At 35.6% G+C, this 72,089-nt stretch overlaps 1 protein-coding gene across 1 annotated transcript; it reads right to left on the bottom strand.

Annotated features, from left to right (window-relative positions):
- Window positions 1–35,051: 35,051 nt before the first annotated feature.
- On the bottom strand, window positions 35,052–46,603 carry LOC145086366 (indigoidine synthase A family protein). Its single transcript, XM_079024115.1, has 13 exons — window positions 46,336–46,603; window positions 46,029–46,155; window positions 45,482–45,592; window positions 45,294–45,376; window positions 44,989–45,048; window positions 38,705–38,765; window positions 38,398–38,504; window positions 38,241–38,318; window positions 36,781–36,826; window positions 36,558–36,678; window positions 35,982–36,067; window positions 35,554–35,646; window positions 35,052–35,329 (listed from the first exon to the last, which is right to left on the bottom strand). The coding sequence occupies exons 1-13, from the start codon at window positions 46,411–46,413 to the stop codon at window positions 35,301–35,303; spliced, it is 1,080 nt and encodes a 359-aa protein (XP_078880241.1). The 5' UTR covers window positions 46,414–46,603; the 3' UTR covers window positions 35,052–35,300.
- Window positions 46,604–72,089: the final 25,486 nt, after the last annotated feature.

Below are 72,089 nucleotides of genomic sequence, written 5' to 3'. Positions count from 1 at the left end.
ATTGAAGATTTGGAGACATTATCTCTACGGAACCAAGTGTACGATCTTCATTGACCATAAGAGCCTGCAACACATCTTCAATCAAAAGGACTTAAACATGAGACAACGGCGATGGTTAGAGCTACTCAGTGACTATGAGTGTGAGATTCGCTATCATCCCGACAAGGCCAATGTGGTAGCAGATGCCCTTAGTCGAAAGGAAAGTTCGAGCCATAAAGTAAGGACACTGACGATGACTATCAATTCCCATTTATCCATGCAAATCCGAGACACTCAGTTAGAAGCCCTCAAACCAGAGAATGTGTAAAATGAAGCCTTGAGGGGAATGGATAAGAAACTTGAGATCAGAGGTGACGGAGTCTACTGTTTCATGGACCGAATTTGGACTCCAAAGTTCGGAGGATTCAGAGAGGTTGTCATAGAGGAAGCACACAAGACCAGATACTCTGTTCACCCGGGTTCGGATAAGATGTACCTGGATCTCAAGAGACAATATTGGTGGTCAAACATGAAAGCCAAGATCGCTACTTTTGTGGGCAAGTGCTTGACTTGCGCCAAGGTAAAAGTTGAATACTAGAAACCCTTGGGTCTGCTTCAGCAGCCCGAAATACCCGAGTGGAAATGGGAGATAATTACCATGGATTTCATCACCAAGTTACCCAAATCTCCGAGTGGGTACGATACCATTTGGGTAATTGTCGATCGTTTGACAAAATCTGCTCATTTCATCCCGATTAAAGAATCGTTCAAAATGGAAAGACTTACGCAAATCTACATCCAAGAAGTAGTCCGACTGCACGGTGTACCTGCGTCCATTATCTCTGATCAAGATAGCAGGTTTACCTCCAGATTTTGGCAATCTCTTCAGAAGGCTCTCGGAACTAATCTAGACATGAGCACGACTTATCATCCTCAGACCGACGGACAGAGTGACAAAACTATCCAAACCTTGGAAGACATGCTTAGAGCATGCGTCATTGATTTCGGAAAGTCATGGGACACACATCTACCTTTGATAGAATTCTCGTATAACAAAAGTTACCACACCAGTATCAAGGCCGCTCCGTTCGAGGCCCTCTACGGTCGCAAGTGTAGATCCCCTTTGTGCTGGGCCGAGGTAGGAGACACGCAGCTAGCCAAGAGTCGATTCCCCGACAATGCTCTCACTGGTCCTGAAATCATTCGTGAAACCACCGAAAAGATCATCCAAATCTGGGAACGACTGAAAGCTTCACGAGATCGACAGAAAAGTTACGCCGATGTACGACGGAAACCTCTGGAGTTCCAGGTTGGAGACTGTGTCCTGTTGAAGGTCTCGCCCTGGAAAGGCATGGTACGCTTTGGAAAGCGTGGGAAACTTAACCCAAGGTACATTGGACCTTTCGAAATCCTTTCCAGGATCGGTCCTGTAGCCTATAAACTCCAATTACCCCAAGAGCTTAGTAACATCCACCCCGTCTTTCACGTATCGAACCTTAAAAAGTCTTTATCCGATGAAACCCTCGTGATCCCTCTGGATGAGATCGAGATCAATGAAAACTTGAACTTCGTGGAGGAACCTATCGAAATCATGGATCGAGAAATCAAACGTAAGAAGCAAAGCCGCATCCCGATAGTGAAGGTTCGCTGGAATGCCAAGCGGGGACCGGAATTCACTTGGGAGCGCGAAGACTCGATGAAACAGAAGTATCCGCATCTATTTACAGATCCATGATTTGTATCTTAATCTTGAATTTCGGGACGAAATTCCCACTAACGGGGGGATAATGTGACAACCTGAAGTTCATTTCGTTATTGTAACCCGTTCCGTTAATAAATTCGTCGTTTTCAAGTTGTTTCCGTTTCGTTATAAAATTAAGTCATTCAATTTGGGTCGTTTATTATGACTTAATGGGTGTCCAAACACATTAGAAACTCATGATAACACCCCAATTTAATAATTGGAAAATTTTTAGTTTCAACCATATCGGGTTACGGCAACTTAATCGGGTGCGACCAAAAGTCTCGTCTAACGTCAATATCAGGTAGAATTCCACCGGGCCATAAACTCAACCCCTATATAAGGGATTGAGTGACATCATTTTGAAGCTTTTTCTCTCTCTAAAATCACTTTCTCTCACTACTCTCTCTCTAGAACTCGAAATTGATCCAAAAACCCCATTCCAAACCTCAATTTGGTAAGCACTCCATCCTAACTTGTTGTTTAACTTGATTGGCATGCAAATTCATGTTTGAAACTCTCAAAACACCCATAAACATGTGTTTACAGTTTGGGGACCCTCCCAAACCCGTGAACACCCCTAAAGAGGGTTTTGAAGCCCCAAAACCCCTCCAAACCTCTTCTAGTGCTTAGATATGGCTTAGAGCTTGCATACATGAACTTAGGACCCCAAAATCGTACCATTTGAGTATTGGAAATGAGTTTACGGCCCAAGAACATGCTTGGACCGTAAACCCACATTCATGGACCATAAACTCCTTTTAAAGTGTTAAATTGCCCTTAAACACTTCCAAAAGCCTCCATGAACTTCCATGAGTGCATAGAACCTTATAATCCTTCAAGAAATGGACCAAAACATACACAAATGGGACAAACTTTATTTTATGGCCCAAGAACATTCTTGGACCATAAACACACCTCCTTAGACCATAAACTCCTCCAATGGGTGTTAAAGTGCCTTTAATACCTTGTATGGCTTGGAATTGGACCTAGAACTTTGTCTGTGTAACCTTCAACCACTAAAACCCATGAATCATGGACAAACATGAGTTTACGGTTGTAAACTCATGTGTTTAAGGTAGTAAAACCCATGAATCACTTCCTAATCCATGGAATCAACCCTAGAACCTTCCTATGTGCATTGTAATTTACCTAGGACCACCAAAACACCTAAAGACATGGAACATAAGAGTTTATGGCCGTAAAATCATAGTTTACTTCCGTAAACTCCTCAAATGGTCCTTAGGATGTTCAAATCTCATTCAAATGCATTGAAACCAAGCCTAGCATCACCCCTCATGAGTTATAAGGCTATTTAGCAACCAAGAACACCCCCACCATGAGTTTACGGCCGTAAAATCATGGGGAGTGGGTCATTGGACCGTAAACTCATGGGGAGTGGGTCATTTGGACCGTAAACTCCTAAAGCAGTTTACTCTTGAAGAGTAAACCCCATATCCAAGTCATACTCGTCCATAGATGCTACCCGGGTCACTCCAAACACTTGAATTGAAGTGTTTTCGTGTCTAGAAGTGTTTACTCTTATCTAATTAGTGGTTTGAAGTCTAATTAGATACATTTGTGAATCATTCCATATTACATAGGAACCTCGCGCGTTATCAAGCCCCGAACTGACACTTAACATCCTAGACGACACGTTCCTCGACTGGTGAGGTCATACCCCTACCCTTTTTCAGTGTTTTTCAATGTTTTCAGGGGGAGAATACAAGCAAAAGTATAAGAATATCTTGTACTTAAACTATTTATTACATTTAAAAATGTTTGATATTCACATGCTTTTAACATTGGAAAAACAGTATTAACCAAATGTTAAACCTGTACAGTCAGTTTTCAAACTATTTGTGAAACTCTTTATAAACTGTTATGTTTTATATTTCACAAATGAATAGTTCCATATCATTATTGTTAAAAGCATCATATTGGTACGTTTGATTTGTCCTCGGTAACACTCCATAGAGATACGCGAGTGGAGGATTCACTGTTTGTAACAGATTTTCTATATTATTACTAGTAAATTTGTTATTCCTATAAATTGGAGACACGTCCTTGGAAACACTCCACGGAGATACGCGAGTGGAGGACCACCCCCGTAACCAGAATCTCTTAGATAGGGAGCGTAACTTGAGTGTATAGATCTATACGGGGCTGACTACCCCACACCTGGCTGCTAGCTACAGCCGAACCGAAAGGTTTAAGGGTGACGAAAGTCATAAAGTGATGTGGACTACTTATTGCCATATCTAGTCTATCGTATGGTTATGGAACTCGCAATTTGGATAACAGAGATTTACTTGTTAGTAATAATGGGTTAGTAGCTAGTTTACTTTATACTTATTAGTTTTATATACATATTAAAACTAATACACTTCACAAGGATAACCAGGTTTTCAGATTACATCTTTTACATTACATTTCAATTCGGTAACCAACTTTTAGGAAAATATGGGATTTTCCTGGGATAACAGTTGTTCATAGCCAGATTTGTGTAACAAAACAGATAACCAGACTTTACATATAACAAAATATGGGATTTTCTTGGATTCGTAACTTTTTCAGAAACCGAAAGGAAACTTGTTCATTTTTCAGAAAACAAAACCGCTTATGAACTCACCAGCTTTATACTGATTTTCAAACTGCTTGTATTCTCAGGTCCGCATTAGACAGGTACCCAGCGATCCTTTTGGCGAAAACGGAGTTCATAGAAGACACGTCTTTACTTTTGAACATATATACATATGTATAACACTTGTAACTTTTTACTTTCAAACAAATGTAAATTCTAATATGTAATGTAATGTTTGTTTACTTCGCTTACTATGTACATTGGTTGTGATACTTAACATGAAGTCACCTCCGCCCCGGAACGTTTCCGCCCTAGGTTTCGAGGTGTGACACAAGTACACTTGGAATAAACTCTAAGAGAATAAGAACACTTGGATTTTCGGCCAGCCCTCTTTGATTCACTCTAGTGGCTGAAAATGGTGAATAATAGCTTCTTTATATAGTATGTTACAACTAGGGTTACACCATGTAAACCCTAATTGTCATGACCTTTCATTTCCATGACCCATGGGTTATGTAACCCCCATGGAGCATCCATGGAGCATCTTATGGGTTTAACCTAACTTGATAATCCATGGAGCCTTGGCCCACTATATAAGTTATGGATGATTGATACAATCAACCCATATATTTAATTAGTCTTCTTTTGATCACATAATTAATTCCAAATTAATTATTGATCAATACTAACTAAATATTATTATTCTTATTATTAATGTATTAGAACTTATAATATATTAATAAACCATAAGTGTCTTATTTCTCTCATTTAGTCTATCCAAGTGCATGATGCCATACAACCCAATGGACCATGCCAGATCGGGTCAAGTACATACCAAATATAGTTATGGACTTAGACACTATATCAGCAATCGTATCCCTTTCAAGGTCTCTCGGAACTAAGAAGATGATGGAGTGCCATTTTATTTTTTTTGAAAGAGCCAAAGCTCAGTAAACTGATGGAGTGCCATTTTAGATAAGTGATCATATAATCCTCTGTTCTAGATATCAGCTGGAAAAACACATGGAACAATGTCTTTCTATTGTCTAGCAGTTGTTTCCCGATTTCTGATTTGTTTGACATAGAACTTAATTGAACACATCAATCTAGTTCTTACCGGGCCCGGTACATGGGTCAAAACAAAATCATCGAGGGGCCCAGATATCGCTACTAATCCAAGAAGGAACAGATATACTTCGACTCATATGTTGGCTCTACTACTTGTTGAATTACACACAAAGGTACGTTTTATAACATCGAGTTACCAATGCGTTTTCGTACAATCAATGCATAACCAAAACATAAGTAACAAATCATATGTCTAGGTTTGAAGACTTATATCATATTACTGTCTCACGATCACTCGAGATAAATTCCATGAAGTGATACCAGTGAGCGTGGGTTGAATCCAATACTTAGAACTTATGAGCACTCATGAGTGTTGTAGCCCCTTTGTCCAACATCTTGGACCTCTACAAACCAACCCATGACAGTCTTGATTCATATATACTTCCAACATATGATTGAATGTGGAGAATTTGAATAATATGATATATACCATAACATAATTATTCTGGAAGTCAAAACATGCAAAAAGAAATACTAATAATTGTGTAACACCGTAAATTTCAAAAAAAAATTCGCATTTTATCAAAACATAATTCATTTATTACTCATAAAAATATCATTGTTTAAAACTCAGTTCATAGCATATAACAATCCCAAGATCTCATAGCATAAAAATCCTGTGTGTGTACTAATCAAGCCGGCGCCTTCCCGCGATCCTCACTAGTACCTGAAACACATGACACATAACATTGTAAGCACGAAGCTTAGTGAGTTCCCCAAAATACCATATATAACACATATTAGCCACTCGAGGCTATAACTCTGTGGGTCCGTGCACCCAAACTCTGTGAACCCTCAGGTTTTATCTCTGTGAACCTTCCGGTTCTAACTCTGTAACATGCACAACATAAATCACATAGAATAACGTAGTGCAACACATCACACATATATATAGCATACAACACTGAATCACATAACTCTGATTACCTACTCAAGGTAAAGTATAGCGAGAAGACTCACCTCAGACTCTCGTAAATCCCTGACTCGGTAGAAGTATTGTCTAGCCTCCGCCTATTCACACAAAGTAAATATCCTCATAAATATAACACTTGAGGCTAGACTCGACCCTATACTGTCACCCTCAGAAGGGTAAAAGACTATTTTACCCCCCTCTTGACTCAAGGACTCTATTGTTGACCAAACCCTAAAAGTCGACAAAAGTCAACGGTCAAACTTTGACTCAACTTGCCGAGTGCACTCCGGTGACTCGGCGAGTAAACACATGACTCCTAACTCTTTGTCCCGCTTGGCACGTCGAGTCCCTCCCTAAAATCGACGAGTCACATAAGGGTCGAATGAATACCTCAAAATGAAGTCTCTGAACCCTAGAATCACTGGTTTAGCACCCTCTTCAGCCTCCTCTTGCCTTGGTCCTCTTCTATTTGCAAAAACACTAATAAATGATCAAGGAATGGCTCCTTTCCTCTCACAATCGCTCTAGCTCACTTAGGGTTTCTCTCTGGGGTCTAGTAGCCGCAAATGACGGCCATAAGGCCCCTTAAATAGGCCCCAAACCCGAGGAATTAGGGTTTCATTAAACAGCATGGACTCGCCGAGTCCTCGGGGCGACTTGCCGAGTCCAGCCATCCACCCGGATAATGATTCGCGTCTCTACTCGGCGAGTCTACGCACCAACTCGCCGAGTTCTTCCACAAAACTTGAAATACAAAGAATAAACATAATACCTAAAATTCCGGATGTTACAATTCTCCCCCACTTGAATCAGACTTCGCCCTCGAAGTCTCATCCCTGAAATAGCTTCGGATGCTGCTCACGCATCTCCCGCTCTGGCTCCCAAGTCAACTCGGATCCTCTCCGATGTTGCCACTGAACCTGCACCAGAGGCACCTCCTTGTTCCTCAGAACCTTGATCTTCCGATCCACAATCGCAATTGGTCTCTCAGTGTAGTTCAGGCTCGCATCCACCTGAATATCCTCTAACGGCACTACCGCCGACTCGTCGGCTATACACTTCCTCAACTGAGACACATGGAAGGTATTATGAATCCGCTCCAATTCCGCAGGTAGCTCCAAGCAATACGCTACCCTGCCCACCCCCGCGATCACTCTGAACGGACCAATATACCGGGGCCCTAGCTTGCCCCTCTTCCTGAATCGAATCACTCCTTTCCAAGGAGATACCTTCAGGAGAACATAATCACCAACCTGGAACTCAAGCTCGGATCGTCACCTATCCACATAACTCTTCTGGCGACTCTGAGCGGTCAATAATCTCTGCCTGACTCGTTGTATCTGCTCTGTCGTCTGAAGCACAATCTCCGTGCTACCCATCACTCGTTGCCCTACCTCTCCCCAACAAATGGGAGTCCAACACCTCCTCCCAACTCAACACCGCCTCTATCTTGGCTGGATCGACCAAAATCCCCTTTTGGTTAACGAGGTGACCAAGGAATTGCACCTCTCGCAACCAAAAATCGCACTTGGAGAATTTGGCATAAAGCCTCTCCAATCTCAGCACACTGAGGATTTCTCGCAAATGCTCCTCATGCTGCTCCCTGGATCTCGAATATACCAAGATGTCGTCAATGAACACAATCATTGATCGATCCAGCATCGGTCTGCATACCTTGTTCATGAGATCCATGAACGCTGCAGGCGCATTGGTGAGCCCGAATGGCATCACCACGAACTCGTAATGCCCATAACGAGTCCTGAACGCGGTCTTCTGGATATCCTCCTCGCGCACCCTCATCTGATGATATCCAGATCTCAGATCAATCTTGGAAAACCAAGATGCTCCCTGCAGCTGATCGAACAAATCATCGATCCTCGGCAAAGGATAACGGTTCTTGACCGTTAACTTGTTGAGCTCTCGATAATCTATGCACATTCGGTGCAAACCATCCTTTTTCTTCACAAAAAGGATCGGTGCTCCCCACGACGAGCTGCTCGGCCGAATAAACCCCTTCCCCAGCAGCTCCTGAAGCTGCAAGGATAACTCTTGCATCTCTGGAGGTGCAAGGCGATAGGACGCCTTGGCAGTAGGTGCTGCCCCCGTAATCAAATCAATGCGGAACTCAACCTGCCTCTCGGGAGGCACACCCGGTAACTCCTCGGGAAAAACATCCGGGAATTCCCGCACTATCGGAACCTCCTCAACCATACTCGGTCTCTCTGCACCAACTCTCGTATCCATCACATACGCTATAAAACCACTACAGCCCTGCTGTAGACTCTGTCTCGCTCTAGCAGCCGAACAAAACGATGAATCGGGACGGGTACCCTCGCCGTACACCGTAAGAACTCCCCCACTTGGGTCTCGTATAGTCACCAACTGCCGCTCACAATCGATAACGGCTCCAAATCTGCTCAACCAATCCATGCCTACGATGACATAGACGTCCCCCATCGCAATCGGGACCAAATCAATAGGAATCTCTACACCGAAGATCTCGAGTACACATCCTCGAATCACCTCCGTGGCATACACTGCTCTCTCGTCGGCGATGGAGACTCTCAGAGGTCGAATCAACGCCTCTCGACTAGTACTGATGTGCTGACTAAAAGCCAACGATACAAAAGATCGACTCGCACCTGAGTCAATTAACACCAAAGCAGGCACATAACTCACAAGAAAAGTACCTACGCATATCATAATATAAGCACAAAATCTCAAACATTAAAATAAATACATGAAAGAATACATACCAGCCACGACATCGGGTGTTGCGCGGACCTCTTCCGCAGTCAACTGGAAGGCTCTCCCCCGAGCCTTCAGCGTCTCAGTCTTCACCGGCCGACTATCAGAAGCTCTAATAGCAGCAGGGGCATACCCCTGAGAAGCTCCCTGTGCTGACCCTCACAGCAGCGGACACTCGGCCTTCCGGTGTCCGATCTGGTTGTAGTGGAAACACACTGCAAACCCCTTGGGGCAGTCCTTGGCCATATGCCCCTCCTTGCCACACTTGTAGCAAGATCCAGCTCTACAAACTCCATCATGACCCTTGCCACACTTTCCACAAGTGCGGCCCTTCTGGCTTCCTGCTCTGGGATCAGCGGGCTTCGCCCGCTTGGCTGCCGGTTGGGACTGTGCCGGTCACCGATCCCTCCCCTGAGACTCCGCCTCCTCCCTAGCCCGAGTCTCTAGCACGATCTCCCTCTGCCGGGAATTTGCCTGAAGCTCGGCAAATGTCCGGTACGAGGAGTTTTCCATGAACTCCCGAATATCTCTCCTCAAAATACTCAAATAACGGCTCATACGTGCCTGCTCAGAAGACACGTGCTCAGGGCAGAACATCGCCCTCTCATGAAACATCCTGGTAATAACCGTAACAGACTCCGTACCCTGCTTGAGGGTCAAAAACTCTTGTGCCAACCGATCCCGTTCCACCGGGGGAACGTACTCATCACGAAACATGGCGGTGAACCTCTCCCAGGTCACCGCAGCAAGCTCTGCTGGAGAATAGTGTGTTGTCGTGGACTTCCACCAGTCCTTCGCCCCCAGGCGAAGCTGGTTCAGCGCAAACCGAACCCTCAAGTGCTCCGGGCACGAGCATGTATAGAAACACCCCTCAATGTCAGATACCCATCTCATCGCTGCAATCGGATCCTGCGTCCCATCAAACTCTGGTGGCTTCGTGTTGCTGAACTCCCTGAACAACAACGAGTCACCCCCTTGCGGCCTAGCGGCAGCGAAGGCTGCGGTGGCCACTGCAACAGTAGCCTCAGAAAGAGCGGCATAATGCTCGTCAAAATTCTCAATCAGCGTGGTCTTGATAGACCCGAATATCTCTGGTATCTCTGCCCTGATGGCCGCAGCCACCTCCTCATGGATGATCCGGCAGATCTCCTCATCACTAGTCTCGCTGCTCTCTGGCGCATGACGTGTCCTCACCATGATCTACCTCTGAAATACAACATACGATATATTAGAAACTCGCTCGAGCATACTCGCACTCGATAACTCATCCCTCCTTGATCCATGGCATCCCGAAGATTCTTACTTGAACTGTACACCGTCCCGGTGTTTTCAGTAGTATGGGCCCAATACTACCATCCACACCGCATCAGTATACACCCCAAGTCCTCCTCCTAGGATCCCAAGTCCCAAGTACTCTATTATGCACAATCCAATCTCTAACAGATCTCTAAGAAGCTCCTCACTGCTACCTACTCACTCTCAAGCATCTCATAGCAGTTCACCTCCCTCTAGGCTAAGGCATCGCAAATCAGACCACTCTAGTCCTAATAGGAATACCTAGCTCACTCTAGCATGAGAATACATCATATCAATCTCATAAACATATAACATAAGGGTATTTTGGGAAATCACCGTTCGGGCGCTGACTGATCGTACACACGACTCTGCTCTGCGTTATCCAAAAAAATCTTTTACTCTTTTTAGAAAACTTGGTTCTCTTTTGAAAAATTTTCTCAAATCCTCAGTTCGAGTTCAAATACGCCCGAAGGTGTACTCGAATCCCTCAAACCAAGGCTCTGATACCAACTTGTAACACCGTAAATTTCAAAACAATTTTTCGCATTTTATAAAAACATAATTCATTTATTACTCATAAAAATATCATTTTTTAAAACTCAGTTCATAGCATATAACAATCCCAAGATCTCATAGCATAAAAATCTCGTGTGTGTACTGATCAAGTCGGCGCCTTCCCGCGATCCTCACTAGTACCTGAAACACATGACACATAACACTGTAAGCACGAAGCTTAGTGAGTTCCCCAAAATACCATATATAACACATATTAGCCACTCGAGGCTATAACTCTGTGGGTCCGTGCACCCAAACTCTGTGAACCCTCAGGTTCTATCTCTGTGAACCTTCCGGTTCTAACTCTATAACATGCACAGCATAAATCACATAGAATAACGCAGTGCAAAACATCACACATATATATAGCATACAACACTGTATCACATAACTCTGATTACCTACTCAAGGTAAAGTATAGTGAGAAGACTCACCTCAGACTCTCGTAAATCCCTGACTCGGTAGAAGTATTGCCTAGCCTCCGCCTATTCACACAAAGTAAATATCCTCATAAATATAACACTCGAGGCTAGACTTGACCCTCTATTGTCACCCTCAGAAGGGTAAAAGACTATTTTACCCCCCCCCCCTCTTGACTCAAGGACTCCATTGTTGACCAAACCCTAAAAGTCAACAAAAGTCAACGGTCAAACTTTGACTCAACTTGCCAAGTGCACTCCGGTGACTCGGCGAGTACACACATGACTCCTAACTCTTTGTCACGCTTGGCACGTCGAGTCCCTCCCTAAACTCGACAAGTCACATAAGGCATGAATCGCGGGGCCACCCCGACTCAACTCGTCGAGTTTCAAGAACAACTCGGCGAGTACAGCCTTGAACCTCAGTCCTCTAATCCCCTTCTGACTCACTGAGTCATCCCCCAACTCGGCAGTCCACTCACTGAATGATTAATGGGCAACCTTCATACTACTCGTCGAGTCTGTTCTTGGGACTCGGCGAGTTCATGCCATGCACACTCTCAAATCAACTTTTGAGGTCAGATCCGTCCCATACAATCATAGATCTAGCCTCCCCAAGCATGATAATCACGTAAAGCTAACATCTTGGTGCTCATGCAAAGGCTTAAAGGCCTTATTTGAAGATATGACCACTAAAATGACATCCAAAGCTCATAACCCCCATTAACACTCATAAAGCTCAAGGGAAAAGGGTCTCTGGACCTCTTTGGGTCCAGGTCTACAACACCAACACGAGAAGGGACCAATTACTCAATAACCTTCCTCTAAAAGGGGCTAAAAACCCCTAACACTAGGAATTACACCATAAACTGAACAAGGGTTGAATGAATACCTCAAAATGAAGTCTCTGAACCCTAGAATCACTGGTTTAGCACCCTCTTCAGCCTCCTCTTGCCTTGGTCCTCTTCTATTTGCAAAATCACTAATAAATGATCAAGGAATGGCTCCTTTCCTCTCACAATCGCTCTAGCTCACTTAGGGTTTCTCTCTGGGTTCTGGTAGCCGCAAATGACGGCCATAAGGCCCCTTAAATAGGCCCCCAAACCCAAGGAATTAGGGTTTCATTAAACAGGGTGGACTCGCCGAGTCCTCGGGGCGACTCGTCGAGTCCAGCCATCCACCCGGATAATGATTCACGTCTCTACTCGGCGAGTCTACGCACCAACTCGCCGAATTCTTCCACAAAACTTGAAATACAAAGAATAAACATAATACCTGAAATTTCGGATGTTACAAAATGATTGACAAGAGATAGCAACACTTTACTCATAAATAACAACTTTTATTTATCATCAAATGTCAATTACATTTTACATATTTCAAGATTATCTAGCTTCTAAAAACTAATATCATCTCTCAGCCCTATACACCTAGCATGCTGAAGATGCTTAACCCTACTCAGTCCCTTCGTGAGGGGATCTGCCGGGTTCTGATCTGATGATACCCTCTTTGCCACGAGGAATCCTTTTTCTATTCGATGTCTGATGAAATGATATTTTCTATCGATGTTCCTGGATCTCCCGTGATCCCTTGATTCCTTTGCTAAAGCAACTACACTTTCACTATCACAGAAAATTTCCATGGGCTCCTTAATAGTTGGTACAACTCCAAGATCTCCGATGAAGTTTCTTAGCCATATAGTCTCCTTTGCTGCTTCACTTGCTGCTATATACTCTGATTCACAAGTGGAATCAACCACTGTATCTTGCTTGGAACTTTTCCAAGTAATTTCCCCTCTATTTAGGATAAAGACCCAACCCGACTGAGGGCAGAAATTATCCCTATCAGTCTGAAAGCTAGCATCACTATACCCTACTACTTTCAAGTCATCACTCCCACCAAGGGTAAGGACCCAGTCCTTAGTCCTTCGCAGGTACTTGAGAATATTCTTTACTACAGTCCAGTGAGCCTTGACATGATTACTCTGGTATCTGCTAACCATGCTTAAAGCAAAAGCAACATCAGGACGAGTACAAGTCATAGCATACATGATCGAGCCTACAATGGAAGCATATGGGACTCGACTCATCTCAGCTATCTCTTGATCTGTACTCGGGCTCTGAGTTTTACTCAGTCTGGCATTACACTGAATAGGTAAATCTCCTTTCTTGGAATTTTCCATACTGAACCTCTTCAACACTTTGTCCAAGTAGGTACTCTGACTAAGTCAAATTAGTCTTTTACTCATGTTTCTCAAAATCTTTATCTCGAGGATATAGGCAGCTTCTCCTAGGTCTTTCATAGCAAAACACTTCCCAAGCCAGGATTTCACTTCCTGCAAGGTTGGGATGTCATTTCCTATGAGCAGTGTGTCATCCACATACAGTACCAAAAAGCTAACTATACTCCCACTAGCCTTGACATATATACAAGATTCATCTTCACATCTCGAAAACCTAAACTCTTTGACTTTCTCATCGAAGCAAAGATTCCATCTGCGAGGTGCTTGTTTCAATCCATATATGGATTTTTCAAGCTTACACACCCTATTAGGGTATTATGTACTTACAAAACCCTCTAGCTGAACCATGTAAACATCCTCAGCCAACTTTCCATTACGGAAAGTAGTTTCGACATCCATTTGCCATATTTCATAATCCTGAAATGCAGCAATGGCTAATAGAACCCTAATAGACTTAATCTTGGCCACTGGTGCAAAGGTCTCATGATAATCAACTCCCGGAGTTTGAGAATAACCCTTTGCAACCAGTCGTGCCTTATAAGTGTGTAGATTACCATCCATGTCGGTCTTCTTCTTGAAGATCCATTTGCACCCTACTATCTTACGACCTGGTACATTGTCAACCAAGTTCCAAACTTGATTGTCATACATGGATTGTATCTTGCTATCCATCGCCTCTTTCCATTTAGCAGACTCAGGGCCTGCCATGGCTTCCGTGTAGCTGTTAGGCTCTTCCAGATTTATCAGTGTATTATCACTGATAAGGGTATCACCTTCTCCAGTAATATAGAAACCATAATAATGTTCAAGTGCATTCCTAACTCTGGTGGAACACCTCATAGGTATGGAATCTTCAGTCGGCTCAACAGGAGTTTCCTCCTCAAGTTGAGGGCTAGGGTTTGAGGTTCCTTCACCGCTTGACTCTTGAATTTCTTCAAGGTCAACTTGCCTCCCACTGTCTCCTTGGCTTATGAGTTCTCTCTCTCAAAAGACTCCTCTTCTTGCTACAAAGACCACATTGTCACTGGGTCTGTAGAAGATATAACCAAAATATTTATGTGGCTAGCCGATGAAAATACACCTCTCACTTCGAGGTTCGAGCTTGTCGTGAGTCTCGCGTCTCATGAAAGCCTCACAACCCCAAACCTTGATGTGGTCTAGATTTGGAACTTTTCCAGTCCACATCTCGTCAGGTGTTTTGGCAACCTTCTTTGTAGGGACTAGATTAAGGATATGGGCGGCAGTCTCTAAGTCATACCCCCAAAATGAGATTGGTAGCGAAACTCGATTCATCATGGAACGAACCATGTCCAACAAGGTTCGATTGCGCCTCTCAGCTACACCTTTCAACTGTGGTGTTCTGGGAGGTGTCAATTGTGAGACCATCCCACATTCCTTAAGATAGTCAAGGAACTTGGTACTAAGATACTCACCACCTCGATCGTAACGAAGCATCTTAATGTTCCTACCCAACTGATTCTCCACTTCTTGCTTAAACTCTTTGAATTTATCAAAGGTTTCCGACTTATGTTTGATTAAGTAGACATATCCATATCTACTAAAATCATCAATAAAAGTCACATAAAAGCGATTAGCATGTCTAGTGGTGGTTTTGAAGGGTCCACACACATCTGTGTGTATGAGATCCAACAAACCTTCACCCCTAGCACAAGTGCCAGTAAAAGGTGACTTTGTCATTTTTCCAAGTAGACAAGATTCACAACTGTCATCCGACTTTAGGTAAAATGATTCCAAGACTCCATCCTTTTGGAGTTGGCCTATGCGTTTCTTACTTACATGTCCAAGACGACAATGCCATAAGGATTCTTTATCTAAGCTAGTGGAAGAATCGATACACAATACATTATTTCCTAAGTTATCTACAACATATACAGTTTTCATACACACCATCACAAGGTAACACTTTAAAATAAAGAACACTATTATAGAAAGCATCAATACCACCACTTTTATTATCAAAATAAAATGTGAAACCTTGTTTATACAATGCATGAAAAGAAATAACATTTCTTGCCATTTCTGGTGAAAAACAACATTTATTCAAGTCTAATGTAAACCCACTATCTAGTAACAAGGAATAAACTCCAATCTTGGTGACAGGTGAAACTTTCCTATTCGCCACGATTAGGTTTATCTTTCCATGCTCCAAATCCTCACTTCTTCTTAGTCCCTGCAGATCAGAACATATGTGAATTCCACAGCCTATATCAAGGACCCAAGACTTAGAATGAGGTGAGTTATTAGACAATATAGTGTATATACCTGCATGGTTGGGTTTTACTTTCCCATCCTTAAGATCTTGCTGGTATTTAGGGCAGTTTCGCTTCCAATGCGACTTTTCATGGCAATAGAAGCATTCAGCCTCATTAGGGTTAGTAGAAGGAGTGACAAAACCTTTCTTGGTTTTACTTGAAAAGGAGTCTTCAAGGTTCTTACCCTTGGTACCCTTAGAAGATTTCTTTCTCTTCTTACCTTTGCCATGCCCGATTGCCAAGACACTAGCCGCAGTAGGAGTAGGAGGAGTAGTAACACCCGACTTACCCTTAAGACTACTTTCTGCAGTCTTTAAGAGTCCTTGAAGTTTACTAAGTGTAACTTCTTCCTTATTCATGTGGTATGTGATTCTAAATTGATCATAACATGAAGGTAAGGAGTGCAAAATGATATCTATTGCTAACTCCTCAGGAAAGTCAACATTCAGTTTCTTCAAGCGATCCACAAATCTTTGCATTTTCTGCATGTGGGTTGTGAGGGACTCATTGTCCTTCATTTGGGTGGTTATCATGGAGGAGATTATTTCATACCTCTCTTGACGAGCACTTTGATGGTATCGCTCCATCAAGTCCATGTGCATCTCAAAAGGGTAATAGTCCTCATAGGACTTTTGGAGGTCAGCTGTCATTGTGGCAGTCACGATACATGCTACTTTGGTAGCATCCCTTTCATGTGCCTGAGATGCAGCAATCTCCTCTGGGGTAGCAGTTGACTCATCAATCTCCTTCAACTCCCTATCAAGGACATATTATTTGTCCTCATAGCGACTGACCAACCTGATGTTTCTGATCCAATCCATAAAATTGGATCCATCAAAGATGACTCTCCCACAAAGGTTCATGAGAGAGAAGGAGCCAGTAGGGTTTGAGCCAGAAGCATTGTTTTTGGAAGACATCTGAAATGAAAGAATAAGTTTAGATTAGATTTCAGGATAGTCCTTAATAAAGCACCCAAATGCTATATTAAGGCTAGGACCCAAAAAAATATTTTATAACTTAAAAGAGGGATGTCGTAATCCAAGCCATAAAATATTTGAAGGTAGGTAAATGACGATTCACCAATTTCCACCATAAAACGGAATAAATCTTATTAGGTTTTAATTGGTTTAGAAATTCCTAGGTTCTTTGAGATTCATTGAACTTTTCAATCTCGAGTGTGCCCTTCAAGTTTTGTGACTGTGATGTCGAGGATCACAAAACAAGGTGTGAAGTAACCATGCAAATTACTTGGTACACTTAATGTATTACCCATCAATCGAAGTGCCGGTTAACCACACACACTCCAACGATACTATGATAAACATTAAGTCACCCTTTTCCTACCTTGATAAGTCCAAGTTAGTGTGTCGGTTAACCACACACACTCCATTAACGACTTAATCAAAGTGCAAAGTGTAATTTCATGGATTAGCACCTTATTCACATTTTCCTAAAGTAACTAAGATCGGGAATTAATAAATGTTTAGTTACTTTAGTATATTCATAATACTTATTATGAGAATTTATAAGTCCTTGTCCTACCCGTTCGGCTAACGACCCTCCACCGATTAAGGAAGTGGTGGGTGAGAGTGGACACCCATTAAGTTGCCATTTTATAGGCAACAACCTTATACCCCCCTTATAGACCGGCTTCGTGAATGAGGCGTACTAGCGGTAAGACGACTTGATCTTATACATATATAATTATTATTCACTTATGATATTATAACGTATAAGGGTTGAATTTTAATATTTAAAATTCTAAGGGTTGGAAGTAAAGTTTTAATTATGACTTTACTTGTTCCAAAACTTGAGGGCAAGTTTTGTAAACTTTCAAAACTTTTCATTTCTCATAACTTATGATTTTATTAGAGTATTAAAATGAAGACTCTTCATTTTCATAACTCTTGTGTTCTTTTAATGGTTTTAATTCAAGTGTGACTCCTGGTTTTCCATAACTTGAGGACAAGTTATGGACTCCATTAAAACACATAATGATTAAGAATTAACTAACATGGAGGTTACAAATAATTCGTATGATCATCTAAATTCATAAGTTCAAGAACATGATTATCAAGAATTTCAAGAATCATAACAAACTTATATAAAACTTGTAATTTTTTATATTAGCCATTGAAAATGGATTAGCATAAACATTACACCAACTAAAACACGTTTTAAAACACCAAAAAAGTTTAGGGTAATGTTTCTAGTCCATTTACAGCAGCATAACTCGAAAATCTGGACACTGCAGCCTCTACTCGTCGAGTGCATTAACAGACTCGACGAGTAGCATGCATTTCTTCATGGACTCGTCGAGTCCCCCCATGGACCCGGCGAGTTCATACGTGCAGTGAACAAAAAATTCGTTTTTCAGCTATTTTGCATCAAGTATCAAACAAACAAGCCTAGGCTCTGATACCACTGTTGGGTTTTGAGCATTCTAACACTCCTATGGTGTACATGCAACCCTAGAAACCTTGGATCTATGTTTTACGAAGATACATGCAAAATGATTTTCCAAGGTTCATAATCATATCTGGCATACATAGGGATCTTTTATTCTAATAGTTAGTAAGAATTACATACCTCTTTGTAGCTTGAATTCCTTTGAAACCTTGTGAGCCTAGAACCTTATATGTGATGCCTCAAATGCTTCACACAACACCAAGTACACTTGTAATAAACTCTAAGAGAATAAGAACACTTGGATTTTTGGCTAGCCCTCTTTAATTCACTCTAGTGGCCGAAAATGGTGAATAATAGCTTCTTTATATAGTATGTTACAACTAGGGTTACACCATGTAAACCCTAATTGTCATGACCTTTCATTTCCATGACCCATGGGTTATGTAACCCCCATGGAGCATCTTATGGGTTTAACCCAACTTGATAATCCATGGAGCCTTGGCCCACTATATAAGTTATGGATGATTGACACAATCAACCCATATATTTAATTAGTCTTCTTTTGATCACATAATTAATTCCAAATTAATTATTGATCAATACTAACTAAATATTATTATTCTTATTATTAATATATTAGAACTTATAATATATTAATAAAAAATAAGTGTCTTATTTCTCTCATTTAGTTTATCCATGTGCATGATACCATGCAACCCAAATGGACCATGCCGGGTCGGGTCAAGTACATACCAAATATAGTTATGGACTTAGACACTATATCCAACATTAACGTCATCAATTTGGTGTTTATTTGTTCTTATTTTACTCCAATAGGAAACCTAGGGTTAGGTTTTATTTCCTCTTTGTTTTGTTATAGATTTCCGGAGGAATTTCCATGTCCTAATCTCCATGTGTAAGCATTGATTTTACCATCCTTAAGAATATCTTACATGCAATTATACTAAAAATAGATGTGCATATGTTGCATTCCTTTTAATGGTAAACATTTCAAGGATTGGTAGTCCTTTCACTTGATATCTTAAGCATTACATATATTTTTTTATAGGGTAATCCTAAATTTTCCTGATTACATTAGTACATTTCCCCTAGATACTTTGCTTTAAGCATCTATCCAATCATTGTGTTAGTTTTTGCAATAATTTTCGGTGTGCCCTTTTTATCATAGTTGTCACAAACTAGATCTCTACATTTTCCTGGATGGTGATAACTACAATTTTCACACTTGGGGAGTCTCACCAAGTATTCCCTTGGTGGAGTCGGCGATCTTCCTCGAGACTTCTTGATGCCTCTTTTCTTCCATAAGGATCGACTGGATTCTCCATTGGGAACTTCTTCCTATTTCCTTTTGAAATCCTTGACTCCTTCTTATTCTTTCTTTATGTGAATGGTTTCTACCTGGTTACCAGTTTAGTTAGACTAAAGGCTAACTATATAACATATTTTCAGGTATTGGTTTGGGCTGTGTAGATCATTCTTTGAATCTGTGGAGCTAGCCCCTTGATGTATGGTTCAATCTTCTTGCCTTCCAAGCCAATTAATTTTGGACATACAATGGCTAGGTCCTCAAAGTGTATGGTATAGGTTGATAAGCATATGTTTCTTGTAGTTAGGTGATGGAATTCATGTTCCACTCATGTCATGTCTTCCCTTAGAACAAAATTCTCTTATCATTAACTTTTTCAGTTCTCCCCATGAAACTTTGTAAGATACGTTTACACATAAGGTTTTGAATTGAGTATTCCACCGGGTAAGAGCCTTACCTATAAATGTGCAAGTGGTAAATTCCACACAACAGTCATTAGCATATTTTCTTTCCATCATTTTGATCCAATGGATTAAGCCATTTACTCCCTCATCTGAATAGAAGGGTCTTGGTTTTCAGTTGATAAATTCCTTGTAGGTGCTTATTATCTGCCTACCTTATTTATCCTCTTGGTCAATATTTCCTTCTTTCCTATTGGCTTTGAAATTTCCTAAAGTGTCTAAGATTTGTCGTTCAGTCATTGACTTGATGGTAGTTGGATCTACTAATGCTAACACTGTCATGTGATCATCCTATAATGATGTTACATTTATTGCTCATATATTTGACTAGTACAATTGAAATATTTAAATATTTATGCATTTTAATCCTTTGGTGATATACTATTCTTATTTCTTGTGATTTCCACCATACCTTATCATTTTTAATTAGTTAACTTCTAAGCAGTTGGTCTTCTTATTGGTTTATGCGTTTCTTAGATGGCTTGGTTGTCTCTAAATGAGATTCTTGGTCATTTAAGGGAATTCATATGAATAATGATATATTATTCCTTTCATGTTTCGAAACTTTGGATAGGCAAGGTTTCTAAGCTTAAATGGCTTTTTAGTTCTTAGGGTGAAAAAGTGATATGTGAAATAATTTTAGGGTAAACAGTGTCAATTTTTGAAATTGGGGTGTTGCGTGTCGTACATGGTGTATGTGTCACGCACACCTTCTTCACTTTAATATTGAATGACATTTTTGGCTTTATTCGTCACATGCTTCCCTTTCCCTACTGGTCCCACACGAGACGAGCACGCCGCATGTTTTTCGTATTCGCGCTTTGAGCCTTCAATTCTTCCATTTTCGAGGTACTTATTCCTATAAAACTAAACTTATTCCTAGTTCATAACAACTCATTGATTCCTAATATAGTGTTTTAAGAATTTTTAGGATTTTATCACTTCTATTTGTAACACTTTAAATTAACTAGATATATTTATAGTTTAACAACCGATTAATAAACCCCAATGCTTAACTTCTTGTTTAATCCATTAATCTAACCTCGATTTGGGGTTTTCAATTTTATGGGAAATTATAAGGTTTTTCTAATTCCATCTATTTGTTATGTTTAGGACGAAATTGGTAGTGTATTTTACTTTTAAAAGCCTCAATTGATGATCCTCTATAGCTTTTAGGTTGAAATTTAGACAAAATTTAGGCTTTCAAAATCAACTATTCCTTGTGTTCTTGAAGCACGTCGTGCATCTTCAATGCACTAGAGGGGGAGGGGGCATCTTCAACGTGCATGTTACATAGTCTTAGGCATACATGAACACTTTTTAGAAAATTTTCAACCCTTTTCTCATATTTTTATCTTAATTCTAACCGTCTTGCCTTATTTTTCTCAGGTTTTACAATGTGTGTAGCAGGTCGCCAACGGACTGGTCAGTTACCACTTAATTGATTGTCTCATTCATTTCTACAGTTTCCGGCTAACATTCCTTTCGCTGTGTAATAACGTAAAATTTTCAACCAAATTTTCGTTTTTAAATTCATAACATAAGTCATTTCATTAATCCCAAAAACAATTTTCACAAAGTTTCCAAAAACAATCATTCAAAATCCAGGATCATCACTCCTTCTCGACGCAGGTGTACAATCATGCCGGAGCATTCCTGCGGTCCTCGGAAGTACCTGAAACACATAACACATAATACGGTAAGCATAAATGCTTAGTGAGTTCCCCAAAATACCACACACAGCTCATTAGCCACTCGAGGCTATAACTCAATAAGACCTTCTGGTCAGTATGTCTCAGTGGAACCCTCCGGGTCCCATAACTCAGATTGGATCCTCTGATCCCTCTACTCAATACTCAAATAAACATAGCATACATATCATAGAGTAATAAACAAAATATCTCAATACACAGATAAGCGTGATGTCTCAAACACATAGTAGCACATAAGATCCTTCGATCACACATAGGTTACCACTCAAGGTAAGTATATTGAGAAAACTCACCTCGTGACTAGTAGGAAATAGATACACATGGTAATCCAGACTAGCCTTCACCTAACAAAATAAACGGGCAACTCGATTAAGATCACTTTTTTCCCTTTTTTATCTAAAGTCCTCTTCATTCACCCTCTAATCCTCAGGACAGGTAAAAGAACCTTTCACCCCTCTAGATATCCAAGAGTCCCTAACTGACCCACACACGAAGTCAATAGACAAGGTTGACCGGACTCGCCGAGTTCACCCATGTGACTCACCGAGTCCAATCGTGTCTCTTCACTGTTCTCACCGGGATTCACTCATCTCGTCGAGTTGACTCCCAACTCGACGAGTTGTCACTGGGTCAATGGTATTGGGTCAAACCCGATCTGACTCGTCGATTCGTTTCATAGACTCGGCGAGTCATCTTAACAAGTCTCTCGTTTGATCGACTGAGGTCAGATCTACAACTCTAAACCTCAGATCTAGCCTCCTAGCATCCTAAAGTTATGTAAAGATCCGATCTTGGGGTACATGCATGGTATAATTTTCTCTATATGCCATCAAGACTCCATTAATGCTTTCAAACTCTAAAACCCCATGGTTACACAACCATAACATCCTACTTTCAGGCTCTCTGTACCTCACAAGATCCAGATCTACAACACAAGCTTAGAGAGGAGATTTGATGCATCCAAAACCCTATTCAAGAAGTAATACAATCCCTAATCCCCAAAATAATAAATCTACACAATTAGGGAAGGAGAGGGTCAAATATTATACCTCCAACCGAAGCCCTCTGAATGAAATCTTCAGATCTAGCAGTCTCCTTTGGCCTTCTAGCTTGTAACCTCCTTTTCTCTTGCAAAATTACACTAATAAGCTCAAGGTGGCTCTCTTTCTCACTCTACAAGTTCAAGGACAATTTAGGGTTTCTCTCTGGAATATATGGCCGCAATGGGAGGCTATAAGGTCCTTTATATAGGCCACAGACCAAGAATATTAGGGTTTACCTCAGCAGCGCTGACTCAGCGAATCAGCTCTCTGACTCGTCGAGTCCAGTCATCAACCGCATCCCTACTCGACGATTTGAGGCACCAGCTCGTCGAGTCCCTCTGAAATTCTCAAATTAAAATAATCAAAATATTATACCTAGAAATCCGGATGTTACATGCTGAAAGAAAGCTTCTTCATTTCACGGGTGACTGCTCTGTTGTCTATGCAGTTTAGCATTCACTAAGCTCTAGTATGGAGGACTATTGATGAGTTTGGATTGACAGTGCGTTTGGAGCCGTATCTCACTCGAGTCTTTTGTGATGATAACGGTCTTGAGTTTTTTTATCTGCCAGGGGTGGCGTCGGATCTTCAAGATTTATGCAATCCCAATCGATCAAAGTCATGTTTCCACGACATGACAAATGGATGCTCGGGTCGTGTGAACCGGTCAATTACAAAAATGATCATCGATTGATAACCCTAATGTAGTTGGTTTGTGTCCGATCAAAACCTCTATTGGGATTATCTTAACCCATGAAGACCATTTCCAAGTGTCAAAAATGATTGGGACATGAATGGGACATCCAAGATTCCTTCCTATGTCTCGTCTATAGAACATAAAAATAAACTAATGGAAGAATTTCTTATCTTCGGGGAAATCCTAAAATGATCCCAAGAATATAATTGCTAGGAGGGACGCTTAAATAATTTCACCAAAAGTCTTCCAAAACGCCCACTACTTCACCATTCTTTTTTTAATGGGAAGTTGAGACATGTAGGTATGCGACACAATTTTGTGAGATAACTAATTGAAAGTAATACCATCAAAGTTGTCGATGTCAAGACAATTAGGGACTTGGCAGATCCGTTTACCAAACCTCTGACGAGAGATTTGGTTACATCTACCACAAGAGTAATGGATCTAAAACCACAATAGAATCGCTTAGTGATGGAAACCCAACTTGGTATCAGTGCTCCTAACTCTTAAGTTTAAAGGGTCACAACAAAGTCACTAACGATAGAAGGTACTATCATTAATGATAGATCCATGTGAGGTAAGATAGTACGCCGTTTCCGAGAACAAGGTTGAGTTACAACTCTTAACAAACTATTGGAGACATCTAAACAAAGAAGATGTTGTAAGACTTTGCCTATATGATCTAGAGGTGGTGCTGCCTCAAGTGAAGATTAGTGGTTTATCTTCTAAAAAGTCATGAAAAGGATTTATAACACATGACCATATTAGCGCTCAGGGAGAACGCGAAGACGGCATGTGATGTGTGGGGGTAAATCGAAGAGGTCACAAGGTTCATGGTTTAAATCTAAAAGGATACCATTGAATTAGTCTCTTCTTGTTTGTTCTCATTAAACTATGGTTTAATCTTCGTGACACCCGAGTGACATCATATGTCTGAGTGAAAGGAAACTTTCTAACTTGGTGGGGGATTGTTGGAAATTATGTAGGTCTAATAGCAAGTTGGCTATTTTCCTTTATCCTATATTGGTGGGGGAAGAAACCTTGTGTAGATTTGTATGTCTTTTCCCTTGATAGGCCATCAAAAGATTTAGTGGATCAAAGGAATGGGTCAATCCTGCACATGCATGCCTAGCCTAACCTAGAAATAGCCGACATCAGGAGTGCGTGAAATGGAACGATTTAGGCACACTTGGCACTTCGCACGACACATCGGTTGCTGGGAGCTGAGGAGGTTCTTATTTTGGTGAAGTTCGGGTCAAGTAGGTTTGACCGATCTAATCAAACGGTTGATATCGTGAATAAGTTAATGAAATCTTATGGAAGGTCCAGAAAACGGCTTGCTTGGAGAGCAAGTCGTCGCCCTAGTGTTTCTAGGGGGCGACCCATGAGGGGCCCCTTTAATGCCTTCTAGGGCTTTGATACCTATAATAAAGCCCTCTGGGAGCCATATTCTGTGACGAATTTCGAAGCTCTCTCTCTCTCTCTCTCTCTCTCTCTCTCTCTCTCTCTCTCTCTCTCTCTCTCTCTCTCTCTCTCTCTCTCTCTCTACGATTTATTTCAGTTTCTCAGTATTCACTTTGCGTTTATCGTTTTCCATAGTTTTTAGAAACTCGGTAAATCTGCATTAAATCATTGGCTTTTACTCTGTTGCTTACAGCCGATAGAAACGAAGTAAAAACCTTTAAGGACATGAGTCTGATCCGTGCAGTTATTCCACGTTCAAGATCAGTCGTCAAAATGTTGGTTTTACATTGTTGTCTCGTTTTTAATTCCATCCAACAACAGGATAGTCTGTTTTTATTCGTTTCTTATAATCCGATCAAATCGAGAAGTGTTGTTCTGGTTTTTGGACGAAACTTGGTAATAATAATAATAATAATAATAATAATAATAATAATAATAATAATAATTGGATTTATTTATCGCAACTAATCGATATATAATTTTCAATATTATTTGACGGTTTTCTTACATGTCTATTTGTTCTGATTTTCAACAATTATAAAATAGTATATTTCTTATTGTTTACCGAAGAGGGTTCGAATTGCAAGAAAACGAACAAGGTCTAGGTACTGAGTTTTGGCATAAAACATTGGTGGAATTTAATCTGTCACAAACTACTTTTAACCAGAAGATAACAACTTTTAAGAACAAAATAGTATGTTTCTTAGTGTTTTTGTCATGGACGGTAACCCTCAGGACAAATTATGTTTTTATATTATTTTAATAATAATGTTTATTTGTCATTATTTTATAATTTCTATTATGCTGAAATAGAGTGTGACATTTATTTTCCATTTTTGCAACATCTGAGGCAATCTCTAGATTCGATTGTCGCCACTGTTTTAAATTGTTCCTCTCACACATGCATTTGGGTTTTGGTTTATTTGTTAGATTTCCTTTAGCTCCTTGGTTATAATTTGGTCTCTTTTTCCATGTTCCCTTTTGCTAGAATCCTTGTTATTTTTTGGGTTTGTCTATTAGGTTTTATGGTCCCCTTTTAGATTTATAGCTAACCAACAACCAACAAAATAAGATGTAAAATTCATTTTGCACCCTATACATGGATGTATAAATACTAAATTGGGGCTACTTTCTTTCGGAACTCGATAGTGATACATATGTACAAATCTGATTTATTGAGATTCTATGGTGATTCATTACTAATTTGATCAGCAAACCCGTCTTCCAATACATCAACTTTTGTTCTTAGCTCGGACCTTTTGAAATTAATCCATTGTTTAATTAGATTATATAAAAGTAATTTCAAAGGAATAAGAAAATAGTACTACATATTCAAAGAAAAGACAAGTTATCTTAAGGAATCATATATTTTCAATAATGATGTATTCCATAAAAAAATTATTCCAATTTCACTATTATATTTCGTTTCATTCTCACTTCCTTTAGGACAGCATCATATGTCATAGCACAAATAGATAACTTTTGATCGTGTATTCTATTGGTACTTTTATAAGAATTGTATTCCAAAGTGTAAACGTCACATACCATTGTACGTTGTGCGTCATTTTTATATGAAAAGTCTAATCATAAATGAAAAAGAGAAAAAAAAAAAAGATTGTCCTTCTAGTCAAGCAATTATAATAAGCTTAATTATAAATTTGGATTTTGTATTCTCTACTTCTAAATAAAATAAAGATTCCATGATTATTTGAGTAATAACGCTTTATTTTTACCAAAGTACGTAGCAAAGTGGTTTGGCAGAAATTATTCACTCGCGTTTCATAAAAAGCATTTATGCAATTATGCATTGTTATACTGGAATGGAATTTATGTAAAATAACTTAATATCTTAATAAATTATATTTGCAAAAGAGAAAAGATATCAACACTAATAAAACGGTAGTCTTGACTCATTTAACTATAAATAAGTTGACTTTGAACATACTATTAGACTATTAGGGTATGTAATTTAGATAGCCCATTATTTGTATTATATGTATAATTAGCCCATCTAGCTATGGTAGCCCAATACGTGTTGTAACTTATGTATTGTATTTTGAATGCAATTCTTCAATTGTAGAAAAACCATAATTTATCATGGTATCAGATTTTTCTTAATCTTTTCGACTCTTTGCTCCTTTCTTTCTCAATCTGTAGCTGTGTAGCTGCTGGTTGTAACCTTAATCTCGCAGGCCAGACCTTCCACCACCTCTCCTTCTATCATTTTGTTTCCTTTCTTCTTCTACTATCGATGATACAAATCCTCTACAAAAGTCGTATGAAATCACAAACATAAAAACCTATGTGCCATTGATCCTCGATTTTAACGAATTAAATTATGATGCATGGAGAGAGTTATTTGAAACTCATTGTCACAAGTTTGGCATCATTGGCTTTCTCAACGGCTCATCAACACCCACAGTGAAATCGACGAAGAATGGTACAAACTCAACAGCTCATCTCTCATTTAGTTTGGAAAAATCCTTGAAGCTCTATTTTGTGATAATAAAGATGTACATGCAATCAGGACAGGGGCAGAACACAAGCATGAATATTCAGGGGGCGACTTAGTTATACACATATATTATAAATAACTTTAAATTAGACGATATGTTTGAACAATTTACGTATAAGGCTTTTATTTACATACAATACTCGTAAATCATACTATATGTATAAAATGACCAATTCAGAAAACTAATCAAATTAACAAAACAATTACAACATGAAATAGTTGGTAAAAAACAAAAAAAAATAGTAAATAAACATAACAATTTACTCACAAAATATATAAACAGGGATAAAAATCAAAAACTTTTTAAGGTTCTATACATTAAAGTATCTCTAATACAATTGACATATATCATCTCTAATAAATGAATGTTTTTTTTTTTATCATTTGTCACACTCTTATTTAATTTGTCAAATGTCATTTTGTGGTTATTTTGAATTAATTTTTTTTCCACATGTAATTTTATGGGTTTTCTATTTTATTAAATTCTACATAATATTTTAATGTAATAATTGTAATAAATATAACAATAAATAGATATTAATAAACTTACATTTTAATTTCAAAATCCCCAAAATTAAAGCTCATTAGTTTTTTTCTTTATTTAAATTATTTGTTTTAATTTAAAAGATTAAAAAAAACATAATTTTCATTATAATAATTCATTATTTTTCTTATTTTCTTATAAATTCAAAGTTATCAAATATTTTGACATTTATATTTAATAGTTTTTTTAAAATTAACTCATGTAATACATGGGCCTCACAACTAGTTAAGTATTAACAAATATTTACTTTATGAACTTCTCTTAATGTATCTCATTTACTTTATTGTATTGTCATATCTACTTTATCAAACATGGGATATTGTGTCATATACTCATAGTCATATTTATCCTATCTCCGTTTTATTACAAATTAACAAGCCGTCAAAAGAGATAAGATTAAGCAGTGTGAGAGAAAGCAACAACAGGTTGAAAAAACAGAGAGCTTGAAACGGCAAAACCTAGTAAGTGGCAGCGGGCGTGAGTCAAAGGCGGTGACCAGAGTCAAGGACGACGTTCAACATTAACCGGTGGTGTTTTGAAGATTGTGATGGGAGACGATGTACCGCAGATCAAGGGAGAAGCTATGAACGGCGTGAAGTTCTATATCGGTTAGGGTTTTTAAAAATTTTGAGTTTTGGAGATTATTTATTTTAAAGTTTTGTAGTAGCTAGGTACCGATAATGTGTAAGATTTGTGGATTTTCTTAGATTAAAATATTTGTGATTTTTTTGATGTTAAAATAGAGATTAATATTGATTAGGATTTGTTACATTTTGATTATTAAAAAAAATTGGGTTTTTTCTGACACAAAAGGCCTTTCAGTTTTATTTATTTTCTGGTGCTAAATCAAGAGGCGGTTTTCTTATATGAAATAGGTAAAAATAGATAATTACCATCTTCAATGATCTTCAAATGCATTTTAAATATTTTTCTATATTTTACTGGTATAAGAAAGGAAAAAAAATGGGGGGGGGGGGGGGGGGGGCATGGCCTCCCATGGCCCCTTAAAGGATCTGTCACTACATGCAATTGAGTTAAACAGTGAACTCTATAGTATGGTTCTCAACGATCTTTCAATCTCCCAATATTGTCAAAAAAAAAATCCATCTCTAATCATTTGGTCAATATTGAGTCTTTCATTCTTGAGAAAAACCTTTATCGCATATCTCACCAATGGTTTATCAACACAATACGAGCACATTGCCACCATTCTCCACCACTCGGACCCTCTTCCAACATTCCTCCAAGCATGCTCCATGCTTCTAGTGGCATAGAAATGGCTCACTCGCACTCGCCCTCAACAACCGACTCATAGAGACCGTGTCTCATCACCAACGGTTCTTCATACCGAAAATTCTAGTGGTTCTAATTTTGAAAACTCGCGGTCAAATCCCACTCACAAATTAGAACCGTCGTAGATGCGATCTTCGGTCAAATCAGAATCGTCGTGGCAATTAAGTTCCTCACCAACGTCGAGATGTCGAACAACATTCATAAACACTTCCTTGGCATCCCTTCACGTTGCCTTGGCATCCATACCGGTCTACAAGGTCCACCTACAGGCCATATCTATGGCCCAACAGCAAGGAAGACATCAGGCATGCATTCTTCTCCCATCCTCACGTACGTCACCCTCGTCGGCCCAGCCCGCCCAACCTACTGACAACAATGTTCAACACCATATCTTTGTCTTTGGTTCTCACCCTACCTTGGCAATGGTTTTCTTATGTATCCATATTAGCTGACTGGCATATTTCAAGCATACAATTCCATGTCTCTCAATGAAACATTATGATACAATTAGTACATAGACATCCAGACCACATCTCACCTAACCTTCGATAAAGGTATAAACATTCAAATAGTTAACAAAAGGTTGGAAACCCTAGAAATCTCGGGTTAAGTCCATTATGGACTAGGATTCTTATTGGGCCTAATGAACCAATAAACTTCCAACTTGACTATTTTGGACCTAGAACCCTTAAATGGGCTTTAATTGGACCCACTTTCATAAAATTTAACATTTTGGGCCATAATGGGCCTAAAATGAAATAAATTACCCTAAATGGGCCTTATTGGGCCATAACAAATCCAATTAGCTTTAACGGGTCATAAATCTATACTTTTATACAAGATTGGACCGTGAGCTACCCTAAGGGCCCAATGGGCCGAAAACCATCAATTTGGGCTTCACATTATGGGACTCAAGCACTAAAGGCCCAAATCCTTTCTCCTCTCTCTCCCTCTCGGCCCAAATAATATAAAATAAATAAATAAATAAAAGAGAGAAAAGAAGTATTATGGGGAGAATTAATTAGGAAGTGTCACCTCCATATTACCTTTCATATTCCCATGCATGGACCAACATACATCCATGCACCATCATTTCACTTCTCTCTCTGCCCTCTCTTCTTACCTGCGGCCGAAAGGAGACACACACACACATTGCATAAATTCTCTCCATTTCTCTCAAAGATCATCTCCCTTCTTCCTTCAAAGAAAATCTTGAAAATTTAGCTTGGATTCAAGGATCTTCTTCAAGTGTTGTCAATCTTTGGTAAGTGTTGTCAATCTTTGGTAAGTGTTATCAAACACAAACGTCTTCTTCCATTACAACATTTAGAACTCTTTCTTACAAAGTTTTATTCTATAAACACCTTAGAAGCTTCTTAAGTTCGAAATCAACCTAAGAAAGCTTGCTAAGGCCGAAAATAGCATCAAACTCTTCCATTTCTTTCTTCAAACCGAAACAACAAGCAAAGGTGATTTCATACCTCTCTATTTTCGGTTTTCACATGTTTTATGGGGGAGAATACAAGTAAAATGTGTAGATCTATGTGTATTTGTATATTATGTGTGATTTTTTGTGTTTATGTGGTAAATATGTGCCAAAAATGAAAGATATTTCAAGATCTATAGTTCAAGGAGTAAAAATATGTGATCTAGAATGTATTACACTTAAAAAGTTAAGAAAATTATCATCTAAGGTTATAATAAGCATGTTACAACATAAAACTCATTTTTTGACTATTTTTGTCAAATAAACAAAAGTTGGGAAAAAGGTTGTCATTTATGGCTTTTACAAGGATCAAAAGGGTCAAAACAGTTAAAGAAGAAGTTTTTATGAACATTATGCTTTTCGAAGGACTAAAAAAGTAAATTGTAGCTTATTGGGCTAAAATTTTGGGCTTTTCGGCCCATAGGCCCAAATTTGCGAAAAATATGGGTTTTAAGGGGCTGAAATGGTAAATTTCTCAAAACAGTGGGTAGAAAAGTAAATAAATCTATTTCATGGGTTAAAATGACCTTATTTGCCAAAAAGGATTAAAAATGTAAAGTTTTGGATTTTGGGTCAAATTTGTAAAAGTTGCGAAAAGTTTGGATATTAAATGAAAATCTTTTTACTAAAGGGGCTAAAACACATTTCTCTCTCACTTCTCTCTCTCTCTCAAATTCGAGATTCAAGGGCTGATCATCAAGTTTTCTTCTATTTTTGGGTAAGTAGAGACTTTTGAACATTTTATTTTTGACGATAATTTCATTATATCAAAAGAGCTTACAATTCTTGACTTTTTAGGTCATTACATTGATTCGAAATATCGGGTTGTAACACTATATTCATGCAAATACTTGCCATTATATGTCATTTAGGAGTTTTTAAGTCTCGGGACTTCATTCGTGGAACTTCTCATCCTTATGCACATAATCGTTTGAATCACCCACATCAGGTGAGTTTATACCCCATAATCAATCTTTTTAAACTGTTTTAAATGCTTTAACGGGGGGGGGGGGGGGGGGGAGGGGGGGCTGGAATACAGGTTGAACACAATTTATAATTATGTAAATGTTTGTTAAACATCTTTCAAAACTCCATTTTAAAGTTATGTTACTTTTTAAAAGGGGTGGGGGGAACTCTTTTAAAGTTATGTTACTTTTTAGTTTAACCAAAACTCCATTTTTAAAGTACAAGCATAACTTAGTAGTAAAATGAGTCTTTTCGATAACAGTTCAAGTAAAACACTAGTAAACTATTAGGGGTATAGTTTAGAGGTACAGTTCATACTAGATACAATACTTACTATAAAGAGAAACAGATGGAGAACACTATAATGAGAAACAATACTTACGATAAAGAGAAACAGATAGAGAATACTATAACGAAAAACAATACATTGTAAGATACTATAACAGAACAAACATACTAAGATGCTATAGCATGGAACAACTACAGGATCTAACTATACCAATAACCACTAACGCATTATTCTAAACAAAAGGTGATAACTTATTGGGTATACATGACCATATAACTTTAATGTGGATTACACGGCCTAGCAACTGGTTTGCTGAAGTCATGTTTGGTTCCCAGAATCTTTTGACAGGAAGAGCGTATAGTATGGGAACTAGCCTTCACATTATGACCTAAAGAAAACAAATATGTTTTAAGGTAATTAGTACGTCGGTATGTCAATTCATAAGACAACTGAGTACTTATATTTTTCTCATTACTTTCATAAAGTGACACTTCCACTTGAAAGTTAATGCAAACTATTTTCGAGTCAATATAGTTATAAACTAGGGAAAAACTTACATCTTTTCAAACGACAAACAGAACAGTCGGGTCTAGTACATTCAGTAGAAAGGGACCATAATGCTAACCTTATGATTCCTTAATGAATAAATCAAGAGATATATATTAATAATATCTAATAGGTAATAGGATGGGTGCTTTCTGCTTCATTTCTTGTTCCTTGTTTGGTTGTGGGCTTAGAGCGGATTCACTCAGCCTATTATCCATTCGATATTATATATATATATATATATATATATATATATATATATATATATATATATATATATATGTTTCATATACATTAAGTCATCATAAGGGGTACCAGGTATGGGTCAGGTCATAGGATACTAATTCAATGCACAGTTTTCTAGTACAAAACATATTTTTTAAATCAGAACTTTTGATATACAAAACTAGAAACTTACCAGTAAAGGGTTTAATCCATTTTATTAAACCATCATTTTTAAAGGACCTTAGGTAGTTAACTCTACAATACCTTAGTTTATACATCAAAGATTATATATAATTAATATCCAATAGGTAGTTGGATGTGTGCCTTCCGCCTCATTTCTTGTTCCTTGTTTGGTTGTGGGCTTAGAGCATATTAACACAATTAACTATATGTTCGATATTAGATTATATATAGCTAGTATAAACTAAGTGATTATAGAAGGAATCACTGTGGTTACTATTTTATTATAAGAAATAAGGGTTTTCTTAAAGAATCTTTTCATAAATTATAAATGAACTATTACAGTTAACTCCGTGAGTACCAAGGGAATACATCAGGGTTATATACAACAAGGATCTAACAACCAATGCGATTTGTGTCATCCGCCTCATTTCCTGTTCCTTGTTTGGTTGTGGGCTTGAGGCAGATACACATAATCGATGTTTGTTTACTCTGAGTTTTATATAACTTTTATCCATTTAGTACTCATAGAAAAGATTGCAGAGTCATTTTTATTTATCTTTCATCAAAGCAGGAAATATAGGATTTTCTGGAGGAACATGCAAACTTTTTTAAAACAAAACTTACAATTTACTACAACTTACTAAGTTTTCTACAACTTACATACATCACTAAAATCTTATGAACTCACTAGCTTAATTGCTGATCAACTCTTTCAAAATAACTTGTATTCTCAGAGAACTAGTAGTCAGGTACTCGCACTGAGAATTCAGAAGATGGAGCAGTATAGCTTCAAGTCTTGTTTTGTTATTTGTTTATGTACTCTATGTTTTGTGAACACATACTTTGTAAACACTTTCTTTCTAATGAAATGAGTAAACACTTTCTTTCTAATGAAATGATTGTTTATTACTTTGATTACTATGATACATGTCTTGTGATAATAAACATGACGTCCTCCACCCCCAATGGGTGTGGTGGTTGTGTTGTTGTGTTGTTGGATTTGATTTCAGATTTACCAGGTGGGTCAATGGGTGTGGTGGTGGTTTTCCGATAGATTATTTTGGAGTTGATTGTAGGTGTTCGGTGGTGTCTAATGGGTGTATGGTGGTGAGAGTGAGAGTAAGTCCATGTGTCTATAAATCAATTAAATATTTTTGTAATTCATAATTAATAACCAAATATAAAATCTAAAAAAGAAAATATAAAGGGTAATATAGTCTTTTCATGTCTCTAAGAGACGTAAAACACAACAAAAAGAAACAATAAGGATGATCCAAGTGCAAATAAATGTTAGGGACCAAATGTCTAATTTTGACCAAACTACAGGGACGATTTTATTAATTTGTTCAAAACATTATCACTGGTTTTATAAGTAATATTATTTTTTTTTTAAACATATAAAACAAGTTCAATGATCAAAATATATATATAAAAAACGTTATTGGCTAAATATGAATACAAAACAAATACGTTGACATTTTAGGCTATTAACCTTTTATTTTATTTTTTCTAAAAATGCTTTACATTTTACATTTAATTTTTTTGGCCTTTTTTTGTTTGACCCTTAAATTTTCTATTATTCATATTAAACCTCATCTTTATCTTTATTCTTTTCTAAAAATCCATTACATTTTTGTGTAAAACCATAAAAAATTAGCAGAAACATGCTAAAATAGTCAAACAAAAAAATGTAAAGGCTTTTCTGGCAAAAAAAAATGATTAATCGGAAAAAAAAAATACTAGATTAATCAGAAGAAAAAAAATGTATAAAGTATTTTATGTAACTGAACTTCGTTTAGTATCATCTCAACTAGATAATTATAAGGGTTAAATTCTTATTATAATAACAGTTTCACAATTTTACTAATTTATGCAACAGAACGGTTTTTGGCACATTATGGAACCACGTTTCAACTGGTTAAAAAGATACATATTTTGGTTAAAAAAAAAAAAAAGCAAAACATGATTGCCCAATGCAAGTCAAAAACCACCTTTTTACATAAATCAATAAAATTAAAGAACTAATATATCATTGTATAAATAAACAAATAAACCTGAAATATCATGGCATCCGAATTCCGAAATGAAGAGGGGAATGTTGTTACTACATAATTAATTAGCCAAAACATTGCCATCTTATTATACATCCTACAAAATTACAAAATTTAAACTGCTAAATTTAAATTAACAGTTGCACACGTGACATCTTCCTTTTTTAACACATGGGTAGAAATATTATAAAGGTGAAGAAATATAACAATATCACAAGTCATTTGCTTCCGATTTTGATCCTGACCATTCAAAAAGAAAAACAATATGTAAGATTCAAATTTCATATCATCGTCATTTAACTTCTTTTCAACTTGCACTGTGTTTGTCTTTGCATTGAACTGAAAAGGTGACAAAAACTGTAGATTTCAGAGAATATGTTGTTTGTGCAAAAGACATAAATGCCCTCCTCGTCATACACATGTTCTTAGAATTCAAAAAAACAGGAAAAGAAGTGAAAAATAACCTTTATCTTTCTGCTGACCATTGTCTTGTATTTGAGCAAGGGAAGCAGCTATTTGAGCACCAAGAACTGCATTGTTCTTCACTAGAGCAATGTCTATAACCTTATTAAGAACCAATATTCTTCCACCAAAATCCCAAAAAATTGAAATATATTCTTTTGAATATAACTAAACTAGTATAATGTTTGTAATAAGAATTAAATGCAAGAAATAGCAACCTACTTTTGTTGATTTGTTTATATAACCTCTTACTTCCATTTTTTTTTATGTTAAAACATTGGACTTTAAAAATCGGCCCAATAAGAAAAAAAATGAAAGTAAAAAGGTATAATTGGTTTTTTTTTAAAAGAAAATGAAAGTAGGATGCTATAATACACAAATAAATGAAAGTTGTTGTTTCTTGCATTTAGTCTTTTGGTTGAAAGGATACTTGACTCGAGAGAAGATCCTCCTGTTAATTCATTTACTCTAGAAAGTAGATAAGGAGTTTCTGCACTTCCTTTTATACCCTTCTCACTGCGATTAAAGCTCCAAATTATAAAAATTAGACATAGAAGCTAAAGATATGTGAACTATATATAGAAGGAAATGTTGCATTTACTTTTTAGGTTTAAATGCAAGTAATAACAACGGTTTTTCATTGATTTGTTTATTATATCCTTCTACTTTCATTTATTCTTAACAATCCACAATTTTCACTACTATAATTGGGTAGATTTTTCAAAATATAATGCCCTAATAAGAGAAATACTGAAATGTAAGTATGTTGGATGTTATAATACATATATAAATGAAAGTATGTTGCTATCTTTTTGTATTTAGCCCAATCTTTGAACATCAATGTTATCACTAATCTGTATTAATAATATTCAAGAATGCTACTTCTATTTTTGATTGATATATTTATTATAGCATCATCCTTTCATTTAGCCCTATTTTTAAACATCCAAAAAAAAAAAAAAAAAAAAATAGGTATTTATGTTGGTAGATGATTCTTAAATCTTACCTAGCTTCTCTGAGTGCTGTTTGTATAGCAGAGTCTATGACATTACCAGTAACAGAATGTTGTTTTGGAATAGGAATTCCTATCAAGATACCAGTTCTAAGATCAAGTCTCCTGTTGGCCTCTGAGATCAATAATTACAATTTACAAATAATTTTTTTTTTAAAAAAAATGAATAATTAATGAGTCATTTGAAAAAATGAGAATAAAGTTTGATGATACTTGCCAATTAGTCGAGCACATTCTTCCGGTGTATCTACTTGGCATGGTGCCTGGTTTGCCATTCAAAATTTGAACCTCTTAGGGGCATTATTGTAATTATGTCACACAGTTCTGTACAATGGAAACTTTCAAAAGTGCCTGAATTATTTAAGTAACTTTTATCTGTAATTGGAATCTAGTATAACCATAGAACAGATTATTAGTTCTTTTGGTGCTTAGATTTGTAGTGCATTTTAGTAACAGAGTTTTAATTTTTAAATAGGGTTAATAACACTGTTTTTGGGAAACAAACTATTTCCGGTGTATTCAAGTTGCCAACAAACAGATTTTATTGCATAAATGGGAATAAACTTTTTTTTTGGGTTTTTACCTGCTATACCAGGTTTAAAATTTTACACTTTTGGCCCAGGTTTTAAAGTTTGTTACAATTATGGTCCAAACTTTGCAAAAAAAAATTACAAATTTTCCCCAAATATAGTTTTACTTTACAAATCAACTTTTTAAAATTTTGATGCAATCTATTTTTTGTGTTGGTTCTATGAGTTTCGATGAATTTCTTGTGTTGGTTGTAAAGAATTTTAAAAACGTTCTAGAAAAAATTTAAAAGGTTCTAAAAACGTTGAAAAAAAAGTAGTAAAAAAAGTTAAAATTGTTGCAAAAAGTGTCAAAAAAGTTTGTAATTTTTTTCATCAAAAGTTCAAAAAAGGTTGCTAAAAAAGTCTTAAAAGAGTTAACTTGTAAAATAAAAACTAAATTTGGGGGGAATTTGTAAAGAAAAATGTTTGGACCAAAATCATAAAAATTAAAACTTGGTCCAAAAGTGCAAAATGACCTCCTATACCTTTTATAGCAGGTAAAACCCAAAAAAATAAAATAAAATAAAAAATGATGCCATTTTATGCAATACAATTGGTTTTAAAAGTGTTGGTTGTAAAGCTATTTTAAAAACGTTCTATAAAAAGTTTTAAAAGGTTCCAAAAACGTGGTAAAAAAGTTAAAAGTGTAAAAAAAGTTTGTAACTTTTTTTACCAAAAGTTCAAAAAAAGTTGTTAAAAAGGTCTTAAAAAGAGTTAACTGGTAAAAAAATTAAAAAAATAAAAAGTAAAAATAAAATAATAATAATAATAATAATAATAATAATAATAATAATAAAACTAAATTTGGGGTGAATTTGAAAAAAAAATGTTTGGACCAAAATCATAAAATTTAAAACTTGGGCCAAAAGTGCAAAATGACCTCCTATACCTTTTATAGCAGCTAAAAACTAAAAAATAAAATAAAATAAAATAAAAATCGTTGCCATTTTATGCAATACAATAAGTTTGTTGGCATTTGGCAGCTTGAAGACACTGGAAATAGTTCATTTCAGAAAAACAATGTGAACACTTTTAAATATATTAGAATTAACTGTGTTATTTTAAATCTGTTTATCAAGGTAAAATAAAACATGGTTGATGAACAAACCTTGCAGCCACTTTTTTCGCTATAAAAAGCAGGAAAGTCATCTGTTTTGTAAGCAGCAACACAAACGCCTTGAGTTTCCTGTAGCATTGGAAATTTACTAAACTGCCACTCTCCCAGTGTAAACTTATGTTTGATCTAAGCAAAAGAATGAACATACCAAATATTCTAGGGTTTTGGGAATGTCTAATATAGACTTAACTCCAGCTGATACTACACATATTGGAGTTCTTCCAAGCTCCGTTAGATCAGATGATATATCCAGTGCTGAAACAATGCAAGAATCACAGAAAAACCAACCAATCAAGAATTACAAAAAAAATTGCTATTTTTTATCCAACTGCTAATTTTGGGTTGGGTTGATTTTTGCCAGGTCAGCATAACAAGCAGGACCTTAGGAAACCTAAATTGTATAGAAATAAAACTGAAATATCTAGAATATAAGAGGTGTATAAGAGAAAACTTACTGTTTTCTCCATTTCTGTGAACTCCTCCAATACCCCCTGTAACAAATACAGAAATGCCAACCTGAAGAAAACTGTAGCAATTAAGCACATATGGAGGCAATATTGACAACTACAAAACCTTTATCCCAAACTATTGGGTGTATAGCCTAAAAAACAGAAGAAACTATCAAAATAGTGAATAACATCATTCAATTCAGAAATTACAAAACAAGTGTATACCAAATTGGTATCAGAGCAGGTTTGTTTAATATGGCAAGATCAACAGCAGCTAAAATCATTGAAGGAAGTATTGTTAGACAAACTAAAAGTCAAGTTAGTTGGAGTTAGTTAATGTCAAGGGTAGAATAGTCTTTATTTATCAAAAGTGGTTAGGTTCGTTATGGTAGTTAGAAGATGATAGTTATGTAAACATTTTCTGTTAAAACTCTCTTAATTTCTTTCTCTATCTTCATCATCTTTCTTCCATTACAACATGGTATCAGAGCTTGATCCATTTTTTGCTTAACTGATGAGAAATGTCTCATCAGGACCCCTCATTGATGAATAGTTTAGCTCTTGGTGTTCTTGGAAAGAAAATAAATAAATACAGCTACAGCTTTTCTGTATTTAGTATGTTTGCTTCAATGAATGTACTCGGTTCTAATTCCAATATCATGTTATGGCATAAACGCCTTGGTCATGTTTCTTTAGACATATTGAAACAATTGTTCTATCTTCCTGCTACTTATCATAATTTATTATATTGATGCATGCTTCACTTGTGTTCAAGCTAAAAAAACTCGTTTGTCATTCCCACATAGCATCTCAACTACCAAAGCTCCTTTTCACTTAATTCATGTTGATGTTTGGGGTCCCTACATAATTCCAACTTATAATGGTTATAAATGCTTTATAACCATAGTTGATGACTTTTCAAGATATACATGGATACATCTTCGTAGTCATAAGAGCTATGCTTATTCCTTTATTCAAACACTTGTTCAAATGATCAAAACTTAGTTTCAAACCACAATCAAATGCATCAAAACTGACAATGCTAAGGAACTTGGCTCATGTACAGATGGCATTGCATTCTTTCAAAAGAACAGTATCTTACACAGGCACATTCTAGAGGTTTCTAGAGCCTTATTTTTCTAAAGTTCTAATCTAGAATTGACATAGCTTATTGGGGTGAATGTGTACAATCTGGTGTTTATATTATCAATAGACCTCCTTCCAAAGTTCTTAAAATATATCTCCATTTGATGTTTATACCAACAAACACCATAATTGAATTCTCTAAAATCCTTCGGTTGTTTGTGTTTTGCTTCATCATTATCAGTTGGAAGGGATCAACTCATGCCTTGTGCACATCCATACATATTCCTGGGCTACCCTTCTGGTCAAAAAGCTTATAAGCTTTTGAATTTAGTCACACACAAAATTCACATTTCAAGAGATGTTAAATTTTTTGATAATTTATATCCACTTCATTCAATTCAATTAAAGAGCATTCATTCTTCTTTCACACCCACTTCCTATATACCCATTGTTTCTCAGTTTGACCATTTTACCCCTGCTCCAGATTTTACAGATGTTTCTAATGATAATTCAAATAACTCTTCTTTGTAAAACTCAGTTTCTCAACAATCTGACCATTTTACCCCTCCTGAAGAAGAGTTAAGAAGGGCTTCAAGGATAAGGCAACCACCAATTCGTTTTCAAGATTATGTTTGCAACATGGTTTACAAATCTATATATAAATGACATTTATACTACAGCTTCTCCCATTAACCATCATTTAGTTTTTCACATTCATCAAGACACCACTTTGAACCTACTTTCTATCATTAAGTCAAGGGTACTCCTGAATGGGAAGAAGCTATGCAAAAAGAACTCAAAGCTTTAAATGACAATGGTACATTGGTACTTGGGACATAGTCAAACTCCTTAATGGGAAAAACTAATTGCATGTAGATGGGTATAATAAGTCAAATACAAACCAGCTGGCTCTAGAAAGGTTTAAAGCAAGATTGGTTGCCAAGGGTTTCATACAAAGAGAAGGGATTGACTTTCATGAAACCTTCTCCCTTGTGGTTAATTTCACAACAGTCAGAAGTCTTGTTGCTCTTGTTGTTAAGCATAATTGGGGTATTCATCAGTTTGATGTCAACAATGCATTTTTGCATGGAGACTTACATGCGGAAGTTTACATGAAACTTCCGCATGTTCATGATATTGATTCTCCATCTCTTGTGGATTAAGACAAGCTTCTAGACAATGGTATGCTAAATTTTCTTCAGCATTAAGAGCTTAAGGATGTACTCTTTCCCAAAATGATCACTCTCTTTTTCTTAAAACAGGTACTTCATCTACAATTATAGTTGTGTATGTTGATGACATCTTAGTAACAGAAAATGATGCAGAAGAAATCAACAATTTAAAAACATTTTTGAATGATCAATTTCAAAATAAAGACTTGGGATTAATTCATTTTTTCCTTGGCATTAAGTTTGATAAACTTGAACAAGGCATGGTTGTTCATCAAACCAAATATATTAGAGAATTACTCTCTGCAGCGATCATGATCGTACAAAGCACGTAAAAATTGACTGCCATTTTGTAAGAGAGATATTAACAGTTAGCCTCATTCAATTGGAACATGTTCATACTTATGATCAATAAGTTGATATCTTTACAAAACAACTTCATGGAGCTCAACATAATAATGCAAGATCCAAACTTGGTGTTTGTAATTGCCTACAAGCTTGACGGGAAGTGTTAGACAAGCTAAAAGTCAAGTTAGTTGGAGTTAGTTAATGTCAAGGGTAGAATAGTCTGTATTTATCAAAAATGGCTAGGTTCGTTATAGTAGTTAGAAGATGATAGTTATATAAACAATTTCTGTATATATTTGCTTTGTAGCTTGTCTCTATGTTTAGTATTAACAAAATTCAGTTGAAACTCTCTCACTTTCTCTCTTTATCTTCATCATCTTTCTTTCATTACAACAAGTATTGGATGCATGAAAGAGGGATTTCAAGCTGAAATCTACTCATTGAAACATATATTGGAGCAAGTTTTCAAGAATCAAGCTGAATCATCATAAGGACACCCTAGTTGAAGAATCAGACGAAATCATATGCAAATCAGGAGGTAATGGCTTAGATCCTACCATAAGAGCATAACTCAATTTACTTTCCCCAAACAATTTGAATAAGGTCATGAAGGTTGCTATCAAGATCGAGGAGAAGAATAAGGTGTTGAGTTAACAAAAAGCAGTCCCCTCTTAGAATGTGAAATGCAATTTCATTAACTCACAAGATTCGAAGACTTCAAGAGTATTAGGACAGTAATCCTACAGGTCAACAGAAAAATGAAAAAAAAAAAAAAAAAAAAAAAATTAAAAATGTTGGTGAGTATCCAAGGCTAACTGATCAGGAACTATAAATGAAATGAGCTTTGGGATTGTGCTATAGTTGCAACGAAAAATTCACTCCGAGCAACAAATGCAAGAAGGAACTTGATGTTTCGTATATGAAAAATTCAGAATGTAACGAGTTTGATGAGACAGATTCAGAAGAAAAATTCACTAAATTTGGGTAATTGGGACATGACATTAGGCATGCAATGGCTTGTCTCTTGGAACCACACACCACAACTGGAAGTTGCGAATCATAAAGTCTTAGGTAGTGAGACAACGACACTTAAAGATGATCTTTCACATGTCATGCTATCTTGATTGAATTTGGGATCCTATAACAGAAATTACCAAGCAACAAGAGATTCAGTCCAAGTGACAAACATTTTTACAAGACAATAAATCGGTAGTTCAAATACCAAAAGGGTTACCACCGACACGGGTATTTGAGAAAAGTATGTGCTCAAGGAAGTTTGTGGACCAGTGAATGTTAGATAGACCCTACCATTATCCTCACTATAAAAAGGACAAGATCAAGAATTTGATTAATGAAATGTTAGAAGCCAAGATTATACAACCAGGTAAGAGTACATTTTAAGCCCAATATTATTTGGTAAGGAAGAAAGAGTGAAAGACAGGAGTTGGCAATTTTGTATAGATTATCATGCCTTGAATACGATCACGGTATTAGACAAATTCCCAGTATTTGTGATTTTTGTGATTGACAAAGTGCTAGATGAATAGTATGGGGCAAAATATTTCTCCAAGCTAGCCTTGAAAGTTAGGTATCACCAAATTAGAATCTCACAAGAGGATGTTCCAAAGACGAATTATCGTACACACAAGGGCCATTTCGAGTTTCTTGTTAGGCCCTTCAGTCTAGTAAATGCCACCCGCTACGTTTCAAGGCCTCATGAACGATGTATTCAAGACATACTTACGTAAATTCATTTTAGTGTCTGATAGACCCTTGTTGAATCTATCGTATACCCCAGACATACTAACAAAAATACTTGATAATATTAAGGTAATTCCCAATCATTCGAGAGGAAAGGGGCTCTCCAAAAGAACAAAGTTCTAGTTCATACAAATTCTTAGCTACCTCATTCTACGTTCTAACAGGATATAAATACTACTCATGAACGAGGTATTCAAGACATACTTATGTAAATTCAATTTAGTGTCTCCCGCCGATATTCTGGTTTACAGTAATACTAAAGATTACCGGATTTTACTCAAAGAAGCTTTTGTCTAAAACACCCATTTTAAGATTATTGGATTTTACTCGATCATTAACTATTGAGACAGATGCATCAAGATACAGTGTAGGGGCAACAAGAGCAACCTATAGCTTACTTTAGTCAAAGATGGGAGATCGGCCTCAACAAAAAGTGAATTATGAATAAGAACTAAGAGTTTGAAATATTCTTTGTGATTAAAGATTAATAGAGTCGGAATACCAAAAATGAGTTAGCATACTATTGGGGTATGATTTTGATAAAGCGTACAAGAAGGGTACTAGTAATGTGGCGACGAATGCCCTTTCAAGAATTAAAGAAGATGTGGAATGTGTCATGATTGGAAGGCCTCAATAGAAAACAAGAAATAGGTAATGATGACTTTTTGATGCAGATCAAAAAAGATATTCAAGAAGGGATCACTTTACACAAGGGATTTACTTTACATCATGAATTATTGTTTTATAAAGATTGTCCTATTATACCATGGAACTCTTCATTGATTAAAAGATTTTTGAAGAATGCCATGGTGGATCAATAGAAGGTCATGCAACAAAAGGTGAAGATAGAACTTACCAAATAATGGCATCTAAAATCTTTTGGGTGGATGTGAGAAAGGACAAAACTAATATGGTTAAAGAACCACCAAGTTAACAATGGCATCCAAGTCCAAACGAAACACCAAGTCAATATGAAGTTTTAGTCAAATGGTAAGACCTCTGTGATTTTGTGATTTTGAGGCTTCATGGGAAACTTGGGAATCTTTGTTAGAAAATTTTCCTAATCATGACCTTGACTCCTTGAGGACAAGGTCCAACTCAACTAGGGTGGTATTGGTAAACCACCTTTAAGGTTTACATACTTGAGAGAAGAAGGAATAGTCAAACCTAAGGTTAACTTGGCAATTGGATGAGAATCTTCACATGATAATCATTATGTTGTTGAGTCCATTAAGAGATGTGAGACTTGTCAAATTGTACATGAAATAGGTGGGTTGGGTTGTTTTAATGGAAGAGAATCAAATGGTTTGTTGTTTAGTTCATTAAGAGATGTGACTTGTGAGACTTGTCAAAAATGCAAAACTGAGACGATTATTTATCCTGAAATGCTTCAACTATTGTCCATTCCTCAAGGCATATGGGGAGGTAGATGTAGACAGTATTACCTCTACACAATATCTGATAGAATAAGGAGGTGCTGATATAACCCAAGAATTAAGGCCAAATGTTTTCTTTTGTTATGTTTTGTTTTTCAATATTATGACCACTACTACCACATATTAACGTAGACCTTTAATCATTACATATCAAAAGGTCCAACTATGAAGACAATATTGTTATTTTATATGTTTAAGTTCAAATGAACCTATCATGAGCATATGTATACTTATATGCAATTCACCCTCATAGCCTTATTGTTCTTATATCAACGAATCTCATTGTATATATCACACATATGCATACCTAAACATGTATCCTAGCAATGTAGACTTCAATAGTACTTGTTTATCACACAAGACTATGAAAACGTATTGTGATATCAACCTCCCTATCCTATAACTAACTTCCTCGCCAATCTCCCTAACTTTTTTTGAAACAGGCAAAATGAATTAGCCAGAAAAAGAAAATCAACAAGAGAGCACATACCATTGATGCAAAGATCATGGTTGCAGACACGGTTGTTCCACCACTACCTCTTGTGGCCACCTACAAAAATCATGAATCAAGTACACATCAGATAATTTAATTTATAGTGTCAAGAAAATGAAGAATTTGATCAATAGAACACTCTATCTAACAATTATGTACGAACTTTAGGGGAAAAAAGAAAAAGCTTCAGTCAAATGAGGCTTTAAAGGGAACCTATATAAATTGCATATAGAAAGTGAAATTAACAAATGGAACAAGTGCATATACATATAAACAATGAGCTAGATTAAAGGCATACTCACAACATATGCAATGTCTCTTCGAGATATTTTTCGAGCCTTAGTTCCTAACTTAGCTAACCTCTCCAGTTCTTCAGTGGTGAGCCCTAAAAGTGAAAAATAAATAAATAAAAATACTAAATATCATGATAATGCATCTCTTGTTGACAAGTAGCAAAAAGCATTAAGGGATAACATTAACATAATAACACCTATGCATGGTATGCCATCCAAAATAGCAATGGTAGCAGGAACAGCTCCATTTTCCCTCACAATGGCTTCCACTTCTTTTGCAGTCTCAAAATTTTGAGGATATGGCATGCCTAACAAACAGGAAAAATATAGTCAGAAGGCTAAAATTTTAAATCACAAACAAATACAATATATTAAACAACATGAGCACCAAACACCCCAAAGATAATGATATACGAGTAATTATGTCAGCTCACTTACTCTCCATAACTAAAGTATGTAATCACCTTTCATACTGATTACACTAAGCATAACTGTTCATCATGTTCATTGTCTTTCAACAAAATAGTAGATTATCATAGTATTGATGTACAGGAGTGTAGCTCACAGGACTTACATACATACAGAACTGTACTATGTGATAAAAAAATAAATAAATAAATAAAATAAAAAAAACCCTAAAATCACTCCCTTTGACCTCAAAACTCAAACCATTGGTTAGTATTGAATATAGGGCTTATAAATTTGGGAAGAATGTGAATATCTAGATTATAAACCAAGTCATACCATGAGTTATTATAGTGGACTCCAGAGCAACAACTGCTTTCCCATTTGATAAAGCTGTCGAAACATCTTGAGAAATCTTAATACTCCCCGAACTGGTATTTTCATAGCTATTCCCCTCATTGCCACCCTATTCGAATAACAAAATTGCAAAGAACAAAGAAATCTCGGATTATTTCAAAATTTTATTGAGATTATCGTAGCATTGAAAAGTAATTTGTGGAATAATCATATGCAATCAATTAATTACACTAGTGGACAAGTTTAGGGCTGGATCATACACGTATCGAAGTTTGCGGGATTTGGTTACCTTGGAGCCTTGTTTTGATATGTTGAAATGACGACGGAGGTTGGTTATCCTTGAGATAGCGTTAGTTCGTGACGACATATTTCGTGAAACTTTGCAGTTGCTACCGGCTGGAGAAATCCTCGCTACTTTGGCGTTCCCTTTCTTCTACTAGTTTTTAGTGGACGTCCAATAATAAAGGGAAATCGAAGGACCAGGTCATAGACCGGGGAGAGAGTGAGAGATAGCGATGTGCTTTGGTGGTCTCGTACCGAATAAACCACAAGGTGGTCTCGTACCGAATAAACCACAATCGGATAAAAAGGTAGAGGTTTTAACTTTTGGACTTTTAGGCGTTTTTGGATATAAAAAAAAATAAATAAATAATAATAATAATAATAATAATGTTTATTGTTTATTCAAGCTAATTTGAGTGTTTTGATAAAATTCAGCTTATTAAGCTGAATAAGCTAATTTTAATAAGCATCTATCCTCATGTTTATTGTTTATTGTTTATTCCCACCACAAATAAGCTATAAACAATAAGCTAAAAAACTAATCCAAACACCCCCTTGACTTTTTAAAAAAATTAAAAAAGTTTAAAAGATATTTGGTAAAATAAAAAAGTTCAAATTAACTTTTAGCCATGACTAAAAAAGAATATTTTTAAAAGTCATGCAATCTCATCATTTTGTAACTTTTGGCTTTTATATCTTAAAAGTCCACCCAAACATATTTTAAATATCTCTTTTTAGAAAACGTCATTTTTACAAAAGGACTTTTAACTTAAAAAGGAATCTCAAACACACCCTTAGTATTGAAATTCTCTTACCGTTTATATTAATACGGGAAAATGACACATACAACCTACGAACTTTTTAGAATTTACTTTTTTAGTCACTTAACTTTTTAGTGGCTTTACGAGGGAACAAATTGTGTTGCAACCTAACAATTTAGTCCCTTTTACTTATTATACCCGGTAACCATGTCACATCGTCCCAATTTGACACATCATCGATGACATGGCGAAATTGTATGTTCACCCTGCCTCCGTATAAAATGTGAAGCTTGTGCTCTAAAATGGCACAATTTGTAACCTGATTGCCCCGATTACACCCTAAACTTCAATACCAATCGCAAAAACGATGCCTTCACGGTCATGTCAAGATCACTGTTGGTCACCCAACTACACTCGGCACATGGCTGAATATGTCTCGAATGGAGTCACAAATGAAGACCTGGCGATCAATCTGTTGTAGGCACATATCTAAAAATGTCTCCGTATAAAAACAACTTGATATGTAATGTTCTTGATGTGCACAACATAAAAGAAAAGAGAAAACAGTTAAATCTTGTTTTTTTGTATTAAAAAGGTTGCACTATTAATCTAAAAGCAAAGGCTAAAATAGCTTCAAAAGGCTCAACATAAGTTATAAATAATGATAAACTTAAAACTATATATTACCCACTAGAATGTAGGACACTCCATGACCAAGTATACCAACGTTTATGTGCATTAGACTTGGTCAAAATTCATTTATTCAAACATTAAATAAATCAAACAAAATATTACTATTTTATCTATACCCATAACTGGAATAAACATATTAAACATGTCTTGATTACCCAACATTAACAACCATCTACTATAATATTTTGTTATATATAATAAATTAATCCCCAAAATAAGCAAACTTAACCATATGACATAAAATTCAAACATTAACAAAATATAACATACCAGTATTCTTCAAAAAAAAACTACAGTCAAGCATCATAAAATAGACATATGTTTATATTGATTAAAATCCAAAAACCTACATATCCACCTGGTTGTTTCCATTAATTTATGAAAAGCTTCACTTGATACTTGGTGTATTCCAAAGCTGCATGGAGTTTGTGATCATCTATCTAAAATTTGAATTTGTCAAACAGGTAGATTCTTACTTCCCACAGATTAACATTTGGATTACATCCAACAATTAACACAGAAGTGTGCAAAGATAACTATTTGTGGCTTGGTTTAATGTATATGGGAAAATGGCCGAAACAGTTTTTTGATAATGTTCCAAATATATCTCTTGAACACAAAGGAAACCATCATCTTTCACCTTTTTAAGAAATTCATAAATATCCATAGCATCTTGAAGCTTGATTAAACCAACATCCAATGGAGCATAAGATACAATTGAGTAGCAAAAATTTTTGTTGAAATCATAACCGAAAGAACTGATTAGTTTCACAAATACCTCCAAAGAGAAATCATTTATGTAATCAACTATTCCTCCATTGTAAGATCTTTCTAGATAGTAAAAAAGAATCTTCCTCTATGATTGATCTTGATTGAGAAGTATGTTGAGTTTCAGATCCTGATTAAATAAGAAATAAAATTAGATAAATACAAACATTCTATGATATTAAGAACCAGAATCATACCATAGATATCAAGATACTATGATGATTTGCGTGAATTCCAATTAACTCTTTCAAATGCCATGACTGGAAATCGTATGAGTGTTTTGGTTTATGTTAATGGTAGAAATTATGGAGGAGATGAATATATAAGTAGTAATTAAATGGGTAATGTGTTGTCTATCACATTTGCATAGATAGTAATGATTTTCGATTTTGGCGGTTATAGGGTCTAAGGTAATCATTTCAACTATAGATATTGTAATCTTTATCCTTTATCTTTTAAATATACATTAAATTGTAACGTGCCGGTTGTTAGGCATCATTATTTTACATTTGAAATCCAAGATCTAAGGTCTACTCGACGAGTTGATGCTATGACTCGTCGAGTAGCAGCGGGATGAACACGTCATTTAATGACTGAACTCGGCGAGTCGGGAAGGGGACTCGACGAGTCGTAGCTGGCAGAGGAAACCCTAAATTTCATGGTTTTTGCACCCTATATATTGGACCATTAGCGCCTCCCTCGGTCCCTCATCACCCCTTGAGAGCCAGAAACCTTAATTTCATGTGAGAGAGTCCTTGAGAGTGTTTTGGAGCCTTGGAAAGTGAATTTGTGAAATAAACTTGTAGATCAAGAAGCTTGTATCACGGGGATTAGTGTGGATCCATATTCTACTTCAGTTTGGGCACGTTTTGGAGGTAATAAGTCATTACCTTGACCTTTCCCCTTTCCAGATCTATCTTACATGAAGTTTTAGGTCTTGATTGGGAGTATCATGAAAAGATAATGGTGTATGAGTTAGAACTGGAGTTGAAACTTCGTATCTGAGTTTCTTTGGGTTATAAATTCAGAAAGTCCTTGGTATTGTTATTCAAAAGCCCTTTCTCATGAGTTGAGTTTCATTTCAAGCTTGGTTTTGGATTATGAGGCATGCAAGCACATAAAGGTAGCAACTTTATGTTGCTAATGCACTCTAGGGACCTAGATCTACTATTTGGAGCAAAGGAATAGCTCAATATCATTTGATTATGGAGGTACCTGTTTGGACTCGATGAGTCTGGGAGATGACTCGGCGAGTCGAGTAGGGTTTTGTTCGATTTAGTCCCGTGTAGACTTGGTGAGTCTGGGAGATGACTCGGCGAGTCGGTTTGGGGTTTCAGACACTGAGTCGTGTAGTGACTCGGTGAGTCTATTAGGAACTCGACGAGTCGAGTCGAGTGATCCTTGAATCAGTAGGGATTTGATGAAAGGGAAAGCTACACTCAACTAATAGGTCAACATGGACTGTTGACCGTTGACCCAATGACTTTGACTTTGAATAAGGATTTTATAATACCTTCCAAGAGTGTTTTGGTAATTTGAGTAGTTATTGAGTGGATTACTCATGCGTACAGGCGAGGTGGTTGGAGCTCTATCTGGAGGAGTAGTCAGTATTATTCCGAGCAGCTAGCGAGTTGAGTTATCCTCACTTTATCAATAGGATCTAAGGCACCTGTAACACCCAGAATCAGAAAGACTAAGAAAGTAAAGGAACACCCTAAGTCAAGGGGTCAACTCGTCGAGTCCAGGGTGGAACTCGACGAGTCCGAGTGGGATCCGGGTCGAAGAGTAAGTGACCAACTCGACGAGTCAGAGAGTGGACTCGACGAGTCCGATTTGAATTGGGAAAACCCTAAGTTCGGGACTTAGTGCCCTATTTAAACATCTCATTCTCTTCCCTAGGGTTCCTATACAGTCTCTCTCACCCAGAATACCGAACCCTAGCCACCATATCCATTTTGAGCAAGATCTAGCCTTGGTGAAGTGATTTGAAGCTTCGAAGAGAAGGAGGTTCGTAGTGGTGCAAGAGGAAGCATTAGATATAGAGTTGGTGTGACTTTTCAGATCCTTTGAGGTAATAAGCTGACCTTATTGCATTAAGATCCATCTTATAATTGAGATTTGGGCATTTTGAGTATAGAGAAGGTTTATTTCGATTTTGGAGTAGATATGAGGTTACTACCTTAGATCTAGGAAATTAAGGATCCAGAAAGCCATAAAGTTCATGCCAATAAGTTGTTGGTGAAGCCCCTTTGTCACAAACCCTAGCCCTAGAGTGTTTTAAGCCTATAGCCCCTTAATTTCACGTAAAGTTTGCAACTTTACTTGATGAATAGACTTTGGAAGAGTGGATCTACAATATGGAGCCCCTGCATGGCTCGAAAAGCCACTGTATGGATTAAGAACTGAAGCTACTCGGCGCATCACATGGGTGGACCCGACGAGTTGGATGAAGATAGGCAGGAAGTCGACGAGTTGGAAGAACAACTCGACGAGTCTGTTGAATATTGTCATGGACTCGGCGTGTCTGTTCTTGGACCCGACGAGTTGGATCGCAGAACCTCAACCTTTTCTGGTTAAGACTTAGATCGGTGAGTTGAGTGGTGACTCAGTGAGTTGGGCAGGATGGGACTCAAAGATCGTTGAACTCGACGAGTCTTGGGGTGACTCGGCGTGTTGAGTCGTTTTATGGGGGTTTCTGAATTTATGGACTCGACGAGTCTTGGGATGACTCGGCGAGTAGAGTCAGTCAAGAGGGTTGACTTTGGCCAGGAATTTGACTTTGGCAAGAGTGGACTTAGACGGCTTCTAAGAGTTCTGTTTGGATCTAAGTGTTATGTATATTGATATTGGTAGCTAGTGGAGCGGCGGTTCAGAGAATTGTCGATCAGCAGTCAGAGGGTTATCAGCAAGAGTTCCTCAGTGCAGGTGAGTTTCCTTTTTGTGTGAATGGGTCTAAGGCCACAATGTCGGCCCATGTAGTTATGAGTAGGAAGACCCGGGGGTTAGCCCTAGGCACTGCTTGCTAGTGTGATATTCAGGACCAAGGTCCGATGTCGGGCGGGTGCCCAAGGAATGGTTTGCTTGATAGAGTATACTTGTTGTCTGTGTGATGCATGTATGTGCCTGGTAGGAAGGTGAGTGTGGGTGAGGTCCCATATCTCACTAATAGCAGAGTACGGACGGTGTTCCATATCTCATTAGTAGTAGAGCATGGGTGAGGCCCGAGATAGGTATGGAGTGAGTGTGGGCGTGGGCCCGTATCTCACTTACAATAGGAGCTTGGACGGGGTTCCATGACTCACTAGTGTCAAGATAGGGGCGAGGCCCAAGACAGGCGAGTCCTAAGGATAGGATTACAGTAGGATATGTTCAGTTATGTGTTATATGCTATTTGTATTATGTGGTTAGGGGGCGGGGCCTAAGAGAAACAGATTTGTATCCGAGCGGGGCTCAAAGCCAGGCGAGGCCTAGAGCGGCGGGGCCGTTGTAGCGGGCGAGGCCCGGAATAGCGGGCGTGGCCCAGTATGTACAGTATATTGTATGATATGTTGTAGGTTGGGGGAACTCACTAAGCTTCGTGCTTACAGTTTTCAGTTTTGTTTTCAGGTACTTCCGGTAGCGGAGGGAAGAGCTCGGGGTGATCGCATGGCACACACCATTGATTAGTCAGTCTGGGATGTTTTACTCTGATAATGAAATTATGTTTTGGAATTAATACTCTAAATTATGTTATGCTTTATGATATGTTTTTATAAAAATGGTTTTAGTAATGATTTAAAGAAAAAAATTTAGTATAGATTTTTGGGATGTTACAGCACCAAGGTCGGCCCTTAGGTTATTACTCTGATTTTAGTATGATGTATGCGATTATGATCTGTTAGATTGGTACCAGGAAAGACAAGATGTGATATGCTATTATGATCAGATAGATTGGTATGTTAGTGACCTGGTTAGGTCGGTAGTTCAGATATATGAGATTGCTATGATTGATGATCTGTGAGATAGTGATATTTGATTTATATGTCAGAATATGTTATTATGTGCACATAGTTATTTGTTTGGGGGTTGGGCTGAGGTGGTCCTGCTTTATGCTGAAGGCCAACATACCCAATGAGCGGTCCGGATGAGTTGTGGCCCTACATAGCGGCCCACTCATACCGAAGGCTCGGAGTAGATCCAGATAGATTGTAGGCCTGGTAAGGCGGTTCAGTCATGCTGAAGGCCCAATATGCATGTTGTTATTATCTGTTATTCATATGGTATTATTAGTGTGGTATTGGTATTTTGGGGGTAACTCACTAGGCTCTCGGGCTTACAGTTTCAGTTTATTGTTTCGGGTACATTAGAAGATCGTGGCAAGACAAAGGTGTGACCGTGCCGCTCCTCATCATTGTGATTTTGTTACTAGGAGACACTCTGATGAATAATGTTTTGAAAACAATATGTGAATGACTTATGTTGGACGATTTTGTAAACCATTGATACTCTTGGGTTGGTTTTGAAAAGTTTAAATTTTTTTGAAAATATTATGGATGTTACATAAATTTTCTAATTTTTAATTTTTAAATATTTGCTTTTTTTCAAAAAACAAATATGCAATTTATATAAAGTATATAATGTTGGATGTATTTAAACGGATGATATAGGAATTTTTAAATGAAAATAATTGTTTTAATTTATTCTAATTAATACGATGTGACTATTGACATTATGATTAACCTTATATATATATATATATATATATATATATATATATACTAGTTTATAACCCGTAATGCCACGGTTATAAAATTAATCAAATTTTTATAGTAAAAACTCAAAATTATTAAACAGTTATTTTAAATAAATTATTAATTTAAAAGATATTTTTATTAGTTATATGAAATTATAATCGTTGATTCAAATAAATATGTAAAATTGATTTTTAATATATATTAGATATTTTTTATTTGTGAATTAATGAAACAATAATATAAAATTTAAAATTTAAAATAGAGAATAAATACATTGACAAATAGCATCACATTAATGAGGATGTCTAATAAATTTAAAATGGAGAACTAATAGATTGACAAGTGGCAACACATTACTGTTTTATTAGTATATATATATATATATATATATATATATATATATATATATATATATATATATATATATATTATCTTTTACATATATATTAAATTTTCAAATTTTTAATTTTTCAATATTTCTTTTTTTTTTTGAAAAAACAAATATGCAATATGTATAATATGTATAAAGTAGGTATTGTAGAAAGTTTAAAATTAATAAATATATATCGCGAATGTTTTAAACGGACGAGATAAGATTTTTTTTAAATAAAAATAATTGTTTTTATTGATATTTGATAGTAATTAATTCGATGTGACCATACAATATTAATTCATTGATACTCTAAGTTTTCAGAAAAGTACTTTAATTTTTAATTTATAAATATATTTTTTTTCAAAAAACAAATATTCAATATATATAAAGTAGGTAATGTTGGAAGTATAAAAATTAAGCAATATATCGGTTGATATAGGAATTTTTTAATGAAAATAATTGTTTTTATTAATAGTATTTTATACGATGTGACTATTCATATTATGACTAACCGTATATATATTATCTTATAAATATATATTAAATTTTCTAATTTTTAATTTTTCAATATTTCCTTTTTTTCATAAAACAAATATGCAATATATATATATATATATATATATATATATATATATATATATATATATATATATATATATATATATAGGGTTAGGTTAATGTGAGACAATAATATTTTGTGAGACAAGATGACCAAATCTTGACCACTCATCTTGAATAGTCTAAGGCTAAAATAAAATCAGATTACATAATAAGGAATCACAAGAAGACGATGACATTTTTGCAATTAAATGGAACTTCAGGATTAGAATAAGGGTGCGGAGGGGCAGTAAGGGGATTTTACTGTCTATTTCATTCAGGTCGTAAAAAAATTTTATATCATCTTCAATCTTCTTCATTCTGATCTGCAAAACCCTAAGTAACCTCGATACGAACAACAAAATTCGTCTGATTCAATCTCGATCATCAACATCTTCTACTTCGTTTTGATTCGGAATTTCAACATTGTTATTTTGATTCTAAAATCAGATCAAGTTCTCGAGCATCAACGTTCCTGAATCAAATGAAATCGAAGCTTAGTTTTACAACAAATGGATCATTCTACAGAATTTGATTCATATTTTCCATCAAGAGTTAATCCAGGTGACGTATAATACTATAATTTCTTCTTGATTTTATATTTGTGGATGATTTTGAGTTAAAATATTTTAATTTTCGATTTTATAATATGTATGTGATTATGAGTTGATGTATTCATCTATGAGATTTCTTCTCATTCTGATTCTACTTTGCACCGATCTTCCAAAACCCCTAATAAAACCCTAAAAATCGATTTTGATTCACTGTCATTTTGATTTTAAACGTTTTTATTCATATTCTGATCTTGAATCATGTTTTTGCCAATCCTTCAACTGCTACTTCTTCTCATGATTCTTAGTTGAGGAATGATTCTTCTCATCAGGTAATAAAAGATTCCATTGACTCATTTTTTGCTGTTAACAAATATACAATTCAAGCTATGTTATTATGCATAAATGAAGTTATTCACAAAATCTGTAGAGATATTCTTGGAATTTGAATTATAATTTGATTCAAGATCTTAGTTTGTTTGGTTTATCTTATTAGTTTCATACTTCTAGTGTCAGTTAGGTGTTTGGTAAATTTAGTGATCGCCCGCTAGGTGTTCGACATAATGCACTCTGTATTGATTTCATATTTTCTGCAATAAAATTGTTATTGAAAATGATAGAATGTTATGCAAACATAACTTGCTTCCTAAATTGATTTTATATGTTATTTTGTTTGAGTAATTGGATTACCTAGTAAATATTTAATGAAATGTTTTTTGATAAGGTGATATTCTAAGTATTCTAGTTTGATAAGTAAAATGGTACTTCTTAATTTGACTCAGGTGTTACTTTGTTTGATAAGTTAGATGATCCAGTAAAAATATTAGTAAAATAGTGTTTGGTAACTTAATATTCTAGGTATTATGATTTGTAAAGTTAGGTGTTACTTCATAAATTTGATTTAAGATGTTATTTTATTGATTAACCAGATGTTACTGCTTATTTTGATAAGTCAAAACTAAAATACATTTTGAGAATTTGTTATTCTATCCTGACATAATTGAATTCATCTCTTTATGTTTTAGTTTGATAATATTAGATTCAGATTTAGATTCTACATAATGTAGATTCTAAATCATCTCTTATAATAGGCTTTAGGAACTTGTTAAACAATATATTCTAATTTAGGAATTATTTTTCTGAAATTTATATTGTAGCTATGGTTAGTGTTTAATGCAGATTCACTATAGCTTGGGCTAGAAATGGACTTCTTTATTGTAGTTTCGGTTAAATACTTTTGAAATTATTTACTGTAGCTAGGATTAATGTTTGATACACATTGAAAGCTAATGAAATTTATTTTGATGTGTTCTTAATGCGATTCTGATGTGTTCTTAATGCGACAGATGAAAATTTATTCTGGAACAGTAAGTGGAAATGTGAAATATTGACTTGGGTAAAGAAGGTCTTCTGCAGAATAAGAAGCATACAAAATAGTTATGTTTTGACCAATCAGATTCCAATTCCATAAGAAAGTAACTGACGAAGAAAGGAATAGGGAAAGGTTGATAAGGATGGTCATTAAAAATGATGAGGGAATGGATCGATGCAAGAAACATACTGGAAGGACATGAATAATTTTTTTTGGAATATTTGAAAGTCTTTGATTATGAATGACATGGTAGTGTTTTGTTTGTTTGAATATTGGTTATCTATTTTTAGTTTTGAACAATAGCTATGGTAGTTTCAATGGCCAGTGAATGTTTCACAGAATAATAGTCATGGTTAAAAAATAGTTATGCTTTGACCAATCTGAAATATCATACTTTTTATGATCAAATATTCATTTTTTGTTATAGTTCATGTACAATATTCTAATAGAGTAATGTTATAGGTTTTCTGTACATTTATAATATTTTATTAGAATAATGTTAAATGTTGATTTTATAAATTTATATGTAACGACCGTTTTACAATAATATTTTAGAATTTATAGATATATGTAATTTTAATAAAACTTTTGTACTGTATATATGAGGAATATTCTAATAGAATAATTTTATAGGTTGTATGTTCATGTATAATAATTTTATTTGAATAATGTTCTATGTTTTAGAATATTAGAATATTAGAATATTACATATATTATATTTTTATGAACATTGAAATATTAGAATATTTCACTAGAGAAAAGTGGTCTCATGGTCTTACGGTCTCAAAAAATTGACATTTAGAACATTCTATTAGAATAGTGTTAAATTTTGTTGGTTTTTATAGATTTATATGTAATGACCTTTTTACAAAAAAATGATATTATAATTTATAGATATATGTAATGTTAATAATACTTATTTACTATGTATATGTAGAATATTCTGATAGAATAATTTTATAGGTTGTATGTTCATGTATAATAATTCTTTTGGAATAATGTTCATGTATAATAATTCTTTTGGAGTTTGGAAAATGTGATCAAGCAAAACATCTTAACTTGGAGCAAAAATGGAAGAAATTGAATGAGGACTGTTGAATTGATAAAATATTTAGAAGTGTTTAATGGTTAATAAATATAGATTATCATTTTTTTTGAATTACAACTATTTTTCTATATTTTGAACAACATTAACAGTTGAATCTTTGGTAAATAGTAGTTGTGGTTTGAAGGTTTAAAGATTGATGAATGTTTAATAAAATGATATTATGGTTCAAGAACATTTATGCTATAAGTAATAATACATGAAATTTGTAGTTAATGTTGTATAATGTTAGTAATATCTTTTACATACTAGATAAGCTTAAAATTAAAGTTTGTATGTACAATATTATAGTAAAATAATATTCTATGTTTGTCATTATAAAAAGGAGATGTATGTTATTCTAATAGAATAATGTTATGTGTTATTTGCTATAAAAAATTATAGGCTAACTGCAAACATGTATAAAATTAGAATATTCTAAAAGAATAAAATATGTTGTATGTACATATAAAATATTTTTACAAAATAATGTTATAGTTTGATCGGTAACTTGTATAGAACTATAATATTACAATTAGAATATTCTAATTTGTAAAAGCTGATTTGTTTTAAGTTGATTACTATGAATATTATGTTAGGGTAATATTATATGTTTTATGTTATAATACATTGATGTATAATATTCTAGTAGAATAATGTTATATGTTGTTTGTTCTTATAAGTGTATAACTAGAATGTTCTAATAAAATAATGTTCTATGTTTTCAATTAAATAAGTTGATATATTAAGTGAAAATATTGTGTATATGTAAAATATTCTAGTAGAATAATGTTATATGTTATCTATTTTCAAAACTTATATTTAGAATATTCTAACAAAATAATGTTGTAGGATATTATAAGTTACATGTAGAGTATTCCGATAGAATAATACCTAATTAAATTTTGGGTTTTCTAATACTTATTTATATGTTATTATTCTAGTTATTCTAAATGTTTCATATTTAATATTAGTTTGTTAAGATGTAATATTTCGAAATTGTGTGCAATATTCTGATATTAAAGTCTATTATTATAATATTTTGTAATGTGTAATATGTAATTATGTTATGTAAGGATTCTAATATTATAAATTTCTACTTGATAACTTGATATTATACACATATGATTTGACGAGTCATTTGTTGCTTTTTATATTAGATGTTATTATGTTAGATACTACTTGCTTTAATCCTTTCACTAAAGTAATGTGTAATATTGTGATAGCACTTGACATACTGTAAGGTAATGTGAAATATTATGAAAATATGTGTCATATTATCATTTTAGATATTCTGGTTTTTTTGGAAACAACTTGCTTCTAACGTTTTTGTTATATAATATGTAATATATGATTTTAGATAGTCTGTTTTTGTTGAAAACAACTTGATTTGAATATCTTTTGTGAAGTATTGTGATAGTACTTGATTAACAGTTAAGTAATGTGAAATATTTTGAAATTATTTTTCATATTCTTAAAGTATGTGTCATATTTTTAAATTACTTTCATATTCTGATATTAGAATACGTAATATTCTAAAATTAAAAATTAAAGTTACAAGGATATTGTTAGTTTATTGATTAATGTGTTGTTTATTATGATATAATTTTCATATTATAGTTGAATTCTAAATATCTTACATTAATTTTGTTTATTCAAATGAATAGAATAAAATAACAGTATCAAAAGCCAACATAGTGGATGAAACTAAAACAAAGAATCCCAATGATTAGATAAACACTGATAATTTGAAAACCATAAAACTCGGGTTGTCATGTTAGATAAAGGGATGAATATGAATAATCTCAAAAGGTTCTTACAAAGTTATAGTCACATAACAATGCACCAAAAACCATAAAATATTACATGTTTGTGACATATAAATTCTATTACATATTTATTAATCTTGACACTTGTAGTTAAAAACTTATAGCTTGAAATATTCAAGTTCCTTTCAAGTTAAGCTTCATCAGTTACAACTATCTGCAACCATAAATAAAATAATTGTTAGAATCAAGTATGGATACAATCAAAGATCTGAAAATGAAGTCTATGAGTGATTATACATCATAATAATGTATTATGTAATGTAATTGATCATACAAGACACAATGTAAACATTGACAAAAAATACTCTGAATTTAATAATCTTTCTTAGTACATCCCCTTACTGCACATTAATAAGAATAATAAACATTGCTAAAAGAGACATCCAACCTTTTGTGTTTGATGGGAAAAAAATTTAAAAAAACTATAATAATGATCATATTCTAAAAACATCTGATGTATATCATGCACCTGAATTTACATATAGTAAATTTAAGAGCATATAGTCTTTTCTTTAGCACAATCCTTTTCTGCAACTTAACAAGAGCATATTCAAACCAAACTATGCTAAAAAGACATCTCCAGTATTTTTATGTTTGACAAAAAAAAACATTTTTTAACAAAAATATGGTAAATATAATAAAAGTAGTTAACATTACATTGTTTTATACCAATTGTGACTCATATTTTAAGAAGTATACTCCAATTCTTAAAGAAGACATTAGTCGTGGGAAAGAGGAATGATACATCAAGCTCTTTGTTCATTCAGGATTTTCATCAAACACATATAATGCATGTATAGTTTAAGAGAATTTGCTAGAGAACAGTAACTGTTTTGTACATACATTATTATATTGAGAATTTAAGATCTAGGAGTAAAAATCAAAGCTTGAAGGGGCTGAAAATCAATCTCGATCTGATGACGATGATGATGAATAGTTGAAAGCGCTTACCAGGAAGCAAAATAGAAGCTTGAAAATGTTGAAAATGATATGAATCTTATGATCAATTGCTAACATCGGTTTATGTAACTTGATGAAAGCTTATTTTGGTGAAAAATCAATTTCAATCTAGTTCTGAAGTTGAAAATCATCAAATGAAGGGGGATAAGATCTAATTCCGATGAAACCTCCAATTGCTGAAAACGATCTCAATCGAAGATATCAATTGATGATCGGTCGCTTGTGAAAGCTTGAAATCGATGTGAACTACTGATCAATTGATGAAATCTATTTCAATAAGCATGTAAAATAACAAATCATCGCAGCCTGAGTGACAATTAACATACAAAACTCAAGTTTTTTGGTTCCCATTCAATCAAAATATTGTTGCGATTGAGAAAACCATATGAGGAAATCAATGGATGAAAGATCGATTCTGATTTTGTTATGTTGATTAAGGAAAGATCATGTAAATCTGGGGATTTCATTATATGATTAAAAGCTGACTAATCTACCCTTGAGTGTTGTATTAAGCGCTTTAGTCAGGGTTTTTTTTGAACCACAATATCAAATTTGATCAATGACTAAGATTTGGTCCCTATGTCTCACAAAATATAGGTGGTCTCAAATGAACCTCTACCTATATATATATATATATATATATATATATATATATATATATATATATATAGAGAGAGAGAGAGAGAGAGAGAGAGAGTTAGGTTCATATATGAACCCTAATTATTGTGTGATTGTATAACCAAATTTCAACCTTTGATCTCCCAAGGGTATGATCGACATTTTCTTTTTATTACCTAAACTAAAATAGTTGTATATATGGAAGGAAATTTGAACGTTTCAAATGATAAAATAGCTACTCAATTACACCTTCTTTTTTATCTGATTTCACCTACATGAAAACAATCATCTTTTCTTTTATCCTTTCTATAACTCTTGGTTGATTCGACTATGTACTTCTCCTTTCTTTTTTCTGATTAACATCCACCCTTTCATCCATAGTTGCTTCATGTTCTATAATGACTTGTATGTTTGGTAATTGTTCATCAAATGATGCTATAGCTTGGGGAAGTTGTTTTATTAAAACACCGTCTATCAATGAAAACAATTTAAAAATGAGTTTCAACTTACCTAAACCTTTACAATTCGTTCATAATAATATACACTGAAACATTCTACTAACATTCTGTATTCTCATAAAATTTAATATACTTCCCTTTATTATTTCTTTCACAACATTCTTAAAGAATTCATTCATTATTTCTTTCATAATATTCTAAAAGAATTGTTTACTTCTTTTTAGTACCCTACGATATTCTCAACGAAACCTGTTCTTTGATAAATTCTATAAGGATGTATTGCAATTTATATAATCCATGCACAACAACAAACCGATGTCCTAACCGAACATTGAATACAAAAATTAACCTAACAACAAAAAACATTTTACTAAACCAACTGTTCTCTAATCTTAAATTATGTATGTAACTCTTACATCAAAAAACACTATACATTCCAACTGTAGTAGCACCGGTTCATATGAACATCAAAGTAATTGTAATCAACCAATAATTCTAAGAGCATTACATGTACAAGCACATAAAAATATCAACAGAACAATTACTAATAAGCCACAACACCAGCAAACCCAATATACCTTGAACATTGTAAAAAAAACAAACTTTTCAAATACATTACATGTTCAAACCCAAAATTGTTTTAAACTTAAATTCATATCAAATTCTCCAAGAATAACGCTTCATTCTTATAGAATGAACCATATTAGACAAATTGCATTAGAATTTTGGAAGAATATATCACAAACTTGTTTTTAACTAACCTAGTGTGTTCAAATCCAAACTTGTTTTGAACTAAATTTCATAAAAAAAATTATCATACATTACGTTTTCATTCTTACAGAATGAACACTATTTTGCAAAATACCACTTCAATTCTTGGAGAATATATGTCGCAAAACATAAAAAACATTACCAGATGGCGGTGGATCGAAAAAATCACCGTCTTCGTTGATCCAAACAGCTGCAGATGTTTTTTGAACTTCGTTTTGAAGTTCTCTCGTAATCTTGAGCATGATCGGCTTCTCATTGTTCGCTTCTGGAGTCAGTGGCCGCTTCTTTGCTTTGAATGTAAATCCTATCACTCTTCTTATAGGTCTATTATATTTTTAGAATTGGAGATACCATATCTTTTAGAGTGGATGATTGATTTGTTTTAAAGGAAATCATATATTCATTTGTTAATATAATAAACATTCTTGCCTAATAATATGTAATGATATTAAATGGTGGAACGAAAACATTGGGTCGTAGGAATGTAACAGGTCGACTTTCTTTTTTAAAATCTGACAAAAATACTCAATTACCCTTCTAACAATATTATCAGCCATTTAATTAAAAAATTAAATAAAAAAGTTAATAAAACCAACATTCAATCTTAATGACATGTTTTTTCTCATCCAATGGACCAAATTGAGTCTTACATTCACACTATATTTATTATTCACATTTAATCCTAACCCTATATATATATATATATATATATATATATATATATATATATATATATATATATATATATATATATATATATATATATATATATATATTAGTCGTTTACCCGTGCCAAGCGCCACGTGCGAATTGTTTATAATATTAATTCAATTATCAAAAATAGTTATGTTAGCAAATACAGAATCGGTAAGAAAAAAACTGAAGACTTATGATTGTTTATAAATGTATATTAACACATGATTGATGAATCGTTTTCCAATGAGTAGTGTCCTACGTTTATTAGTTGTATTGTCGGATGGTGTACTCTTTTTCTTTATCTTAGAACAGTCTACACACACACACACTACTACTACTCTACTCCTAAATTTACATTTTTCTACTTGAACCCTTAACATATTGTTGAAGTTCAACTATCCGTTAACTTAAGATGTCGTTAAGACAAAGACCCTTCTATGGGAGGGGGATTGCAGCCGGCTCACGATTGTTTAAGGGTTTTACGAAATAATAGCCTCAAAAACACTATGGGACGGAATTATGGCCTCAAACAATAAGACAAAGCGGTGATTAATTTTTGTGGGTGCTAGATAGTTCCTTTCGACCTTTTGGCAGATGAAATAATGGCCTCAAACCTTTATCTCAAAACTTCATGCATCATTTCTAACTTTTTTCTTTTCTTTCAAACTTTGTTACTTTTCTAAAATTTCATTATATAAAAGCCCACTTTTATTTATTATTTCATATATAAAAGTCGTTCCGTCTATAATTTATTATTTCATTGTATAAAAACGATTGCAACAGATGACCAATATTTCGGTGAACATTTTCTGACAGTGATTACTTTTCTTTCGATTGACAGTTTCGGATTAAAAATAAAAATGTTGCAACATAGGTTTTTAAAAGAAACTCACAAAATACTACATATACCAAATTTCCCATCATTTGATCCCAAGCGATCATCACCGTGAAGCATAATTTTATTATTTTGAATGCTAAAAAAATTATTTTCTATGTCTATACATAAAATTAATATGATATACGTACAAAGGATTAAAACAAAAGAAAAAAACTAAAGGCCAAATATAAAAAACCATAATATATTTTTAGTTTGTCATCAACTCATTATGTTTCTCAAGTCTTTGTACTTTTTACCTCTTATAGTTATACATTTATATATTTTTAATTATCCTAGTAAAGGTATAAATGGATACAGTACAATGGGATAACATCCTATAAACTGGGGAATGAGCTTATAAGCTATAAGATCACTGTTTTAAACCTGAAAATGGACAAAAAAGAAAACAACTGATAATTACAACAATCCCATATGCTTATAAATATAATCATAGCAGATTGGATATGACAAAAGTGATGGGTTTGAGCCATAAGAACTTTCCTATGTGCACATGCAAACCCTAAAGCTTGGATCTAGGTTTCTCTAATTGAACATGCAATATATCCAAGACTTTCATGGCTAGATCTAATGTAAACAAACAATCAAAACATATAAAATCAAATCTAGAAGAATACCTTGATTTACTTGCTTGAAAACTTATTTTCCTTGGAGCTTAGAGTCACAATTGTCATTCCTCTAATGGCTTACAAACACCTACTAGCAAGAAGATAATTTGAGAGAGGGAGAGAGATGAGAAATCGGCTCTAAGGTTTCCTCAATCATAGAGTGGCCGATTTCTCCAACCCTAAGGGTCTATTTATACTATGAGCTCCTAGGGTTTCACCTTAAACCCTAATTGGATAACTTAGCCTCAAAGCAATCCAAAGATCCTTCTAGATAATGACTTGGACGATTTCTAGGATATCCATATCCCTAAAATCATCCCCTCCTATATACATAAGGATTCATAGCCCAAAATACAACTATCACACATTTGACAGTTTATGCCCCTTTATTCAATTAATATCTTTAAGTCACCAAATTAATTCCTAATTAATTTATGACTTATATTAATCAAATAATATTATTATTCCTTTAACATATTATTCTTATAATACATTAATAATAATAATATCTCTTCTCTCTATTTAAATCACCCTGTCAAGTTGTTATGGTGAAGGCAACCCAAAAGGACCATGCACAACCGGGTCAAGTACTTACCAATTATAGTTACAGCCTTAGACACTAATCCAAGAGTCTCCCACTTGGATAAGCCTAGTAACTATAACTGCAAACACAATCCGATTAGCAATCGTAGCTCTCAAAGACGCTGTCAACTCTGATCTTATCAGTATCCTGTCCTTTAGATAAGGGATCGTACAGTCCTCTGTTTTGATATCGTGTAGACGATATCATGAAACATTGTCATACTTATTGTCCAACAACTATTTTCTCGATCTCAGATTTATTTGACATAAACTTAATTAAACACATCAATTCAGTCCTGACCGGGCCCGACACATAAGTCAAATCAAATCATCGAGCGACCGTGACATCTCTTTTACCCTCTTAGGATAAAAGTAACAGATAAACTTCGACTTATATGCATTTACTTATTCACTAATCAATTATACACAACAATGCGTTTTATGACATCAATTTACTGATGCGGTTTCGCATTATCAATGCACAACCAGTCAGTAAATAATAAACCATATATCTAGGTTTTAAAACCATATGATATTATCGTCTCGCGATCACTTGTGGTACATTCCTTAAAGTCATTCCAGCAAGCGCGAGTTTATACCAATGCTCAAAACTTGTTCATAAGCACTCATGAATGTTGCAACAAACCTTTGCTATGTCTAATACCATTTAGACAATCTACACACCAATTCATGACAATCTTCATTCATACCTACTTCCAACATATGAACGATTATGGACTGTTTGAATAATTCGATTATTCTTAAGAAACTCAATTATTCTGGAAGTCAAAACATGCAAAGTGAAACAATAGTTAAATATAAGACAAAACTTTTAAATAATACTCCTTCATTTAATCACCAAATTGTCAATTACATTTATCTATTACAAGTTTCCAAACTATCTAATCTAAACTAATATCATCCTTCAGCCCAATACTCCTAGCATGCTGCAAGTGCTTAATCCTGCTCAGTCCCTTCGTAAGCGGATCTGCTGGGTTATCCTCTGATGATATCCTCTTAACCACGAGGTGTCCTTCTTCTACTCGATGTCTAATAAAGTGATATTTTCTGTCGATATGTCGAGATCTACCATGATCCCTCAGTTCCTTGGTCAAGGCAACCGCTCCTTCATTATCACAGAAAATTTCCATAGGCTCCTTTATGGCAGGCACAACTCCAAGGTCACCAATGAAGTTCTTCAACCATATCGCCTCCTTTGACGCTTCGCTCGCTGCAATGTACTCTGATTCGCACGTTGATTCAGCTATAGTTTCCTGCTTGGAACTTTTCCAAGTCACCGCTCCTCCATTAAAGGTAAAGACCCAACCTGACTACGAATGGTAGTTGTCCCTGTCGGTCTGAAAATTGGCGTCACTATACCCTCGCACCTTTAAGTCATCACTCCCTCCAAGGAATAGAAACCGTTCCTTGGTCCTCCTAAGGTACTTAAGGATATTCTTAACCGCAATCCAATGAGCTCTGCCAGGGTTCCCTTGATATCTACTGACCATGCTCAAAGCAAAGGCCACATCAGGGCGAGTACAAGTCATAGCATACATGATCGAGCCAACTGCGGAAGCATAGGGGTACTCGGCTCATCTCAGCTATCTTAGCTTCGGTACTCGGACTTTGAGTCTTACTCAACTTGGCATTACTTTGTATCGGTAGTTCTCCCTTCTTCGAGTTTTCCATACTAAAACGTTTTAGTACCTTATCTAAGTAAGTATTTTGACTAAGTCCTATTAGTCTCTTACTTCTTTCTCTCACTATCCTTATTCCCAAAATATAGGAAGCCTCTCCGAGGTCCTTCATAGTGAGACACTTCCCGAGCCAGGACTTAACTTCCTGCAGAGTCGGGATGTCGTTTCCTATGAGCAGTATGTCATCGACATACAAAACGAGGAAGCTAACTATACTCCCACTGGCTTTGACATACACACATTATTCATCTTCGCTCCGTACAAATCCAAACTCTTTGACTTTCTCATCAAAGCAAAGATTCCATCTGCGAGATGCTTGCTTAAGTCCATAAATGGACTTCTCAAGCTTGCACACTCTATTAGGATGCTTGGCATCGATAAAATCCTCTAGCTGAGCCATGTAAACATCCTCAGCCAAATTTCCATTAAGGAAAGCGATCTTGAGATCCATTTGCCATATCTCATAATCATGAAATGCAGCAATAGCTAGCATCACCCTTATAGACTTCATTTTCGCAACTGGTGAGAAGGTCTCATCATAGTCAAATCTGGGAGTTTGAGTAAAGCCCTTCGCAACCAATCACGCCTTATAAGTGTGTACATTCCCATCCACATCGGTCTTCTTCTTGAAGATCCATTTTCACCCAACCGTCTTACGTCCGGGCACATTGTCAACCAAATTCCAAACTTAGTTGTCATACATGGACTGAATCTCGCTGTCCATTGCCTCTTTCCATTTCGCAGACTCTGGGCCTGCCATGGCTTCCTTATAGCTATTAGGTTCATCTAGATTTATTAGTGTACCATCACTAATATACGTGTCCCCTTCAGTAGTAATATGAAAACCATAAAACTGGGGTTGAACTCTAACTCATTCGGAACATCTAAGAGGTAATGACTCGTCAATTGGTTTAATCGGAGTTTCCTCCTCGGATTGAGTGCCTGCGGTAGAGGTTCCTTCATTACTCGACTCTTGAATCTCTTCAAGATCGATATGTCTCCCACTGTCTCCTTGGTTTATGAGTTCTCGTTCTCGGAAAACCCCTCTTCTCGCAACGAAGACAACATTGTCACTCGGTCTATAGAAGAGATATCCAAAGGAGTTATGCGGGTAGCCGATGAAAATACATCGCTCACTACGAGGTTCGAGCTTGTCGTGAGTCTCTCGTCTTACGAAAACCTCACAACCCCAAACCTTGATATGTGCCAACGAGGGAGCTTTCCCTGTCCACATCTCGTGAGGTGTTTTGGCAACCTTGTTTGTAGGGACTCGGTTAAGGATATGGGCGGCAGTCTCTAAGGCATACCCCCAAAATGAGATAAGTGGTGAAGCACGACTCATCATAGAACGAACCATGTCTAACAAGGTTCGATTGCGCCTTTCTGCCACACCATTCAACTGTGGTGTCCTAGGTGGTGTCAATTGCGAAACTATTCTGCATTCCTTGAGATAGTCGTGGAATTCAAGACTTAGGTACTCTCCTCCTCGATCGGATCGAAGCATCTTGATCTTCCTGCCTAATTGATTCTCCACTTCATTCTTGAACTCTTTGAACTTTTCAAACATTTCTGACTTGTGCTTGGTTAAGTAAATATACCCATATCTACTATAATCATCGGTAAAAGTCACGTAGAAGCGGTTCGCATCCTTTGTGGTGGATCTAAAGGGTCCACATACATCGGTATGTATGAGATCCAATAAACCCTCACCCCTCTCACAAGTGCCAGTGAAGGGTGACTTGGTCATCTTTCTAAGTAAACAAGATTCACACGTGTCATCTTCCCTAAGGTCAAATGACTCTAACACTCCATCCTTTTGGAGTTGGGCTATGCGCTTCTTGTTGACATGTCCAAGACGACAATGCCACAAACATGCTTTATCCATACTATTGGAAGAATCCATACATAACACATCATTTCCTAGGTTATCTACAACCATAACAGTTTCATAAATTCCATTACAAGGTATTACTTCAAAGTATAAAACACCATTTAGATAAGCATAAATAGAACCATTCATATTATTAAACGAATATCTAAATCCTTGTCTAAACAGACCATGAAATGAAATGATGTTTCTTGCCATATCTGGCGAATAGCAACAATTATTTAAATCTAAACCTAATCCATTACTAAGCACTAAAGAATACACTCCAATCTTGGTGACAGGCGACGATCTTCTGTTTCCTATGATTAGATTTATTCTTCCATGCTCCACATCCCTATTTCTTCTTAGTCCCTGCAAATCAGAACAAATGTGGTAACCACATCCTGTATCAAGAACCTAAGAAATAGCATGAGATGAATTATTAGATTTAATTATGTAAATACCTGCGAAAGACGGCTTAATCTTCCCATCCTTGATGGCTTGCAGATATTCTGGGCAACTTCTCTTCCAATGCCCTATTTTGTGGCAATAGTGGCACTCTGCCTCCTTTGGGTTAGAGTTGGGCTTAGCAGGGCCATCTTTGGTCCCAGTAGAAGAGGAACCATCTTGGGACTTTCCCTTGTTGTGACTCTTTGACGGAGCCTTCCTCTTCTTCCCCCTTCTTTGCCCAATAGCCAAAATAGGAGCAGCGGGTGGTGCGGGAGTTGGTGCAACAGACTTTTCCTTGAGGTTGCTCTCAGCAGTCCTTAGGAGTCCTTGGAGTTTGCTTAGGGTGACCTCTTCCTTGTTCATGTGGTAGGTCATCCTAAATTGGTTGTAGCATGAGGGCAAGGAGTGAAGAACAATGTCGATAGCCAAATCCTCCCCAAAGTTAACATTTAACTTGCGAAGACGATCAACATATCTTTGCATCTTTTGCAAGTGCGCGGTTAACGATTCTCCACTTCCCATCTTAGCGGTGATCATGTTGGTGATGATCTCATAGCGCTCTTGCCTCGCGCTTTGGTGGTACCTCTCAATTAAGTCTTGATGCATTTCATAGGGATACATGTCCTCATAGGACTTTTGGAATTCTTGGTTCATAGTGGCTATCATGATGCAATGGACTTTCGTTGCATCACGTTCATGGGTCTCAAAGACAGCGATCTCTTCGGGAGTAGCGATTTCCGGGTTGACCCTCTCGATCTTTTCGTTGAGGACATACTCTTTGTCCTCGTAGCGTGCGATCATGCGAATGTATCTTATCCACTCGCTAAAGTTCGATCCATCGAAAGTCACCTTTTGGCAAAGACTCATTAACGTGAATGAGTTAGCAGCAGCGTTGTTCGCGTTCGACATCTACAAATAGAAAGGACAAAGTTTGATTAGAATTGAATCCCTAATTAAACACCTAAAATGAAAAATTAGGGCTAGGACCCAACAACATTATTCACATATTAGAAAAGGGATGTCGTAATCCAACACGCAAATAATTTGGAGGTAAGTGAATGACGATTCACTAATTCTTCACCATGAAAAACATAACCTTAAGTTTTAAATGCATTGAGAATTCCTAGATTTTTTTTAGATTCATTGAACTTTTCAATGGCATGTTTAAATCTCGATATACCCCTCCCGTTTGTGACTGGGATGCCGAGGATCACAAAGTGGGTGTGAATAACCATGCAAATCTACACGGTGCCTTCATTGTTACAATCACCTATTCGATGTGCCAGTAAACCACACACGCTCCATCGAACTATGATAAACAATGAATCACCATTTGCCACCTTTGCTTAGAACCAATTAGTGTGCCGGTAAACCACACACGCTCCACTAACTTCTTAGCAAGGGTGCAAAGTGTAATTTCATGGGATTGCATCAATTCACTTTTGCCTAAAGTAACTAGGATTGGGAATTTGAAAAAAAAATGTAGTTACTTTATATTTTAACATTATACTTTTAATGAGGAGAGAGAGTTGCCCTATCCTAACCGTTCGGATAACGACCCTCCACCAGTTAAGCAAGCAGTGGGTGTGAGTGTACACCCATTAAGTGCCATTTTATAGGCAGCAACCTTATACCCACCTTATAGACCGGCTTCGTGAATGAGGCCTACTAACGGTAAGACTAGCATTTTAATTATACTTATATATTCATTAAGCTTTTTATAATATAATAGTATAGGGTTGAATTTTAAACTTGTAAAACTCTAGGAGTTGAAATTTAAATTCTTCTAAATTAACCTTTTAATCACAAAATTCAAATTTCAAAACTTCGGGATAAATTTTGAACTTTTCAAAACTAAAGGGATCAAATAACAAATAATTCAAATTAAACAATTAATTTCATAATTATCTATATTTGACCTAATCTAATTTTAGTCATTAGATAATTACCAAATAATCTTAAATAGTCCATATTTATCATATAAATAATCAATATTCAAAAGATTTGAAATTATCTATTGTTATGTCAAGGATAATCATTAAATTAAGTCAAAATTCGGATTTTCACATAACAAAACGATTTAGGTATCAAATCCAAGACAAAACAACAACAAAATCCCGAAATATCCTCTGCCTGACGCTCGGACTCGCCGAGTCCAGACACTAACTCGTCGAGTTGGGTCGGGTTGAGGCCAAGAAAAATGATTTCCAGCAAGTAAAACAGTTAAGCATCATATTCAATTGAAACCAATCATGGCTCTGATACCACTAATGGGTTTGAGCCATAAGAACTTTCCTATGTGCACATGCAAACCCTAAAGCTTGGATCTAGATTTCTCTAATTGAACATGCAATATATCAAAGACTTTCATGGCTAGATCTAATGTAAATAAACAATCAAAACATATAAAATCAGATCTAGAAGAATACCTTGAGTTACTTGCTTGAAAACTTCTTTTCCTTGGAGCTTAGAGTCACAATTGTCACTCCTCTAATGGCTTACAAACACCTACTAGAAAGAAGAGGATTTGAGAGAGGGAGAGAGGTGAGAAATTGGCTCTAGGGTTTCCTTAATCATAGAGTGGACGATTTCTCCAACCCTAAGGGTCTATTTATACTATGAGCTCCTAGGATTTCACCTTAAACCCTAATTGGATAACTTAGCCTCAAAGCAATCCAAAGATCCTTCTAGATAATGCCTTGGACGATTTCTAGGATATCCATATCCATAAAATCGTCCCCTTCTATATCCATAAGGATTCATAGCCCAAAATACAACTATCACACATTTGACAGTTTATGCCCCTTTATTCAATTAATCTCTTTAAGTCACCAAATTAATTCCTAATTAATTTATGACCTATATTAATCAAATAATATTATTATTCCTTTAACATATTATTCTTATAATACATTAATAATAATAATATCTATTCTCTCTATTTAAATCACCCTGTCAAGTTGCTATGGTGAAGGCAACCCAAAAGGACCATGCACAACCGGGTCAAGTACTTACCAATTATAGTTATAGCCTTAGACACTAATCCAACAAAAAGTGCTCTACCTACACGGGACAACAACTTTCATTTTATTGTACTATCCCAAAGCAATGACTGCAATTCACGATTCTAATCCTAAAGATACTTGAATTTACTTCATTAGTTTTCAAGGGACATTACTTGTTGGAAAACTTGACAACATGCCAAGTTACCTGCATAAAGTATCAAATGTGGATTTAAAGAATACATGATTACTTTTTTAAAGCCAACAACTACAAACAAAGACCTAAAGAATAATGGTGACAGAAAACTACCTACAATAAAGTGGCTTTCGGTTGCTGTTAGATCACATTTGACCAAAGATTATTTCAGCCATTTCGTCGAACACATAGAGTGC

Source organism: Lactuca serriola, chromosome 2, assembly GCF_051521515.1.
Source record: "Lactuca serriola cultivar US96UC23 chromosome 2, Lser_US96UC23_V15, whole genome shotgun sequence".
Lineage (NCBI taxonomy): Eukaryota > Viridiplantae > Streptophyta > Magnoliopsida > Asterales > Asteraceae > Lactuca > Lactuca serriola.
This window is presented reverse-complemented; position numbering and strand designations above follow the sequence as displayed.

Coding starts and splice junctions, on each gene's coding strand:
- LOC145086366 (XM_079024115.1), bottom strand. CDS start 46,413: ATGTCGTCACGAACTAACGCTATCTCAAGGATAACCAACCTCCGTCGT. Junction 38,766..44,988: donor CCATGATCTTTGCATCAATG/GTATGTGCTCTC, acceptor AGTTTTCTTCAG/GTTGGCATTTCTGTATTTGT. Junction 36,827..38,240: donor GCGAAAAAAGTGGCTGCAAG/GTTTGTTCATCA, acceptor ATGGCAAACCAG/GCACCATGCCAAGTAGATAC.